Raw genomic sequence first — 67,210 nt, 5'->3', positions numbered from 1 at the left:
TTTTAGACCAGAGGTGAAGCCTGACGAGAGAAACTATGATGTTTTTGTTTTATTGTTCACTCTTTTAAAATTATAAAATACAGGTTTTTATGGGAAAAAAATTGAGAGAGAGAGACCAGTGATGGATTTTTCTCACCTTACTATATATCTTTATTTATTTGTTATTGATACGTGTGAATTAGTTAAAAATGATTTATAGGGATGTTTGGGTGGAAAACAAACCACTGTTTTTAAAAGTGATTTTATAATATGCAAAATAAATATGTGAAAGAATTTTATCTAGATTTATATAAAAGAACATTTTAAAAGTTATTTTTTATTGGGGTTGTTTGGATATCCCCAGAAGTGTTTTTTAAAAGCATTTTTTCACAAATTAAAATAAAATTATTTACTTTGTATACTGTTAAATTATTTTCAAAACTATGGTTTGGTTTTTATTCAAACACACTCATATACCAAACACCCCATGCAATAAGAGTAAGCAAGTCTCATCTCAGTTTATCTATCTTTCTCTCTCCTCACAGGATTAACCCTAATGTAGGTGAAGATTCTTGGAGTTCATTAAAATTAAATGCACACATTGTTGTGTGGCATAATTATAAAAAGGGATACAATATTTTCAAATTAGGATTAGGCATTGAGAATGAGAAATTAAAAAAAGTCAATTGAAATAAAAGGGCTTACGGCTAAGATCAATCCCTACTCATTTTCTGGGCTTTTAGGCTTGAACTTATATGCCAATTTGTTGCTTTTCTCACTATTTTTGAAGCCCAACGTCATCATAAATTGGGGGAAAAGGAGATAGGCTGAGTAGGAAGTTTATATGAAATAAAATAAAATATTTAAATAAATTAGGGAGGATTATAAATTAATATTAAAATATTAAAGTGACCCTTTGATGAATTAAACATGCAAAAGGTGTCATTGAAGATTGATACTTGAAGCCTTGAAGGAAGCTCCAGTAGCCACCTACTGACTCATGACTTCTCATCAGCAGTAGTATTTTAAGATCCGCATGGACTCCCTGTATGAAACTCAACAATTTATCATTTATAAATAGCATAACTTTTCGCAATTTCTAATAGATATTTCAATTCAATAGATATATATACATATATATTGATGATGATGTTGCAATAAACAATACAATGATGTGCTTATCTCGTGTTGAGGAATATAGAACATGAAATGACAATATTAATGTTGCATTTGGTACGTGGAAAATAGACTCGAAGGAAGGAAGAAGTTAAAAAAAAAAAAAGTATTCTTTGTTTTTTTGATCCCCTTTGTAATTCAGCATCTTCTTGCTGGTAAAAAAAAAAAAAAATCTCAGCATCTTCTTTAAATCAAGGTTAAAAATCCTCTCGACGAGAACTTTTTTGAAATTTAAATTTATATATTTTTTTCCTTAACGGTGCCATCTCAACCCATATTTTGATAATAATATAAATATTTCTATATTACTATGCAGATGCTCCTTCCAATCCTCATTATAGGAAGCCTTTTAAAAGAAATTCTCAGTCCATTTTATAACATGAATAATATTGAAAATCATTTAAATTTCATAACAAGTGTGATGTTTTTATACGTTTGTATTAATATATATGAATTAACTAAAGGCGAATAAAATGACCTACTTCAGAAAGAAAACTTTCCAATTTGCCTTTCTCATTCTCATTTTGTACTGAACAGCTCACACGTGGAGAGTTCCAGTTCCAATTCCAAGTTCCTAAGAACCTGATACTTAAATTGCAAGCACAAGAATAACGTCCCTGAAGGTCTTAAATTGCAATCTAATTTTAACGTGTTCAAGAAATGGTCGGTTTCAATACCAAACATAGCACTGAGCTTACTAAAGATATACCATCATCACCAATGCCTCTAAGCTTGGCCATATACCCTGACTTAAAAGCACAAAAAAGAAGAAACTGTTTGCAAGTCTCAAATCATAAAGCTTCAAAAGTTCATTCTGATATTCAAGATTAACCAACCAGTAACAGCACAGGATTTTGAAAAGGTCATGCTTCAACCTGAAGAAGTACGAGGACTAGATCAAATATACAAAACATCTGCCAAGTGGGAACTAGGAATACAACGACCCTGAACTGCACAATTTACAAAGTTATTTCTAAAGAGAACCCACTCTTTGTCAGCAGCTTGCAATTTAACAAGCAACTACCAAGCTCTTGAGAGCTTCCTTAATTCAACGAGGCTGGTGAATTCTTCGAGGAGCACATTTCAAGTTGACATGCTGTGGTGGCTTCTCAAGATGCTTTGCAAGCCCACCTGCGGACTTGGGACTCTTCGGTGATGTTGGTGCAGCCAGATTCTTCAGAAGAGATTTTGTATCCACATTCATGCCTGAGTAAGAAACAAAAACAGAAAACGAGAGAAATATAATTACCGTCTCAAGTAAAAACCATCAACTGAAGGAAGCAGGATCATGGGAAGTGCCAAGATCCATCCAATTGAGGTGATTAGTCTAAAACTTGAATGCTACCACCTTATTCGCCCAGTATGGGAACGAGCATTGTGCTCAGAAATCAGAATTTAGTCAATGTTTATTCAAATTTATCAAGTAGCAGCTCATGTACAAAAAACGGAAATATATATTTCATCTCATTGAATCCTTAAAACTTCTTCACAGTTTTCTCAATCACATAATTCTATGTTGCAGTAGTTCCGTCCTAGTTAAAACTGAATCAAATCACCTTTCAATCGTCATTTTAAAACATACAACCTCAAGGCCAAAAATTATCATCAATGCTTACCGTTAAGAGGCCTTGTTCCAGCATTAGGATCAGTCCAAGCTGGGGAATCTTTAGCTTCAGAGCACATCACAAACTGCTCAAACTCATTTTCCAAATCTTGGATGTCTTCTTCAATGCCCAGATCCAACATCTCTGGCAGCATATTCTCAATCTCGTCAACTGTTGTGTCATTGGCAGTTTCTCCAACATACTCATCTTTGTGCTGGCTCAGCCAGTAGTCCCGAAACCATGTAGAATTTTTCACAAGATCCCACCATTTAGGTGAAAAATCCTCCACCTGATGAAGAGCAGCGGGAATGAAGAGAGGAGCATTTGGGTTCAAACCAGAACTTCTTCCAGAGACTAAAGCCATCTCAGCTTGTCAGCGATTACCTGATTATTGAAGATCACAATCTAAAATGTCAGATTAACACAGAAGATGAAATTTCAGCAAATAAACTTTAGTCACTTATTCATCAAATGATCGGAACAAAATTATAGCTCACGAAGGACAACTCGGACAGCGTATATGAAATCCCGTGTTCCGTTAGTAGTAACAGTCTATTGTCTTAAACCCGCAAGCCACATAGTTACAGCCATCAGAGAAAAGCAAAAGAAATGAGATCAACCCATAATCATCATCTAATACATCCAATAGGGCAGCGAAATCAAAAACAGATGCAGTTCAGAGCATGACCGGAACATCCCTAAAGTCAATACAAACAGTAGCAGAAGTCTCTCCCTCTCTCTGTTTTTTTTTTTTTTTAGGTTCTCTTCTTTAATTTTCGATCTTGAAAATCCAATTTCGCACCGAGGAAAATGGCCAACCGACAGATCAATGGTAGATCATCAAAGAATTTCATTCCTACTCTGAATCAGTATTGAAGTATAGAAAACCCAAACCCCTCCCCCCCAAGAAAAACAAAAATCCTGCTATAAACACAAAGCGATGATCCAAAAATTGAAAACTTCAAGAGATCATGGCCGTCACGATTAACACAAATTCACATTCGACAAACGACAACTAGAAATTTCACTGAACTTCAAGGGAAAAAACTTACAAAAAACACAGAGTGAAGATGAAGCTGCGCTTACCGATTCAGAAGAGGCTAGTAGAGCTTCCACTTCGCAGTAATGTGTAAGTGAGTTTCCTTACAAGATCCCTGAGACAGAATGATATAGATGCAGAAGTTAAATGGATAAAGTGAAAAGGGACAACCTATCAGCTTCGGAATAACGAACCTGAGGCTCGGAAAGGAAATAGTTATCTACTTTAAAGACGTGGCATAAATTGACAATCGCGAGACGAGCAAGGTGGACGGTCAAGGAAAAAAGAGCAAGATCGGACGGTACGGATGAAGTCTCTCCATGAGATATTTTTTTATATAACGTGTCAAGATAAAGATAAGGGCGGCTCTCGCAGACAGAACCACGTGCAGCAGGGTGCATAGAATTACGACATTGAATTTATTATTTCATTTACTTTTCCCTGAAATGAAAATAAATATTCTGGATACTCAATACATTATTTTAAGGGAACTATAATAAAGTCTCAAAAAAAAAACTAAAAGTTCTCAATAACAATCTTAACAATTTATAATGATAAATTTTACAGTGAGAATGATAATTTTAAGATTTACTTTTTAATTATTTTTTGTTTGGGATTTCATTGTAATTCTCCTGTCATTTTTAATTATTGTACATTTATCATTATAATTTTATTTCCATGATATATCTCGCCTATTATTTTTTAATTACATTTAATATTTTTACGGTACTGAAAACATTATAAATAAAATTAATATAGTTGGAAAATAAAGTTAGGGGCTAATATATCCACCATTACCTTGTTTTATTCCTCATCCTTCCCTCCTATATATAAAGTACAATTAATAAAATTCTACAGCTGAAAAGGTTGGTTTTAGCTAAAGATAATAGATAGATAAAAACATATTTTGAAAATCTAAAACGAGTGAATAAAATAAAAAAAAATGTGTAGAAAAAGAGGAAAGAAAGCGTATCATGTTATGAATATAATAATATCTTTATGGATGTTCATATATCTCCCTTTGTCTCCTATAATCTCTAATATCTCTCATTATCTCTATATCCCACAATTATCTCATATTATCATGTAATCTGTAGATTCTATCAAAGATGTAAAGCTGTGCCTAAATAGAGGCCATGTATAATGTATTGTGTACTCTTGAATGGAATGAGAAATACTCTCTCTTATCAATCCTCTCTTCCTTTGTATGATTTTTCTCTATTTCTTCTTTATTCATAACACGTTATCAGCACGAAGCTCTAACCAAGGTGCGTATGATATACTTTTCTATTCCAGCATAATTTTAGAGCATCATCTATATTATTTTTCTGGAGTATCTCTTGCTTTGTTCAAATAAAAATATCTTGAGCATCACATATATGGGTGTTCAGAGTATTCGTATTCCTATTCAATTTATCTAGGATAATCTAAGCCATTATATAGAATTATAAAAAAAATTATCTACTGTTGTTTTAAACATCGGGTTCCATGGTTATGATTGGAGATTTTTTTTCCCCTCTATTTCTTATTGACCTGATGTCACTATTTCGATGGAACCCGAAGTTCCAATGGATACTAGCAGTATCTTAAAAGAGTTATCATCTAAAGTTAAATGGCCAAAAGCCATATAGTTCTAAGTTCTTATCTTATTGAGATTAAAATGGCTAGAAGCCATATAGCTCTGATTTTACATTCTTTTCAAATTAAATGGCTAAAAGCCATATAGTTTTGATTTTCTATATTATAGCCAGAAGCTATACAACTTTGAGTTTTTATCTTATGGCTAGAAGCCATATATATATGGTTAATTCTCTATTTTTTTAAATGACTTGAAGTCATATATATTTGATTACTGTTATCTTATTAAATGGCTAGAAGCCATGTAATTTGAATTTTCTATTTTATGGCCAGAAGCCATATATATATAATTTTGTTTTATCTTATTAAATGGCTAGTTGCCATATAAATTTGACTTTCTATCTTACGGCCAGAAGCCATAGATATTTGAATTTTTTTTTATTTCATTAAAATGCTAGAAGCAATATAATTTGTATTTTCTATTTTATGGCCAGAAGCCATATATATATTTAGTTTTTCTTTATTTATATATATATATATATCATGTTGAATTTTCTATTTTATAGCCAGAAGCCATTTATATATATTTAAATTTTCTTTTATCTTATTAAATGGTTCGCATTCATATAATTTTGATTTTCTATCTTATGACTAGAAGTCATAAATATTTAATTTTTATTTTATTAATTGGCTTGAAGCCATATAACATCAAAGTTTTATCTTATGGTCAGAAACCATATATCTTTAATTTTTTTTTTGTTTATTTTGAAACTAAATAGCTAGATGCCATGTATTTTATTTTCTTTATTAAATGGCATGAAGCCATATAGTTTTGATTATGAGAAGGATCATTATATGGTTTGTTTATAAAAAAAAATTATGATAATTAGAATTATAAATAATGTAGCCCAGAAAACTAATGACTATATAGTGAAGGATGTATTGGTAAAAGAGTTTATTTGTTCTTTTTATTTCATGTTACATTTAATTAATTTGAAATTCAAGTTTTATTTTTATCTTATTCTCATATATTTTTGACATTTAATTTGACATTTATTAATATTATAATTTTCTTATTAGTAAATGGCCAGCAGTCATTACGCTCATGTTATTGAATGACATGAAAATAATAACTTATGATGTTTTTAAAGCCCTGAAAGCTCATGGTTTAAATATGAAGTGACACAAATGATTTTTAAAAATATATATAATTTCCAATATAGAGTCTTGAAAACTAATGACTTGTAAATAGCCCTGAAGGCTTATAATTCAAATCTTCCTAACTATATGGTTTGGTTTTAGTCCTTATAGATTTTTTTTGTTTGAATTTATAAATTTATGGATAAGTTTTGAAACATTACATAATATATATAAAGAAATAAAGTTTTTGAATAATGAAAATATTGAGAAAATATAATATTTGTTAAAAAAAATACTTCATATTTTGGGAAAAAAAAAGGGTATAACAAAAAGTGAAGTATATCATATAGTGAAATAATAATATATTTTAGTTCCTGAAGAATTATAATAGCATTTTTTTTAAGAACTATATGTAATAAAAAAATTGATATAGTTCCAAAAGGACTAATAACAAAAGATTGATATAGTTCCAGAAGAACTAATAGCAAAATGTTGATATAGTTCCTGAAGAACTAATAACAAAATCAATATAGTTCTTGAATAACTAATGTAGTGCCCCCTTTTTTTTGTGGGCAGAAAAGGAATTGATAATGAAAAATTATAACCCACAAACATTTATATGAGAATATTTACTTATTATAGGGTCTTAAGGTGATAGCTCAATTGGATTTAAATCTATTATTATATATAAATCAAGAAGCATTTGGATTTCCAAGTTAAAAATATGTTATTAGCTTACTATATATTATTCACTGTATTTGAAATACAGAAATAAGAAAAATATATTTATATGACTCACACTTAAGGGGGAGATTGTTGAAATACAAGTGTGAATCATGTTAGGTGGAATTTGTTATTATTAATATTAATTTCATTCCTTATATCTCATGTTCCTTTTGAAAAAAGCCCCAGAAGAGCCAGTAGCGCTCAACCTTCCATGAGTGTACATGTTTCTACCATTTGGGTAAAAGATAAAAACTAATGCTCTAGAAGAGCTATATCATTATTTATTATCCTGAAGATAAAATCTATAATTGATAACATATTCCTTATGAAATATTAAGGAAAATAAATAATGATATAACATGGTAACAAGAAGTTTATCAATAATTGAGAATAATTTTACAATAAACCAGAAGTTTATGCATTCATAGTTTGGCATGACCGGTCAGATCATCCCGGATCATAATGATGCAAAATATCATAAAAAATGTGTACTGTCATTTATTAAAGAACCAGAAGATTCTTTAAAATGATATGTGATTCCAGAATTTTTATGTGTTGTTTGTTCTCAAAGAGAACATCACTAGCTATGCTCAAAATCGGATCCGTACAGATTTATAATGTATCAAATTTATATATGGGCCCATTTAGACACCATGTAGACCAAAGTAATACTCTATAAGTGAAAGATGCATCTATAAAATGGTCACAGGTGTTTATGATCAACTTGCAACCTGAAGTTTGCAAATATGTTCAAATAATTACATTAAGTACATAAGTTCTTGATTATGAAATCAATATAATTCTTGTTGAGATTGCTAGTGATTGTTCCTCACGTTGCTGATAATTATATGCTTAGTAAAAGCCTCTATAAGAAGCTAGATCAGAGTTTATGAGAACAGAATTCCTACTTGAGTGTTGGGATGATTGATTTTATATATTTTTGCACATAAATGCATCAAGCCAACAATGTATTGTGAATTCTCCCATTATATTTGCTTTTGGTCAGGAGTCAGACATTTTTCATCTTAGAATATGCAATATTTATTATTCTACCGTAATAATGGACATAGGTGGATATTAAAAGTAAGTGGATATTGGCCAACAGAAAAGAAAAGACGCAATATTATAATAGGAGATTTGTGTATCTCTAACCCAAACACCTGAAGTGTAAGGGGTATTTATACAAGAAAAGAGAAAGAGAATCTTGTGGTGAATTAAAACTTTTATGTATCTTATCAATCTGGCAGTTTGATAAAATCTCATATGCGTCTAGAAAATACAGTGACTCACTATGTAGTGAAATTATATGCGAATCCCAGAAGGATTCAAATTCTTGCATAAATATAAACGATCCAATACATGAATAGATATAGATCCTAATGTATGAAAATTCTTGAAGGATTTAAGTTTCTAGAAGCATACAATTATGTTCTCAAGAACATCATTGAAGTAAGTCTCTATATGAGACATATGTGGTTAATATCAACTGAAGGAATGTTGTAAACTTATTCCAATTTGTCTATTTATGAAAAGATTCAAAATGAGTCTGTTATCGATACTATTTATAATGATAGTATCACAACTCCTAATGAGTTTTCAAAAACTGCAAATTACTTAAAGAAAAAGTTTGAAATAAAAGCTTTGAGAAGAATACATATGGATAAATCACATCCATTATGCGGATAAGTAACCTCCATTATGTGTTTCGGTAGTTGCAAGATCTTTAGATATGGATTAAATATCGATTTAGACCTCTAGAAGGTAATGAACAAATATTTGGTCCAGAAGTACCATGCTTTAGTGTCACTAGAGCACATATGTATTTATCTAGCCACACATAACTCAATATATCATTTGCTAGTTAGCATGATATAGTTTGTCACTAATATAAAGACGATGGAGCGAAATTAAGAATATTTTTCATTTAAAGGATACCGTAGATATCTGAAAGTACCCACAACTAATTTTACTGGCTATGTAGATAAAGTATTTCTGTTTGATTCTCATGTTAAGAGATCACAACATGATCCACATGTGGGTAAGCTATAAAATGACTATTCGTCTCATAATTTTTAAAAGATTATGAAATTCATATTTGACGTTTTTATCTAATTACAATATTTAGAAGGGTTGTTCGTTATGTTAGACTTTGCAGGCTCCAAGATGTCAACTGATGTTGTCAAGAGGGGGAGTTGATACACGCTGTACTCTTTGTTCCTTGTCTATGGTTTTGTCCCATTGGGTTTTCCTAGCAAGGTTTTTAATGAGGCAGCATTGCATAGTGTATCAATGAATGATGTACTCTTTTTCTTTCGCTAGGTTTTTATCCCATAGGGTTTTTCCTAGTTGAAGTTTTTTAACGAGGCACATTCATATATATTGGACATCCAAGGGGGAGTGTTATGAATATAATAATATCTTTATGGATGTCCATATATCTCCCTTTGTCTCCTATAATCTCTAATATCTCCCATTATCTCTATATCCCACAATTATCTCATATTATCATGTAATCTGTAGATTCTATCAAAGATGTAAAGTTGTGCCTATAAATAGAGGCCATGTATAATGTATTGTGTACTCTTGAATGGAATGAGAAAGACTCTCTCTTATCAATCCTCTCTTCCTTTATATGATTCTTCTCTATTTCTTCTTTATTCATAACATATCAAAATACGGAGGACAAGCTATAATTATTGATTAGTAGTAGCATGTGATAGTTGATACATCCATATAATGAGAATGTGGTAAAAAATGAAAAAGATTAATTAAATTTGTAAACATGTAGGTGTAGACTAAAGTATAACTTATAAAAGAAAAGGACAAGATTTATTTCAAAAAAAGTAATGTATAGAATCGAGGGAATATTTTACAGTGATCGATACTATTTGGAGTCCTTTCTAGAAATGATATAGAAATTTGAAAAAATTTCAAAAAAAATATATTGAATTTCAAATTTTTAAATAAGGAATTATTAAAAAAAGTATTGTTATTTGTTTTTTTAACATAACTATTTTCTTTATAAATATAGTAACTAATACTGATTTAAAATTTTAAAATTTAATTTGGGATTTTTTCTAGAAATTTTAATTAAAGTCCTTTTTCATGCCCAAAAATACAGAAAAGCTCCTTTGATAGAAAACAATTTGGAAATCCTGTGCACGGCCCACGTGTTCAAATCAGACCGCATGCATAACAGGAACCAATTTGGATACTTATTAAGATGGTAAGCATCTTGAGTTTATTAAGTTTATTGGATTTATTTAAACCGTTCAAATTTGATCTAAATAGTTTATATTTAAAATTTTTAATTAATTATTCTTAAATAGAAGAAATTATTTTTGAAAAAAATTATAGTTAAGAGGTTATATTTATTTTAGATTCTATATTTATTAGAATAATTATTTTAGATAAATAAAAAAATTTGCACCGTCAAGATGAAATCTGAATATATGATGAGTTTGAAGAGACCAAACTAGATAACATGCAAAGCATGTAGACTGTAGAAGAGGACATGTAAATGATTGATTTTGACTTTCAAGTTGGAGATATTTCCATTTGCAAATACTACTACTTTAAAGAAACGCCGCTGGTTATGCCCAGCATATATCAAGTGCCTCGGTAAGAAAAACAAAATGGAGAGCAAATTGTACAGCAATCATTTGTACTGTTTCTCCAATTCCAAATATAAAACTCATTTTATATTACGATCAGAGGAATATCTTGTTGCCACGAACTGGAAGTAGATAATGTTATATTGGATTATCTAATGGGAAAACATTTTCATAAGAGAGGCAGATGTTATGATCACCCAACCTAATCACAAAATAACTAATAAAAATTTATACTATAAAATAAATTTTATATTTAGAAACAAAAATAACACGTGTTGAAGGCAATCACAAGAAACTAAGGTCAATAAGTAACAATAGCAGAAAATTCAGAAGGGAGTAAGCCCAATTTTCATATCTTTCGGCCCATTCATTGCAGCACAGCTGTGCAGTGCAGATGTATGTGAGAGTCCACAGGCCTGGCTGTTGAGGGTTTAAAACTTTTTTTTTAAAAAAAAAAACCAATACAAGTTTGAATATAATAGTTAATGAAAAATTTAATTTGATTTTAAAAATAAAATTTCAATTCATCTTGTTTTTTATATTTATTAATTTTTTTTCCTCAAAGTATCCTCTGATTGCACGTGTTAAAGAGTTTCCATTCTAATACATATTATTAGCAAGGGTATATTAACAAATACAACACTTATTTATTACAAATAAGTAGTTTAACTAATTTTTTTAAATATTTCATAATTAGTTATATAGCTCTTATATTAAGAAGCATAAGTGTATGAATTTTGAAAGAATAATTCAAACGAATTTCTTTAAAAAAATTTGTCTTCTCAGATCTCATTCTCAAAGGCAAATCCAAATCCTACCATAAAGCTACAATTTAAGGCACAGGTAGAAGTCACGCAGTACAGGCTTCTTCCACGTCAGCACCGTTTCAATGTCAGAAGCCCTAGCTGATGAAATTAATGTTTCGATATTGAAATTGCTGTTTCTGTGTGTGTGTGTGGATAAGAGAAGGATTGTGCGACCAAGTGACACCTGTACGACACACAAATGGAACTCATACCATGCAAAGGTTTCTTCCTCAGTAGTAACTGTCTTGGGTGATGTTAAAACAATGGCAAAATTAATGCCCACACACTATCCAAGTACTTACCTAACTGATGATGTTATGTATATTTTAAGAATCAATAACTACATATGTTTCTGCGGTCTTGGCCTTCAAGATTGAAGGAAATGTTGTTACTATAAATCAATTAATATAGAGTTCATGCATTATGTTACGAGGTCATATTAAAATACCACTGCGCTTGATGCTTCAATGAAACATATATACATACATATATATATATATATATATATATATGGCCCTTAAAAACACACACAAACATATGATGAACCACATGTTGTAGTTTTTATAATTCTATATGCTTTTGGTTCTAATTACGTAATGTGGCCTTATTAGTCTTCAAGTACTGTGTATCAGCCTTGAGGCTCTAGAACAAGGAGCTTTGCTTTTAATTATTGGTTGGTGAGAAAACTGAGAAATGGCAAGTACGGTTATGGAATTATTTTATTGATGCTTAGCTTTTATTACATAAGACACGTACGTACATTACATAACACAAAAATCTCATGCAGATTGTTTTATTCAACACACAGCAAACAAGACACACATATATAAGGGGTGACAAAAAGTTCAAGAGTGATGCCCAAATCTAGAGGCTAGTAGCCTAGCTTGCTCCGTGATGAGCAGCCTTAGCTTAAAGCTTTTTGTTTCTTGGAACCCAGGAGATAGTTCCAGAGCACAAAAAGTGGCAAACTGGTATTGTTCCTGGCAGGATCTTGAGTTAATGCAACAGCTTATGGGGATCCAAACCTGTTGTATCGTGGTGGCAAAGAGCCGCTATGCTGGTTCTAGTGCCATCACTAGCTTCCATGGGAACTATACAAGTGACTGTTTTATTCACTTGATGACAGTAAAACACACGTTTCTCAAAATTCAACTTGTGACGTATTATTCCTATACTTGAAAGCCTCTGTATTGAGTTTGATGAGGCACAAAAGAGCTTGTGAGTGCTTCAATGTCCTTCCCCAACTTTGAAATGACGAATTCAAGTAACGATTCTACAGATTTTGCACAAAACTTGTCATCTTCTCTCACAGACCTTTCCTTAGCGCATTGCATATTGCTTCCAAATTAAACTTGAATTCTCAAGCTCATTATTATTTATCATTGTGTTTATTTTCCATCCCAAAACTCCATAAGGCTGGTTATTATAGCTTGACTTCTCTGCATCTTTCTCCATAGCAATATTACTTTTCTGCCCCTTAGATGCGTAAGGGGAGTTGAATATTACGTTCATTTGTTTTCCAGCATGGAGGTCTTCCTCAAAGAAGCTGGTATAGGGATATCGAGTTTCTTTATTTTCCACATGGTTCACACCTTTATTTGACGCATGCCCAAATGAATTTTTGTTAATTACAGATATCGTAGAACCATACGAAAAAATATGCGTATTGTAAATGGTCAGAGAAGATGTGGAATCATCGACATGATACATATGTTTTGACACTAACGTATGCACATATGTAAATTCTTTCCACGGAGAAACAAAATAATCAGAGGTTTCATTTAGTAAATCTTTTCATGATATTATTAATGCCTGAATTTTATTAATTTAGTCATGATTTATTTACACGAATATAAAATATAAAGTAGGCTTATTTTGTATATGTCTTAATACGCCTTGACTATTTTAGTTAAAGATAGAAGAAAGGATTATCTTATGACATGAATATGAATCCTTTTAGAATCCTTTTCTTTTCCTCTAAGAATCCAATCTCCATCTTTTAATGAAAAAAATAGATGATGCAAATAATATTAGGTTAATATCATTGTTAGTCCTTACAGTCTAATTTAATTTTGGTTTTGGTTCTTGTAGTTTCAAATAATTGGTTTTGACGTCTATAATTTCATAAGGATTTGATTTCAGTTCTAGTACAGAGACTAAAAACAAAATTCATTAAGAGCATAAGGATCATTGGTTAAGGTCAAACAAGAAAACTATGAGATTATGGGGATCAAAACCAATTATTTGAGACTATGGAGACCAAACAGAAATTCAATCAAACTATAAGGATTAACAATAGTATTAACCTAGTAATATTTTCCAAAACTATTCTTATAATTGCACGAGACTTGCACAATAAGCAAATTAATTGGGAGATATAACTGAACAAATTGAACGGCAAATAAATAAATGGTGAGGATTAATCAAAGCATGCCATGGATTTGAAGTCTATATTTTCCATATATTGTTTAGTTTTCACGTATCCAGTTTTGTTTTAAATTTAAATTTTTATAAAAGTTTCTGGTCAAACTATTATTTTTAAGTTGATAATGTCCCAAAGTTAATAATTAAAATTAAGTACGATATAGAAGTCGATCATAAAGGTTGTTTTAGTTGGTCAAACTGGAATTTTCAAATTTTGGGATATAAGATTGGAAAGAGTATAATTGTGCGAAAATCAAAATATAATTATGAACTGAATACCATAAACTTTCAAAAACATGGAAGAAAATTAAGTAAACTTACACAGAACAATATATAATGCTCAAACAGCAAGACGTGGGAGCTCCATTATTCCAGTATGCGAAGAGAAGAAAGATTAGCAGTGAAGAAGTCGCACTGAGAATCATTAACCATAGTACCGTGGGATTAATTATGATGGGTCATTGATTCGAGTAATTAAAGGCGAAAGGGGACAACATATAAAGCTTCGATGAATGTACCCATATTACGAGAAGATGTAACATGGACACACAGGTGGAACTCATGCAAGGCTTTTTCCTCATCAGCACCGTTTCACTGTAAGAAACCCTAGCCTATGAAATTAATGTTTCAATGTTGACATTTCTGACACCCATGCATGATGCCGATTAAGAGGACGACACACAAATGGAAATCATGCAAAGGTTTAATTTCTTCCTCAGTACATATCTGAGTGATGTTAGAACTCTTGCACAATTAATGGCTACACACCATTCAAAGTACCTAACTGACGTTATACTATATTCGTTTCATAATATAAGAGCTAGTTGGGGATTGAATTTGGTCATAAATATAAGATTCTGATTCACTTTGTTTCTAACATTTATTCATTTTACCCCCAAGTAATCCCTATGGTGATTACATATGTTAAGGAGTTTTTATTAAATGGTAGTTCCAATACACATTATTAATATAAGTATTTAGGAAAGACAACATCTGTAATTTTCACAAATTAATTATCTAACTCTTATATTAAGAACCATAGATTGTATTTTTCTGTAGTCTTGGCCTTCAAGTGCTCTTTGATTGTACGTTGAGGTTCAAGGAAATGTTGTATTGCTGAATCTTTACAAGTACTTTGTAAGTAGCAAGTGTTCTTTTAGCTATAAGACATGTTTTGACCTTAAGGAAACCTTAATGAACCTATTCTCCAGGGACAAAGCCACGTTGGCAAAAACACGTAAGCTAATGAGAAACAGTTACATGTGATGAAACGAACACATGTCTCTGTTATTTATATTTTCTGCAGCACCAAGTTACGAGGTGGAATCCACGCAAAGGTTCTTCATGTTTGAGGCTTGAGTGTGAAAATTGTCTGGGTCTCTGTTTCTGAAACAGATTAGTACAGGAACTCATCTTTATATGCTTTAGCTTCATCAACTTTCGAAATCAGTACGTTAAAATTCTAGACGGTCCACATTACTTATCAAGTGATGAGCGCTGGGTTCTCATCACTAGATGAGCACCAAAACCGGGTCATACCTCTTCCCTTGATGCTCAAATGAGATATATGGCTGCTAAACAAGCACACACATATGAACCACATTTTGCGATTTTATATATATAGGACTCTTGGAAATCTCAAAATGTGACCTTTTATATATATATATAGACTTCGCTGTTGTGAGATGTTTCTAATTAAAATTTTTAAGCTCTATCCTTTTTGGGTTCTAGTTATGTAACGTGGCCTTGATCTTCAAGTACTGTTTCATAATCGGGGCCTCAAGGTAAGGAGTTTTGCTGATTATTGGTTAGTCAGAAAACTGAGAAATGACAAGCATGGTTATAGAATTAATGCTTTTATTATATATAAGACATACATTTATTACGTAACATGCCAACATCTCATATAGATAGTTTTGTCTAAGCACATAACACACTAGTTTTATCTAAGCACATAACACACTTGTACACACATATATAGGGTTACCGGTTACGAAGTGTTAAAGAGCGTGATGCTTTTATTTAAAAGTCGTAACCCACCAAAGCTAGAGACTAGCCTAGCTTGCTTAGCGAGAAGCCTTAAGCTCATTATTTCTTGGAACCCAAGAGATAGCTCCGGATCCCAAGAAATGGCAAACTGGCACTGTTCCTGGTAGGACTTTGAGTTGATGGAACAAATTATGGGGATCCATGCCTCTCGTATCACGATGGCAAAGAGCCACTATATTTGTTCTCGTGCCATCAGCAGCTTTCATGGGAACTATGTAAGTGATTGTTGCATTCACTTGATGACAGTAAAACACAGGCTTCTTGAAATTCAGCTTGTGACACATCACACCTTCACTTGAAACCCTCTGAACACCCTCCAATATTGTGTACTGAGTTTGATGAGGCACAAACGAGCTTGTGAGTGCTTCAATGTCCTTCCCCAACTTTGAAATGACGAAATCAAGTAATGATTCCACAGACTCTGCACAAAACTTGCCATCTTCTCCAACAAACCTTTCCTTAACATTGCATATTTCTTTCAATCTTAAACTCTTAGGCTCATTATTTACCATTGCATTTCTTTTCCATGTACCAACTCCATAAGGTTGATTCAAGCTTGACTTGTCAACATCCACTGGGTTTCTTTTCCATGTGTAAACTCCATAAGGTTGATTCAAGCTTGACCTATCAACATCCACTGCGCTTCTTTTCCAAGTATAAACTCCATAAGGTTGATTCAAGCTTGACTGGTCAACATCCACTGGGTTTCTTTTCCACGTATAAACTCCATAAGGTTGATTCAAGCTTGACTTGTCAACATCCACTGGGTTTCTTTTCCACGCATCCCCCGTGCTTCTTTTCCATGTACCAACTCCATAAGGTTGATTTAAGCTTGACTCATCAACATCCACCATGCTTCTTTTCCATGTACCAACTCCATAAGGTTGATTCAAGCTTGACTTGTCAGCATCCCTTACGTGTCTTTTCCATGTACCAACCCCATAAGGTTGATTCAAGCTTGACTTGTCAGCATCCCTTACGTGTCTTTTCCATGTACCAACCCCATAAGGTTGATTCAAGCTTGACTTTTCTGATAAAGCATTCCAAGATTGAGAAGATAAGGACTTCTCTGGATCTTTCTCCACAATATCAATTTTCTGCTCCTCATTAGCATAAGGACTCTTGAATATTATGTTCATTTGTTTGCCAGCATGAAGGTCTTCTTCAAAGAAGCTGGTATAGGGATATTGAGTATCATCTTTCTCTGCATCGTTCACGCCTTTGACGCATTCCCAAATGAATATTTGTTAATTAAAGATATCATAGAACCATAATAAAACATGCATGTATTATAAATGGTGAAAAAACCTTTGGAATATCAACATCGTGTTTTGAAATTAACTATGTATATTCATCAATATTGTAAGTAGTAAGGGTAGGGTAGGTTAGATGAGTGGAGATATAGGATTTAAATCCTTTTCACTTAAGGAAAAAAAATCTTTTTATTGAAGAACACAAAATAATCACATAGGTTCATTTAATTAATTTGTTCATGGTATTACTAACACATGAATATTTCACATACATATGCCTATATCCAAAATTATGTAAGATGCAAAGAAATTGTGGAGGTGATCGATGTTTCATTCCCATTTTTGTTTTGGGGGAAAAATTAAAGTTCATATAAACCCCCCCCCCCCCCAAAAAAAACATTTCTTCATTCTTTTCCTTATATAATGTTGATTTTAATCCGTTAAAAACATGGAATTGGAATAAAGATGTGAGAATTTTAAGTACTAACCAGACCACAACAGATACTCCAAATTCTTAGGCATAGAAGTGTCTGGCCAGATTGAATGCCAGTATTCTTCAGCCGAATGTGACGACGTCATATCACTCCCCGCAAGAGCCAGCTGCAGATATATCCAAAGCAAATCATCATGCAGAACAAACCGCAATTTAACTTTATGCAATGTCTGAGATTGTTATGACATGTAACTAAAAATAAGAAGCTAATAATATCAGCCCAATCATTATTAACTTCTGCCTCCTGATGAATAAAAGAAGCTTACACATAGCAGAACAGAAAAAACAGCAAAACGAAGCAGCTCCATGACAGAGTGTGATGAAGTGAAGAAAAAGCAAGTGAGATGATGAATCATTGAACTAAAGGTGCTTCCTTTATGTAGACAGACTAGGAAGACAATGCATAATAATTAATTCTACCAGCGACTGACACCCATGATGCTGACGAAGCGGACACGTAAGTTAGTGACTCTTATCCATGGTTTCTTCATTAATTATTATGAGCCACTTCACATGGGATGAAACGAACGAACACGTCTCTTGTAGTGTGTATATTTACTTTAAGATCCAATTAACTAATTTAAAAAGATTAAAAAAATCTAAGTAAATTACTTAATTATAGCATACATATCACTAGATTATACTACCTCTGGTCTTTAATAAGAGAACTAGTAGTGGATTGAATATAGTCCTAAATACTCTTATCCATTTTGTCCCCCTTATTTATTCAAACTAAGCTTATTAATTGCATATGTCAAGGGAGTTTGCATCAAAGCGTAGTTTCAGTCCAAATGATTTAAGAGGGTATATTAAGAAAACCAACACATATTTTTGATAAATAACTAATTTAACTACGTACTTTTCTTAATCTATTCAAATTAGTAAAGTAGATATTAAATTAAGAACTGAAGGTAGTATATCAAAAGAACAATAAATATTGATACTCTAAAGTAATGATTTAACTTTTTAATCTCTCCAAATTAGTCAACTGGAGTTTATATTAAATACCGGAAGTAGTATTTGACATTCATGATAATGGTTAACAGAGACGATACGAGGTGGAATCCATGCAAGGCTTCTTCATGCATGCCACTGAATTTGATGCTTGAATGTGGAAATTGGCTGGGTCTCTGTTTCTGAAACTGGTGGAAGAGTACAGCATAGGAACTCGCGAAATTTTATGTTCTCTGTGTGCGTGCGTGCGTGCGTGCGTGCGTAGATATGATGAGAAGGATTGTGCTACCAAGTGACACCTACGAGACACAGATGGAACTCATGCAAGGTTTCTTCGATCAGTACTTGTCTGAGTGATGTTATAAAAATCACAAAAGGTGCCTACGCAATGCACTATATCCAACGTAACTGCTGATGATTTTAAGTATATATTTAAGAATTATTAGTTAATTTTATGTTGGATTTTTAGAAAGGAAATAGATGCAAGTTCAGAAACTATAAAAACGATATTAGTGCATTAAATTAAACACAGTAAACACAGGCGATGACGATCGATGACCACTACGATGAGTTGGTTATGGTTATCACCTTGGTTTGTCAGCCAAGTGCGAGAGTTGGTGCTATTGTTTCACTTAAATGAGTTATTACTGTTCACAGTTCTTGATTTGTTAGAAATTTTATACTACCTCTGGGTTTTTAATACAAGATATAATTGACTAATTTGAGTATATTAAAGAACTTAGTTAAGTTAGTTATTTATAATAAGTATATGTTGTCTTTCCTAAAATATTCTTATTAATTAAGTGTATGAGCTATTCCTATTATTTAACGAAATATTTAACATATACAATTATTATAAGAAATATATTAGGAAAAAATTAGATAAATATGAGAAAAAAGTGAATTGAGGTCTTATATTTAAGACCAAATTAAAAATCAAACTAGTATTATATAGATATTGATGATAGCTCCCAAGATTTAGGACCCCACTTCATCTCATGTGTCCGCCACGTCTCCCCACTCTTCTGGCTTCGAAGACAATCATTGTCAAGTATCCGCATACCATCCCTTGTTATATGTAAAATAAAAGAGAGATATCTTTTTATTTTAATAACTAGATTTAGAGAAAAATATATAAAATAAATAGGTATAAAATATCTATAAATTCAATAGTTAATATATGTTGTGTATTGTATGAAATTTGAAATGAAGAATACATCATGTTTATACTTATAAATAGTTAATCACATATAATTAGTATATTAATAAAACTGTTGTTATAGCTATATTATTCTTGAATGGAATGTGTTTGTTTACTCCTTGGTCTTCAAGTACCCTGTGGGACTTGAGGCACCAGAACATACATTATTCACATTTTTCATTTATCATATAAATACTGAAAATAGAAATGTTGTGCCTGTATGGTCTAATCTGGGTATTTTGCTTATTAGAATATTTGGTCAATTTTTCAGCAATGTAAGAGTTATATAATACTACTCCTCCGGTTTTAAATATAAAACCTATTTTGTAGTGTAAATTATTGTTTTGAATAAAGTTATTTTAATCGATATGATAAGTCACATATATTGCACATAATTGCAAGTTTTCTTTTTCTTCTGTCATTTGGAATATTACTTGAAAATTAAAATATGCCGCTAAATTAAGTTCCATGATTTTTAAATTAATCCTCTCGATTAAAATTTCTGACATCAAAAGTTAATTATTAAAGTTTGATAGGAGATGAACACTACCAAATCAACATGGACGGCTGTACCTGACAGCAGACTCCATGAGATGAAGAGACAAGATATAGAACACATGCATATATATTACATATAACACGTAGCATTATGGTTTCATTCCTCACAACATTAGAACACATAGTGTTGAGAGAGTGCTGCATTTATTTAAAACTCATAACCCAAAGAGGGACTAGCCTTCATTAGTAGGCATCCTTATTGGATTTTCCCCACAACCAATGCCCTAATATTATATTGAGGAGAGTTTGACTTCTCTAAGTCTATATCCACTGCATTCCTTTTCCATAAACTGAAACCTTAAGGTTAAGGAGATGTTGTTGACTTCTCTATGTCTTCGTTCATTGCATTTCTTTTCCATATACCAACACCCTTGGGCTGAGGAGATACCGATGACTTCTCGGAATCTTCATTCATTGAGTTTCTTTTCCATATGCCAACACCCCAGGGTTGAGGAGATACGGATGACTTCTCTGAATCTTCATTCATTGAGTTTCTTTTCCACATACCAACACCCCAGGGTTGAGGAGATACTGATGACTTCTTGGAATCTTCATTCATTGAGTTTATTTTCCACATACCAACACCCCAGGGTTGAGGAGATACTGATGACTTCTCAGAATCTTCATTCATTGAGTTTCTTTTCCATATACCAACACCCCAGGGCTGAGGAGATACCGATGACTTCTCTAAATCTTCATCCATTGCGTTTTTTTTCCATATACCAACACCCCAGGGTTGAGGAGATACCAACGACTTCTCTGAATCTTCATTCATTGTGTTTCTTTTCCATATGCCAACACCCCAAGGTTGAGTAGATACCAATGACTTCTCTGAATCTTCATTCATTGCGTTTCTCTTCCATATGCCAACACCCCAAGGTTGAGGAGATACGAATGACTTTTCTGAATCTTCATTCATTGTGTTTCTTTTCCATATGCCAACACCCCAAGGTTGAAGAGATACTAATGATGACTTCTTGGAATCTTCATTCATTGCGTTTCTTTTCCATATGCCAACACCCCAAGGTTGAGAAGATGGCGGCTTCTTCGCATCTTTCTCCATAGCAATACTTTTCAGCTCTTCTTTAGCGTAAGGGCTGTTGAATATTATGTTCATTTCTTTGCCATCATGAAGGTCGTCTTCAAAGAAGCTGGTATAGGGATATTGAGTTTCTCTGTTCTCTGCATCGTTCACACCTTTGAGGCATTCCGAAATGAATATTTGTTAATTATAGATATCACAGAACCATAAGGAAACACATATGCATGCATTATAAATATCGTGGGATAGATATGGAATCGTCGACATCATGTTTTGAATTAACGCATGCATATTCATTAAAAAAAATTATTATTTTTTCATTGAAAAACAATGATTACGGAGGTCTCTTTAATTATTTTTTTTTCGTGGTATTATTAATACATTAGTATTTCGTATGTACATGAATCTGAAACAACTAGCAAGCAAGAACTTGTGGATATGTATCATTCCCAATTATGTTTCCAGTAGGAAAAACTAGTTTTGATATGTTTAAAAACTAAAGAATTAGAATACTGGTCTGATAATATTAAATACTGACCAGATCCCAAAAGATACTCTAAATTCTTTGGCATAGGAGTGTGCGGCCAAATCGAATGCCAGTATTCTTCAGCCGAACGAGACGACGTCGCATCACTCGCAATAAGAGTAACCTGGAAATACAAATACCCTAGTCGTCATTTAACATTACATCTTAAGAGTTTTGTGATATAATTAAACATTAATAATGTGATAAAATGGAGCATTATGTTGCCTCATGAAGCACATAATAACTGTTGAAAATATTTGGATGAAAATATTATTGAAAGATGGAAGGAGCAAAGCTTACAAATAACACAGCTAATACAGAAAAACGAAGAAACTCCATTGCGGACTGCGATACTGAAGTGAGACACTAAATCATGGAGCGAAAGTGCTTCCTTATATAGATTGGTCTTCAGAATCAGGTTTCTAATTAAGGTATCGATTCATTTAAATTTGGAAAAAGTTTTCAGAAGTCTTTCCTATAGATTGCTGGTGTAATTGTTAGAGGAATCATAGAGAATAATGGAAATAATAAAGAATCACAATTAATAAGTTCGTATAATTATTTTTCATCGGTGCAAATTAAAATTTTGATCTAGCATTGTGTACATACTTTATTTTTTAAAATCAATTAATAATTTTTTTTAAAATTAGAATGGCGGGCACCAACGAGCTAAAGTTATAAGCAGAATGGAATCTGCCATCTCCCACTTATAGAAGAGTTTTCAAATTTGAGGCTTGTTTTATACTTTAAGAATATCATTTAACAATATTATATTTTAATCATGTATTGGTCATCTTAAATAAAAAAACCATAATTTTAAAAAATTAATTTCAAATAATAAAAAATTAAAGTGTAAACAAATAATACTAAATTTTAATTTCAAAACTCAAAATACTCGCACTCTCTCTCTCTCTACTCTTTTGTTAATAAATCAAATTCCTAGCGGTGTTCCCACAAATAAATTTTGCAATTTTGCCTATAATCCTTAATAATAAATTTTGCCTATAGCCTATAGTTTACACTTATATAAGCTACAAGTTGTGTTCAGCCATAATTTAGGCTTGCTACTTCTGGTCCCATTTTCTATATTATTATACTATCTCTTGTACTAAATATAAGAGCTATTTCGTAGTCTTAAATATAAGATCTCAATCCATTTTGTCTCCCAAATTTGTAATGTATTCTTGAAAACATCCCTATTGATTGTAAGGTATTTCTACCAACTGTAGTTCCAATGTACATAATTAAATAAGGGTAATTTAAGGAAATCAACACACATTCGTTACAAATAACTAACTTAACTAATTTTTTTAATTTCCTCAAATTAGTTATCTAACTCTTATATTAAGGACTTGAGGTAGTATGTTACATATTTCTTTTGTCTCGTGTGTCTCGCGTTTCTCATGGGATCGATAAGAACCAAATGATAAATGAATTGCTATTAGAGACTTCAAATTGGCATGACTTTAAACAAGGAAAAGCAATTCATCACAAGAAGAGATCTTACTTATATTATAAAGGGATTTTATTAATGTCATGTAAGAGGTCTGACACAAAGTTTAAAATATGTAGATTTCCAAAACCATGTTCAAGAGATTTTACATAGTTTTAAAGAGGACCTGCCTAGATTGTACAGGTGGTAAAATTCCCTTTGCTATTATTGAGTTAGGTGAAAGAAACTTGACACCACTTTTTATACAAATTTAAAATCTTTACTTACAACAAATATTGTTGCGTTAGACAAATTCCTGGTGGTGGCATAACTATAGAAGCATATTTTTGTGAACGTGCAAAGTATCACGGCCCCACATTCTGGTTCAGACTAATTAAGTAGTTAAATACTATGTACGATATAAGACCTAACTGACTAATTTGAAGAGGTTAATGAAGTCACTAAATTACTTAATTATAGCATATGTTATATGACCTCTCTAAAATACTTCCATATATTATTATATTATTTACCAAGTTATAAGTTAAACAGATTAGTTGAGAGAAAAACAATAAACATAAATACTTTAAAGTAATTTATTAGTTTCCTTAATTTTTTTAAATTAATTAATTGGGTCTTATATTAAATACCGGAGGTAGTATTAGCCCAGTGGAGCAAATTTAAGTGAACATAGATGTGACCAACGTATAATGATAAGAAACAAGATAACTAATTGACAGATAAAAGTATCACCATTATAATTTTTTTTCTTTTAAAAGTAAAAGTTTAGGTGTATTATAGAACGAAGTACCAATATGAAATTTCATACGCTTGGAGTTTTGCTTTTTATTATTGGTTCATAATAAATCTAAGAAACGGCAAACAAGGTCATAGAACTGATGCTTTTATTACATATAACACACATACATTATATAACACACAAATATTATAAGAGTACACAACAGCACAACACTAGAACACATAGGGTCACAAGGTTTTACATAGTGATGCTTTTATTTATAAGTCGTAAACCAAATTAAAGAGACTAGCCTAGCTTGCTTAGTAAGCAGCGTTGAGCTTGTTGTTTCTTGGAACCCATGAAATGGTTCCTGAGCCCAAGAAATGGCAAACTGGCACTGTTCCTGGCTTGACCTTGAGTTGACGAAACAACTTATGGGGTTCCACAGCTCTTGTATCACAGTGGCAAATAGCCACAATGCTTGTTCTTGTGCCATCAGTGGTTTTCATGGGAACTATGCAAGTAATTGTTGCATTCACTTGATGACAGTAAAACGTAGGCTTGTCGAAATTCAACTTGTGACACATCACTTCTTAACTAGAAACCTTCTGTACGCCCGCCAATATTGAGTAATGAGTTTGATGAGGCACAAAGGAGCTTGTGAGTGCTTCAATGTCCTTTCCCAACTTTGAAATGACGAAATCAAGTAATGATTCTACAGACTCTGCACAAAACTTGTCATCTTCTCCAAGAAACCTTTCCTCATTGCAAGCTGCTTCCAAGCTTAAATTCTGAGGCTCATTTGCCATTGTGTTTCTTGACTTCTCAATGTCCTTTTTGTTTCTTATCCATATATAAATTCCCTAAGGTTGAGTAGGGCTTGACTTCTGTGTGTCATCATCCATTGTGTTTTTCCTTTTCCACGAACCGACACCCCAAGGTTGAGAAGATGAAGACTTCTGTGAATCCTCCTTATCATTTCTTGTATTAGCGTAAGGGGGTTTGAATTTTATGTTCATTTGTTTGCCAGCATATGAAGGTCGTCTTCAAAGAAGCTGGTTTAGGGATATTGGGTATCTTTATTTTCTCCGTCGTCCATTCCTTTCATTTCAAGCATCCCCAAATGAGTCTTCGGTTTATTAAAGATATCATAAAAACATAAGAAAAAATGAGTGCATTACAAATAGTGGGAAAAGATACTGAATCATCAAGGTACGATCATTTTTTGACATTAACGTGTATATATATTCATAAATATTATAGGGAATAAGAGTTGGGTAGGAAAGGTGGGTAGATATACGGTATTTAAATCTTTTTAATCCTTAAAAAAAAAAAAAGCAAAATTAATTCGTCAATCCTTATAATTCACGGTATTTTTAATCAAGCGTTGTAGTTTCTCTATTAGGTACTTACAGTTCCCTCAATTATAGGCGTTAGCCCCTATGCTCATAATTTGTTGATTGGGGCTTATGTTGATATTGATCAACGGCTTATTTGGTATGAGAGGGGAGGAGAGAATGGAGGGTAAAAGGCATTTTGCTCTCCTCTTCTTATTTGGATTGCAAAAAATTTTGGGAGATGAGGAAATTTTTTTTTAAGATTTCCCTCATCTCCCCTTATAACCCTCCCCTCCCAAATTGGGAGATTTGGAAGGAAAGGATAATATTTTAGCTTACTCAAACTAATATGCCTATAATTAGTTTTTAATATCTTTATATTACCTTTCTTATCTTACATCACATGGAAAAGAGATGATGATTGTTGCCCTCTTATAAAATCACATATCAGATCATAAAAAATTTCTCCCTTTCTCTCTCCCTTTAACAATCCAAACAAGGTAATATTAAAATTCTTCTCCTCCCTTTTCTTCCCTTTCTTTTCATGAAAATCCCCCCGGGGCTGAACATGCCCTATGTGACATGTAAATACATTATTATTGTCATAACTAGGGGTGGAAATAGGCCAGGCGGCCTATCAGGGGCCTGTGGCCTGGCCTGTAAATGGCCTGGCCTGGCCTGGCCTATTTAACCACCAGAACAGGCTCAGGCCTGTGAAAAGGCCTGTTTATCTTATCAGACCAGGCTCAGGCCTGATAATAAGCCTGTTAGGCCTGTCAGGCGGCCTGAGCCTGTTTTCTTTTTTTATTTTTTATTTTTTTATTTTAAGGTTAAAATTGTAATTTTACAAGGGTTAGAAATTTAACCTAAGTCACTACTCTCCCAAGTCCCAATCTTCTTCGGCTCGTTCGTTTCTGTTTCGGCTCGTCAGTCCCAAACTCCCAATCTCCCGTTTCTTCTTTGGTTCTGGACGGTCAGTCCCAATGTCTCGTTTCCGTCTCCCATTTCCTTTTCGGCACTCAAGAGTCAAGACCTCACTTCGTCCTTCCAGTTCCAAGGTTCTCTACTCTCCAGTTGGCGCTCGGCAACGGAAAACAGCAGACGGCAGAAATCAAAAGGTAGTCGACGGCGGTGCACGGGCTGACAGCGGCACATTCAAGTACCCAATAGCTAATCGCACACGCTTCCCTTCTTCCCTCCTTCTTCCATTTTGTTCTTCGATTGATCGCTGCGTTTTTAATTCCGTCGTCGTCTCATCGATGTAAATCTGCTGCCTCTGCATTTTTGATTCCGTGACTGTGTTTTTTATTCCATTTTGTCAAGCTCTGCCTATTGATTCTTTCATGTAGGCTCTGACTTCTGATCTGCCGACGCCATTTTGATTCCATTTTGTCAAGATCTGCCAACAAGTAAGTCGAGTGTTGTAGCCTTCTTATCTGTTATGCTTTGAATTTAATCCAAAAAAAACTTGCCTGAATTTTAGCCATTAATTAAATTTGTATAATTAAAAAATTTGCCCTGATGTTGTTGTATTTGGTTCTGATAAGTTGGTTTGTGATTGATATATAGGTTGGAGTCATTATTAGTTTGCTGTTATGATCTAATATATATATTTGATGTCTTCTTCTCAGGAGTTTGAATAAGAAGAAGAAATTGTGTTGAAGATTTAATGCTTTACAGTTGGATGATTTGTTGTAATTGTAACAAGAACAATTGTGTTAATTTGGTTATTTCATATTTCTTGTTTGTATTTTGGATAATTTGGATTAAGTTATTGTAATTTTGAAAGGATTTATTTATGTTTACAATTTGTTAAAAATACAGGCCTCTTAACAGGCCACAGGCCAGGCCAGGCCTATAAACAGGCCAGGCTTAGGCCAAATAAAAGGCCTTTCACAGGCCACAGGCCAGGCTCAGGCCAACAGGCCTCATCACAGGCCTGGCCTGGCCTGGTCTGTTTCCACCCCTAGTCATAACCATCTCCTTACAATATCTAGATCAGCACCTATAATTGAGAAAACTACAAGGATCCAATAAAAAAAAAAAAGGAACCCAACAAAAGAGAAAAACTAAAAAATTAAAAATAAGGTGTAATCATAAGTACTTCGATATCAATTTTATAAAAAAAATTCTTTCTATTGAAGAATTAACACAAAATAATCAAAGAGGTTTGCCCCAATTAATTTTTTCGTCCGAAACGTCTTGGATGCAAAGAACTTGTGGAGGCCGTTGCCAAAATTTTAAGAGGAAACAAAATTAAAGTTTCTATCATAATTTATCTCTTGGAAAACTAATTTAGATGTCTTATAGTTTGCCCCAATTTTGAATCAGGTCCCTACATTTTTTTTCCTTCTTTATTGGATCCTTTAACTTTATATTAGTTAGATTTGTTAGACCCTGCACTTAGGTAAACACTAACGGTGTTAAAAACTATCGTTACCTATCTCCTTCCCCTGTAAACCCAAAAAGTTTCAGAGCAAAACTCTCCTTCCTGATTTGTTGTTCGTTCTTTGTTCATTGCTTAATATCTTCATTCATTCCTCCTTTGTTCTACTATTGAAGCAATTACGGTGATTATGGCTGCATCTAACCGCCGGTGGCTACTTCTTGTTTTTCTCATTGAAATTCTGCACCATTTTCAGCAAGCAAAGTGAACTTAGCTCGAACTCCGATCATCCTCCATTTCTGTTGCACAAGTATTCATTGTTGGCGATGAGTTTCTCCAATGAGAAATTCCTCAACACACTCAGAGATTGCTTCTCAAAGATGAACAACCTTCTTAGCCACAACTTCAACACTAGCTTTCCTGAATCATTTCAAACCACCGCTTTCCTGAGCTTTCAAGGAATGTAGGTCAATGGGTTGATCTTAATCGAAGGCATGGCTGAGAGAAGTACTAAATTTGTGCAGTTTTACTCCATTTTCAGAACTCCAATGAATATGAATTTACGGGAAAAAAAACGTTGTCACAATTACAAGTGGAAGCCAAAACCAAATGATAAAATTCTTTTCTTTTTCAGAAAACTCATGGAGGCTACTAAAACAAGAAAACTACAGTCACCATCTACCATTCCTGTTAGCTACAAAAAATACATAAACAAAATCAAAGAATCAAGCAAAATTTTCACCATTCGAAATTGCAATTCATCACCAAAGCGAGATGGAAAACTCCACCGGAATTTGGGTAGGAGCGAGAAATCTTTGCTTTCCCGCAAGCATAGAATAAGCATGGAAAAACTTGCAGAGCAGGTGAGAGAAGAAGAAAATGGCTTTGAGCTCAAGGTTTTCAGAGGACATTGGACGAAGGTTAATTGGAGAGAGGAAAATAATTTGCCAGAAAGTCCAATTCTTCAATGAGGAGATCATGATCAAAAGGTAAGGTAGCTATATGGAGTAAGTGACTAGGGGTTAGATTTTAGATTTATCAAAAGGAGGCAGCGCAAATGCGATATTGTAGATGACCGGGAGATATGAAGTGGCAGAGACTACTTGGGGAGCGGGGCATATACTATAGCACCTTACTTGAGGTCAGAATGAGTCTGAAAAATTTACCATGAAAAAATAAAAAAACATATAATAAAATTATTTAATGGTAACAGTAACACCATCAATGTTTACTTAATAGTTTTTAATTTTAAGGACTAACAGATCTAACGGTGTAAAGTTAAAAGACTCCATAAAAAGGAAAAAAAAAGTTTAGAGACCTAATTCAAAATTGAAATAAAAAACTATAAGGATCTCCAAATTAGTTTTTTCTTTATCTTTTCCTCCACTCTTTCTTCTTCATTATTCTTGCCTCTGATACTATAAGATCAGCTGATTTTAATCCGTTAAAAACAGGGAACTCGAATAAAGATATGAGAATTTTAAGTACTAAGTACTCACCAAATCCCAAAAGATACTCTAAATTCTTAGGCATCGGAGTGTCTGGCCAGATTGGATGCCAGTATTCTTCAGCCGAACATGACCACGCCCCGTCACGTCCACCAAGAGCAAACTAAAAATTTATCCAAAGCAAATCATGCATAACGAAGGCACCATTTGGCTTTATGAAATATTAGGCCCTGTTTGGTATGTAGTACTCCTCCTATCCTTAATATAAAACCTATTAGGAAAATTAATCTTTTGGTCCTTGAAGTTTTAACTCATTTATAATTTAGTCTTTTAACTATGACTCGGTGTAATTCGGTCCCTTAACTTTTGACTCACCTATAACTCAATGCCTAATCTTTTTACATTTAATAATTTAATCTTTATTACATACAATTTACTTTTATTCCCCAAATAATTATCCTACATGGCAAAAAATATTAATTAACATCATTAAAAAATAAAAATGTGTCTTCCAACTTAGCTCCTGTATGATACTATCCAATCGGAGTCCTCCGCCATTTTCTCCGGCGGCATCTCCTTCCTTTGCTTCTTCACCCTCATCGCTGGCAAAGTCCTCAGCACATGGTGCCCAGCTCAAGCCCCGTCTTCTACTTTTCCTCCTAATACAATGTGTAGAAACACAGTAATAGACTCTTAACGTTTGCGTTTTATCTTGGAAAGTTGCCATAATGAGCAAGAGAAGGTATGACCCAATGTGTGAATTGCAGTGTCTGTATAAAAGGGACGACATCTTCACTGGAGGAGAGAAAGCAAAGCGTAGAAAAAAAATATGGTAAGGAATATTAGTGAGATTGAGAGGTGGGCCATAGGCTTTCATGAAGTCGCTGGAAGTATCTAAGCAGCTTCAATTCAAATGAACATTTTCAATAGGACGTGCCTTTAACTCGGCCTTTATTTGGGCCTTCCTTCCATTTGAGGCGGCACCATGAAGAATCAATCAGTGGTTGGGTGGAGAAGCCAACGATGAGGCTGAAGAAGCAGAGAAAGGAAACGCTGCCGGAGAAAATGGCGGAGCAGTCCGATTGCATGGTATCATACAGGAGCTGAGTTGGAAGACACATTTTCATTTTTTAATAATGTTAATTAATATTTTTTGCCATGTAGGATAATTATTTGGGGATTAAAAGTAAATTCTATGTAATAAGGATTAAATTATTAGATGTAAAAAGATTACAGACTGAGTTATAAGCGAGTCAAAAGTTGAGGGACTAAGTTACACCGAATCATAGTTAAAGAACTGAGTTATAAGTGAGTTAAAACTTCAAGGACCAAAAGATTAATTTTCCCAAACGTATTTAACTAATTTGATTAGATTAAAAAAGTTAGATAAGTTAGTTAAGTATAACAAATATGACATGTTTTTTCTAAAATATCTTAATCATTTTCATTATATCCTTCCTCCCTCTCATACTTGATTGTGATTGAGGGAGTATCATTAGGGATGATTTGGGAAAAATTGATAGATATAAGAAATAGGTATTATATTTAGGATCAAAATCAACTCTACAATTAAGTCCTATAATAACGACCGGAGGAGTGTTAAAATTCAAAGGAATGGAATTGGGATTGGGACTCATGTTGGGATTAAATTGTAAAGTTATGTTCGGCATGCGATAGGATTGGTCATGGGATCTTATCTTCATCATTTGGTCCAATAAGCCAGCTTTGATGGGTCTCGTCCAATAATGGCTGAGACAGCACAACCCAATCAAAATCCTGCAGGTTCCAGCTCCAACCAGCTCCGCCAATAGAGGATCTAAGAAAAGTGAAGAATGAAGACGATGAAGATGTTGGAAGCAACGAGAGAGAGAGAGAGAGACGATTATAGTAGTATTAGTTAACTGGGGCGAAGTGATAGACCCAGCAAGCAAGGCAATACGTATACACAATCACGCTACAAATATACGATTCTCTCTCTCTCTCTGGACTAAGAAAAAAGTGAAGACGATGCAGGCTGAGGCTAAGAAAAAGCTCATGTCAGACGACCAAAGACCAGATCGGGGATAGAGGAGAAAGTGACCGGAGACGGAGGAGAAGGCACGGAAAGATGGAAGAGGTGGACTTGACGGGGGACAGATCTAGGTTGACGATTGGAGAATGGGAAAGAGAGGGCATTTTTGTATGAAAAAATCCAGGATTAAATTTCCAATACCACCTCACAAATGTCGTTCTCCCGTCTCACCGTCCCACCTACATAGATCTATCTAATCTCAAGTATTAAGGACCAGAGTTACTTGGTGTTTTTGGCCTGCACGATTTCTGGTTATACTATGAAATTACTATCAACTATCATCAATCATCCATCAATCAATCATCAACTATATTTTTGAAAACTTGTAATACCTTATTCCTTTGAAAATGGGTTGGGTATAAAATTACAGGATCCGAATATATTCAATTAATAAGATTTAAATAACACCTTGATTGAGTTTTGAATAGATTGAATTAAATGAAAAACATTATAAATAAATGCAATTTCAAATGGAGGCTCAAATAAAGAAATTAATAATTAATTTTATATTTGAATAATATCTTAATTGGGATTTGAATATATGAAATTAAATGGAGGTATCATAATTAACTAGTATGTCAAGTGGAGGTTTAAATAGAGAAATAAATAATTAATTTCAAAATTTTATCTATTTCCCATAAATTTTGCATTTCTAATTCAAATTCTATTAAAATGAATTAAAAGATATACTTCTGTTAGAAGTAAATTTTTAGCTACCTTAGATAATGTAATTTATTAAAATTTTAAATCTAATCAAATATGTTAATATGCGCATCATACGGGGAGAAATTTCTAGTTATTATTGAAAAGAAGAAACTTGTCCATACAAATAAGCTAATATACGTTATAATCTATCATCAATAAGGTTTTTGACCTTTGTCACCACTTGCACGGTTGGACTTTTTTTTTTTCCCCCTTTTATCAAAATCGATTTTTTTATTTTGTATTTCAGTTGGTTCGATTTATTTGGATTTGGATTTATATTTGTTACTAGTCATTGTTAACAATAATGAATTAATTAAGTACTATCTCAACGAGGAAAAGTTTTTGCGATTCTAGATTTTTGTTTCCTGTGTGAGAAACCAATTTACATTTGTTTCTTTCTTATTTTGACCTTTTAATTAATTGATTAAATGCTTACAATATTATGTCACTGGCACGTCCCTCTTAAAAATGACGTTAAAAATCTTCGTCCAAGTAAAAAACCAATTTACATTTATTACTTTCTTGTTTGGATGTTTTAATTGATTTAGTTCGATAATATATTTGGTCTCCCTTTAAATGACACTCCTCCATTGCTCTCTCTCTCTCTCTCTTTTTTTCTTTGGATAAGGTAAAAGCATCAAACTAGACTAGCTACCAGACGACGTTCCATACATGTGCAATTCAGAAAAACCCTACTGGTCCATCTCGGAGGAAAGCAGTTTGCTGCACTTGAATTGTGGATCCAAGATGCTTGCTCATTAATTATGGGGTGGGATTATCTCTTCCAAAAATTCCAAATTAGAATTAGATGGTCTTAAAATCTTTTATTAATTACATCAAAGAACGTTGTGTTGGACGAAATCCGATCCTGGTAGTTTAGGTTTTAATGTTTAGGTGGGTTCTAGAATAAAGTGCCAATTTCAAATGTCAAACACCTCATTTGTTCCAAGATCGTCACTGTTCTTTTTCTTCCCTAATTTCCAATATGGTGTTTCAATCTTGAAATTTGCTGAACTAAACTCAGATCACAATCATCCAATTAATGCATATATGACCTGATGATCGTCATCTATTTAATTTCTAATATACGAAATTCAATTAATTAACCAAATGTTGTAATTTGTATAATTATTAATTATTCTTTCACTTGATAACATCATTCCGGTTGTACAAGTATGTCACCTGGGGTTGTATAGTGCTCATGGAATCTCAAAATGTGACCAAACATATATAGTCTTCACTGTTGCGAGATGTTGTTCTAACTAAAAACAAGTCTTCAAATACTGTATCAGACTTTGACGCTATAGAACAAGGAGTTTGGCTTTTTTAATTATTGGTTTGCTAGAAAACTAAGAAATGGCAAACTGGATTATAGAATTAGATGTTTTTATTACATATAAAACACACACCATATAACACAGTAACATTACACAGTTTTATTTAGCACACACAAACACCAGAATACTTAGGGTTACAAAGTGTTCTATAGTGATGCTTTATTTATAAGTCGTAACCCCAAGAGACTAGTCATATCTTGCATGCCTAGTAAGCAGCCTTAAGCTCATTGTTTCTTGGAACCCAAGCAATAGCTCCTGAGCCCAAGAAATGGCAGACTGGCACTGTCCCTGGCTTGACCTTGAGTTGATGAAATAACTTATGGGGATCCAAACCTCTTGTATCACGGTGGCAAAGAGCCACAATGCTTGTTGTCGTGCCATCAGCAGCTTCCATGGGAACTATGTAAGTGATTGTTGCATTCACTTGATGACAGTAAAATACAGGCTTCTCAAAATTCAACTTATGACACATCACTCCTTCACTTGAAACCCTTTGTGCACCCTCTAATATTTTGTATTGAGTTTGATGAGGCACAGAGGAGCTTGTGAGTGCCTCAATGTCCTTTCCCAACTTTGAAATGACGAAATCAAGTAATGATTCGACAGACTTTGCACAAAACTTGTCATCTTCTCCCACAAATTTTTCCTTAGCATTGCATATTGCTTCCAAGCTTAAATTCTCATGTTCACTGACCATTGTTTTTCTTTTCCATGAACCTACTCCCCAAGGTTGAGGAGATATTGATGACTTCTTTGAATCTTCATTCATTATGTTTCTTTTCCATGAACCAACACCCCAGGGTTGAGGAAATACTGATGACTTTTGTGAATCTTCGTTCATCGTGTTTCTTTTCCACGAACCGACACCCCAAGGTTGAGGAGACACTGATGACTTTTGTGAATCTTCGTTCATCGTGTTTCTTTTCCACGAACCGACACCCCAAGGTTGAGGAGACACTGATGACTTTTGTGAATCTTCGTTCATCGTGTTTCTTTTCCACGAACCGACACCCCAAGGTTGAGAAGATACTGATTTGTCCGAATCTTCATTCATTGTCATTCTTTTCCATAAACCAACACCCCAAGGTTGAGGAGATACTGATGACTTCTCTGAATCTTCGTTTGTGTTTCTTTGCCACGAACCAACACCCTAAGGCTGAGGAAAGACTGACAACTTCTTTGAATCGTCATTTGTGTTTCTTTGCCATGAACCAACACCCCAAGGTTGAGGAGATACTGATGACTTCTCTGAATTTTCGTTCGTGTTTCTTTGCCACGAACCAACACCCCAAGGCTGAGGAGATATTGATGACTTCTTTGAATCTTCATTCATTATGTTTCTTTTCCATGAATCAACACCCCAGGGTTGAGGAGATACTGATTTGTTCAAATCTTCATTCACGGTCATTCTTTTCCATGAACCAACACCCCAAGGTTGAGGAGATACTGATGACTTCTCTGAATTTTCGTTCGTGTTTCTTTGCCACGAACCAACACCCCAAGGCTGAGAAAATAGTGATGACTTCTCTGACTCTTCATTTGTGTTTCTTTGCCATGAACCAACACCCCAAGGTTGAGATACTGATGATTTCTCAGAATCTTCATTCATTATGTTTCTCTTCCATGAACCAAAACCCCAAGGTTGAGATACTGATGATTTCTCTAAATCTTCATTCATCATGTTTCTTTTCCATGAACCAACGCCCCAAGGTTGAGAAGATGAAGCCTTATTTGCATCTTTATGCATAGCATCATTAGCGTAAGGGCTGTTGAATATCATGTTCATTTGTTTGCCAGGATGTAGGTCGTCTTCAAAGAAGCTGGTATAGGGATATTGGGTATCTTTATTCTTTGCATCTGTCACACCTGTGACGCATTCCCAAATGAATGTTTGTTAATTAAAGATATATCATAGAAACATAAGAAAGCATGCATACATTATAAGTGGCGGGAAAAGATCTTGACATTAAAAAAAATCTTTTTTATTGGAGAACACAATAATAATAGGAGAAATTCTTAGGTGCATCCAAAGCAGAGCACCACATCATTCATGCACTGCCTAATAAAATCACAACATATCAGAGGTCTCTATCCTACATGTCAACTTAGCTGGCAGCTTTTTGAATCCCGATTTTCTCTCTTCCACTTTCCAAATTTGCTTAAAAAACTTATTTCCGTTAGATTCGTTCCAACAAATAACTTTTTCTTTTGGGCTCAGGGTAGAAATAGGCCAAGCGGCCTGTCAGGGGCCTGGCCTGTCAGGGGCCTGGCCTGTAAATGGCCTGGCCTATTTAGATATCAGAACAGGCTCAAGCCTGTAAAAAAAACTTGTTTACTTTATCAGGCCAGGCTCAGGCTTGATAGTAAGCCTGTTAGGCCTGTTAGGCGGCTTGAGCCTATTATCTTTTTTTTTTTTTAAGTTAAAATTGTAAATTGACAGGAGGGAATCTGCTATTCTGATTGGTTAATTGAGAAAACTCCACCCACATAAACGTGTTATCTAGAGCCTATTTCATACTTCATTTCATTTTCATTCTCTATAATAAAAATAATTGATGTATGTATAATGACACATATTTGAACAAAGAAAGAAAACATAAGTGCATTAAAAAAAAATGAAACCATCATTTATTTATTTGATCCATACTTTTCATATTAATCTTATATAGAATATATATAAATATATATATATATATATATAGAATTGACCTATTATGTTTTAGACTGTATATTTGTGTGCTCAATCTAATTCTTATTATAATAGTTGCTTAATTAATTTAAATAAATAAATAAATTACAATAAATGTAACATTTTTTTAAAAAAACAACCATATGTAATAACAAGATCAAATATCATTTTGTTAGTAAATTAGTTTAAATAAATGATAAATTTAAAATATAAAAGGGATTAAGGATGTTTCATATTTTAAACTAGATCTAGTCACCAACTAATTTTTATACTAAAGATGGGATGGAGTGGTATTTTATATCAGAGTGAAATTATGTTTTCTAATAATTTTTCATATTAGATTTTTTTTGGGCCTAAGGGGACATGTTTTACAATTGTGTTAATTTGATAATTTCATATTTTTGTTTGTATTGAATTATTGTAATTTTGAATTGATTTATGTGTGTTTAAAATTTGTTAAAAAAAACAGGCCTCTTAACAAGCCACAGGCCAAGCCTGATTATAGGCCAGGCTCAGGCCGATTAAAAAGCTTTCACAAGCCGCAGGTCAACAAGTCTCACCACAGGCTAGGCCTGTTAAGGGTGAGACTTGGTCTGACCTAGCCTGTTTTCATCTCATCCACCCTGATTCAACCTGCCGGCTAAAGCACCCCCCCTTCTCTCACGCCCAAGACACAAAACAGAGAACACACACACACAACAACAAAAAGCCTCACTGTATCTCTTTAATTATGTATGGCTTCATCTTCCGCGTGTCTCGTGTTTCCCTTTTTTAAAGATCGGCAGCGTGTCTCGTGTTTCTCATGTGTCTCGTGGAACTAAAAATTGGCCCCATTTTAATTTATATATTTTGTGGTTTTTAAACATTTTACTTTCTCCTGTTCTTATTTTAAACTTAAAATGAATAACAAATAATTAACTGAATATACTTAAATATAATAACTGAACATTAAGACGTGGGAACTCCATTATTACAGATTATGTGAAGAGAAGAAAAATTAGCAGTGAAGAAGCCGCACTGAGAATCATTAATTATAGTACTGTGGGATTAATTATGATGGGTCATTGATTCGAGTAATTAAAGGCGAGAGGGGCAACATATAAAGCTTTAATGAATGTACCCATATTACGAGAAGATGTAACAGGGACACACAGGTGGAACTCATGCAAGGCTTCTTCCTCATCGGCACCGTTTCACTGTAAGAAACCTAGCCGATGAAATTAATGTTTCAACGTCGACATTTATGACACCCATGCATGATACCGATTACGAGGACGACAGACAAATGGAAATCATGCAAAGGTTTAATTTCTTCCTCACTGCCTATATCTGAGTGATGTTAAAACTCTTGCACAATTAATGGCTACACACTATCCAAAGTACCTAACTGACGTTATACTTTATTCGGTTCAAAATATAAGAACTAGTTGAAGATTGAATTTGATCATAAATATAAGACTCTGATTCACCTTGTTTCTAACATTTATCTATTTTATTCCCAAGTAATCCCTAAAGTGATTACATATATTAATGATTTTTATTAAATGGAAGTTCCAATGCATATTATTAATAGGAGTATTTAAAAAAAGACAATATCTGTAATTTCTGCAAATTAATTATCTACCTCTTACATTAAGAACTATAGATAGTATTTTTCTGTAGTCTTGGCCTTCAAATGCTCTTTGGTTGTACGTTGAGGTTCAAGGCAATGTTGTATTGCTGAATCTTTACAGGTACTTTGTAAGTAATGAGTGTTCTTTTAGCTATAAGACTTGTTTTGACCTTAATGAACCTATTCACCAGGGACAAAGCCACGTTGGCAAAAACACGTAAGCTAATGAGAAACAGTTACATGTGATGAAACGAACACATGTCTCTGTTATTGATATTTTCTGCAGCACCAAGTTACGAGGCGGAATCCACGCAAAGGTTCTTCATGTTTGAGGCTTGAATGTGAAAATTGTCTGGGTCTCTGTTTCTGAAACCGATTAGTACAGGAACTCATCTTTATATGTTTTAGCTTCATCAACTTTCAAAATCAGTACGTTAAAATTCTGGACGGTCCACGTTACTTATCGAGTGATGAGCGCTAGGTTCTCATCACTAGATGAGCACCAAAACCGGGTCATACCACTTCCCTTGATGCTCGAATGAAATATATGGCTGCTAAACAAACACACACATATGAACCACATTTTGTGATTTTATATATATAGGACTCTTGGAAATCTCAAAATGTGACCTTACATATATATATATATATATATATATAGACTTCGCTGTTGTGAGATGTTTCTAATTAAAAATTAAGCTCTATCCTTTTTGGGTTCTAGTTATGTAACGTGGCCTTGATCTTCAAGTACTGTTTCATAATCGGGGCCTCAAGGTAAGGAGTTTTGCTCATTATTGGTTAGTCAGAAAACTGAGAAATGACAAGCAAGGTTATAGAATTAATGCTTTTATTATATATAACACATACATTTATTACTTAACATGCCAACATCTCATATAGATAGTTTTATCTAAGCACATAACACACTAGTTTTATCTAAGCACATAACACACTTGTACACACATATATGGGGTTACCGGCTACAAAGCGTTAAAGAGCGTGATGCTTTTATTTAAAAGTCGTAACCCACCAAAGCTAGAGACTAGCCTAGCTTGCTTAGCGAGAAGCCTTAAGCTCGTTATTTCTTGGAACCCAAGAGATAGCTCCGGATCCCAAGAAATGGCAAACTGGCACTGTTCCTGGTAGGACATTGAGTTGATGGAACAACTTATGGGGATCCATACCTCTTGTATCACGATGGCAAAGAGCCACTATATTTGTTCTCGTGCCATCAGCAGCTTTCATGGGAACTATGTAAGTGATTGTTGCATTCACTTGATGACAGTAAAACACAGGCTTCTTGAAATTCAACTTGTGACACATCACACCTTCACTTGAAACCCTCTGAACACCCTCCAATATTGTGTACTGAGTTTGATGAGGCACAAAGGAGCTTGTGAGTGCTTCAATGTCCTTCCCCAACTTTGAAATGACGAAATCAAGTAATGATTTCACAGACTCTGCACAAAACTTGCCATCTTCCCCAACAAACCTTTCCTTAACATTGCATATTTCTTTCAATCTTAAACTCTTAGGCTCATTATTTACCATTGTCTTTCTTTTCCACGTACCGACTCCATAAGGTTGATTTAAACTTGACTTGTCAACATCCACTGTGTTTTTTTTCCACGTACCGACTCCATATGGTTGATTTAGGATTGACTCTTTATCATCCACCACGCTTCTTTTCCATGTACCAACTCCATAAGGTTGATTCAAGCTTGACTCTTTATCATCCACTGTGCTTCTTTTCCACGTACCGACTCCATAAGGTTGATTCAAACTTGACTCTTTATCATCCACTGTGCTTCTTTTCCACGTACCGACTCCATAAGGTTGATTCAAGCTTGATTGGTCAACATCTACGGTGCTTCTTTTCCATGTGCCAACTCCATAGGGTTGATTCAAGCTTGACTCATCATCATCCCCCGTGCTTCTTTTCCATGTACCAACTCCATAGGGTTGATTCAAACTAGACTTTCTATCATCCACTATGCTTCTTTTCCATGTACCGACTCCATAGGGTTGATTTAAGCTCAACTCGTCAACATCCACTGTGCTTCTTTTCCATGCACCAACTCCATAAGGTTGATTCAAGCTTGACTTGTCAACATCCATTATGTTTCTTTTCCATGTACCAACTCCATAAGGTTGATTCAAGCTTGACTTTTTTGATAAAACATTCCAAGATTGAGAAGATAAGGACTTCTCTGGATCTTTCTCCACAATATCAATTTTCTGCTCCTCATTAGCATAAGGGCTCTTGAATATTATGTTCATTTGTTTGCCAGCGTGAAGGTCTTCTTCAAAGAAGCTGGTATAGGGATATTGCGTATCTTCTTTCTCTGCATCGTTCACACATTTGACGCATTCCCAAATGAATATTTGTTAATTAAAGATATAATACTCCTCTGGTCCTTATTATAAGACCCAATTTGACTTTTTATTTGGTCCTAATTATAAGACCCAATCCATTTTCTCTCTTATATTTATGCATTTTTTTTCAAGATAATCCTTCTAATAATGATAGTTTTAGCCAATATACTTAATTAGCAAGGATATTTTAGGAATAACAACACTTATTTATTATAAATAACCAACTTAACTTACTTCCTTAATCTCCTCAAATAAGTCATTGGGTCTTATAATTAGGACCGGAGAGTAGAACCATAAAAAACATGCATGCACTATAAATGGTGAGAAACCTTTGGAATCATCAACATCGTGTTTTGAAATTAACGATGGTATATTCATCAATATTATAAGTAGTAAGGATAGAGTAGGTAAGATGAATGGAGGTATAGGATTTAAATCCTTTTCATTTAAGGGGGAAAAAAATCTTTTTATTGAAGAACACCAAATAATCACATAGGTTCATTTAATTAATTTTTTCATGGTATTATTAACACATGAATATTTCGCATACATATGCCTATATCCAAAAAAAATTTTCATGGTATTATTAACACATGAATATTTCGCATACATATGCAAAGAAATTGTGGAGGTGATGTTTCATTCCCCAATTTTTTTGCAGGGGAAAAATTGAAGTTTATATAAATTTTTCTCTCCCCCCAAAAAAAAATTTCTTCATTCTTTCCTATAGATAATATTGTTGATATGGATCCGTTAAAAACATGGAATTGGAATAAAATGTGAGAATCTTAAGTACTAACCAGACCCCAAAAGATACTCCAAATTCTTAGGCATAGAAGTGTCTGGCCAGATTGAATGCCAGTATTCACGATTGGATGGGTAGAGATACAGGATTTGAGTCCTTTTAATGTTTTTTTTTGTTGAAAAAAATCTTTTTTATTGAAGAACACAATAATAATAGGAGAAATTCTTAGGTGCATCCAGAGCAGAGCACCACATCATTCATGCACTGCCCAATAAAATCACAACATATCAGAGGTCTCTATCCTACATGTCAACTTAGCTGGCAGCTTTTTGAATCCCGATTTTCTCTCTTCCACTTTCCAAATTTGCCGTCTCTCCTACTTTTTTTTTTTTCCCTGATTAACAGTCACATCGTCCTTCTCTCTCCCTTTCTCACAACACACAGGTCCCACACACTTCCGTATATCTCCGTCTCTAGCATCTGCTTATGGATCCCAAATCCCAGCTGATCATGCCCTCCCCCCTCCCGATTTCACCCCACTCATACACAAGCATCAACAGATTTTTGTGTTTTTCTTTTTCATTTGGATATTTTCAGCCTTTACAGGTAAATTTTTATAGCGAATGAAATTTCAAATTTATATTATTTTCATTTATAAAGTCTCATATTTTTGTTTATTTTTAAATTTAATTTGAATCAAAAGTAATATTAAATTTAAATAATAATGATAAATAACTTGAAATTTGGCATTATTTTGGTTTTAATTTCTAAAATTTAATTTAATTTGATTATTTTAATGATTTTTTATCTTTGAAATGGTTTTTTTACTTTTAGTCCAGCTAAAACAAAACCATTTCTTTCTTTTTTTTGCCTGAAAAAACAAAATCATTTCAAACACTAAAATTAAAATAAAGTGAAATTTCAAAAACTAAAATATTATTAACCCTTTTCCAATTAAATGATATTTATAAATTTTAAATAAATTGTATGAGAGAAAAGGTCATAAAAACATTTAATTTAGATATCTTTAACAGGAAGCAAAAGATGTGCATGTCTGTGTGGGACTTGTGAGATGTGGAAGGGAAGAGAGATTGGAAGAGAGAGAAGGACGATGTGACTACTGATCAGCAAAAAAGTAGGAGAGAGTCAGGAAATTTGTGAAGTGCAAGAGAGAAAATTGGGATTCAGAAAACTGCCAGCTAAGTTGACATGTAGGATAGAGATATCTGATATGTTGTGATTTTATTGGGCAGTACATGAATGATGTGGTGCTCGGGCTGACCCAAGAATTTCTCTAATCATAGGGGTTGATTTGCCCTGATAATAATGCCATTATCTAATTTTTAACCCATTTCTTAAGTAATGTCAAGAAAAATAAATTAAATTAAAATTATTTTTATATTTTATTTTAAAATCAAAATATTAATAAAAATATATTAACTTACAAACTAAAATAATTAAAAATTTTAAATGAAAATGAGGAACATAATAAATTAAGACTAGAATACAAAGAAATTTTAGAAAACATCAGGCTCCAAAATCTCTCCAACTTTTGGGGAGAAAATTTGGGGGTAAAACTACGTGGGCCCGATACTATTTTTCTCTCCTCACTTTTTTCTTCTCATATTTTCTCCTCTAATCTAAATAAGGGAATATCTATTCTCCCCCATTTTCTCACTTGCTTTTTTTCTTGTCCTGATTTTCTCTCCATCCAAATACACAATAAGAGTTACGTTTCTATAAATTTTCATTTTTTCCCCCCTCAACTCTTTCTCCTTCGTTACTTCCTTCAACACTGAAGAACATATTTGAACCCGTTAAAAGCATGAAATTTAAATAGAGATATGAGAATTTGAAGTACTAACCAGACTCCAAAAGATACTCTAAATTCTTAGGCAAGGGAGTGTCTGGCCAGATTGAATGCCAGTATTCTTCGGCCGAGCGTGACGATGTCGCACCACTCCCAGTAAGAGCAAACTGCAAATCATATTATTGCATAACGAAGCTGCCATTTAACTTTATGAAATATCTAAGAGTATTGTGATACATATACATATATATATATATATATATATAATATAACTAAAACATGCAAGAAGCTAATAGTATGAGTAGAAGCATTATTAACGTTTGCCTTCTGATGAAGAAAAGAAGCTTACACATAGCAGGAGAGCAAGAACACCAAAACGAAGCAGCCCCATAGAGAGAATTTGAAGTCTAGAACGAGCAAGTGAAGTGAGAGGCACTGAACCATTGAACCAAGTTGCTTCCTTTATAGAGACGGATTGGCCATTGTAGAATAATTAAGGGAAACACATGAATAACAATAATGAAACACGTGACAATAAGTTAGTTCAATAATTTAGCCTGAAAAAATATTGAAGTTTACATTTGGTAAATTAACTTTATATAACGTTCCAATTTGATCCGTTAATTTTAAAAAGTATATTTTTAATCTTTTAACTCTAAAATCATTAAGTTTAAATAATCAGTTTCTGTAATAATCATGGATAATTGTTTTGAAAATTAAACTTAATATATTAGCATTTAAAAATATTTTATCAATATTTAAGATCTCAATATCATTTTTTTTTAAAATAACTTTATGGTTAAAAGATTAAGAACTTTCTAAAGTTGATGGACCAAATTAAAACTTTGTATAAAGTTAAATGATCAAATATATATTTTAGCCATAAAAATATAAGAGATAATGTGAACTAAGATCATTTAGGAAAGACCAAATTCAACTTCCTAACTAGTTTTTCCATTTGTTCCTTTTTATAAGAAATAAATCTCTCTCATAGTAGTGTCCTTAAATATAAGAAACAAATTCTTTCTCTAAAATTTTAAATTGGTCTATCCACTTTGACCTCATAATATATGCCATTTATTATCCATGTAATAAATTTTTACTCATCATCTCTCATATATTTTTTCTTTACAAAATAAGATATAATTGAACAAATATGTACATAGCATTATTATACATGTTTATTGCTTTTACCTAAATATAACTAATATTTTAAATTGTGTGATTTTAATAGTTACTCCTCCGGTCCTTAATATAAGACCTATTTAACTAATTTGATAATATTAAGGAAGTTAGAGAAATTAGTTAATTATAAAAATATGACATATTTTTTTCTAAAACACTATAATTATCTTTCTTAATATCTTTTCTCCTTCACTTACTTGATTATGGTTGAGAAAATATTTATAGGGGTAATTTGAAAATTTTGATAAATATGATAAATAAGTCTTATATTTAGAACCAAAATTAATTTAGCTATTGGATCCTATATTAAAGCCAAGAAAAGTATTTTTTATAATAAGAGATGGATAGATTGTGATGCTAGAGATAAGAGGAAATAATGGTTTTTTAACTTCTTTCATTAATAAAAGCAAATTATTAGATTCGTTCCAACAAATAACTTTTAAAGCCAAGAGAAGTATTTTGGTCTTAGGGGTGGAAATAGGCCAAGCGGCCTGTCAGGGGCCTATAGCCTGGCTTGACCTATTTAAATATCAGAATAAGCTTAGGCCTGTAAAAAAACCTATTTAGTTTATCAGGCCAGGCTCAAGCCTGATAGTAAGCCTGTTAAGCCTGTCAAGCGGCTTGGACCTGTTATCTTTTTTTTTTTTTAGGTTAAAATTGTAAATTGACAGGAGCGAATATGCTATTCTGATTAGTTAATTGAGAAAACTCCACCCACATAAATGTGTTATCTAGAACCTATTGCATGCTTCATTTCATTTTCATTCTCTATAATAAAAATAATTGGTGTATGTATAATGACACATATTTGAACAGAGAAAGAAAAACATAAGTGCATTAAAAAAAAATAAAAGCATCATTCATTTATTTGATCCATGCTTTTCATATTAATCTTATATAGAATATATATATATAAATATATATATATATCAGTGTAAAAAAAACCGGACCGGACCGGACCGCCGGTTCAACCGGTAAACCGGTGAACCGGTCAGTGGTCCGGTCCGGTTCATAAGCTAAACCGGGGACCGGTTCAAACCGGATTGAACCGGTCAAACCGGTGTGAACCGGTGAAAACCGGTATGAACCGGTATTGAACCGGTTTAAATAAATATATTGATATTTATCCTATTTTTTCTCATTTAACTCCTAATATCTCAATTATTATAGATTTAAATGAATTTTGATGATGAGTTTGGCATCAATAACTATTAATTTTAGTTATTGAAAAAATTATAAAGATCAAAATTCTCAATATTGTTGTACTTTATTATTATTACAATCAAATTCTTATTGTATTTCTTTATATTTTGTTATTAGTAATTATTATTATTGTTATATTTTGTCATTTTTAATTAAATTAAATTATTTTAATATGACCGGTTTGATCCCGAGTTGACCCCGGTCTGACCCATTAACCCTTGAACCACTACCTCAACCGGTTTAGTGTCCGGTCCGATTTTTTGTTCCTTGATATATATAGAATTGACCTATTATGTTTTAAACCGTATATATGTGTGCTCAATCTAATTCTTATTATAATAGTTGCTTAATTAATTTAAATAAATAAATAAATTACAATAAATGCAACATTTTTTTTAAAACAACTATATGTAACAACAGGATCTAATATCATTTTGTTAGTAAATTAGTTTGAATAAATGATAAATTTAAAATGTGAAAGGGATTAAGGATGTTTCATATTTTAAACTAGATCTAGTCACCAACTAATTTTTATACTAGAGATGGGATGAAATGATATTTTTATATCAGAGTGAAATTATATTTTCTAATAATTTTTTATATAAGATTTTTTAGGGCCTAAGAGGACATGTTTTACAAATTGTGTTAATTTGATAATTTCATATTTTTTGTTTATATTTTCGATTAATTGGGTTGAATTATTGTAATTTTAAATTGATTTATGTGTGTTTAAAATTTGTTAAAAAAACAAGCCTCTTAACAGGTTATAGGATAGGCCTGATTCTAGACCAGACTCAAACTGATTAAAAAGTCTTTCACCGACCGCAGGTCAGGTTTAAGCCAACATGCCTCATTACAGGTTAGGTCTGTCAAAGACGAGGCCAGGTTTGTTTCCATGGCTAGGTCTCGCCCACCCTGATTCGAACTGCCAGCTAAAACACACCCCCGCTCTCGGGGCCGCCGCCCCCGCTCACGCTCAAGACACAAAACAGAGAACACACACACAAAACAACAGAAAGCCTCAATGTATCTCTTTAATTATGCGTGGCTGAATCTTCCGCGTGTCTCGTGTTTCCTTTTTCTAAAGGGAAAATTACACTCAGGTCCCACAGAACACAATTAATATCAAAAAGGTCCCTCGAAATCGCGAAATGATTCTGAAGTCCCCAGGGACCTGTGTGTAATTAATTCTAATTGTGAAATTACATAGTTACCCCTGTTAATTTGAACCTATTTACAACCTCAACAGTGGCTATTAACAACCCGAGAAGAGGTGGTTAACAACCTCAACAACGCCCCTGGTATTCCACAGAGTGAGTTGTCATAAGCACTGTCGAGGTTGTCAATCACGTCTTCTCGGGTTGTTAACAGCACTGTTGAGATTGTAAATAAAATTAGAACCTATTTACAACATCAACAGTGGCTGTTAACAACCCGAGAAGAGGTGGTTAACAACCTCAACAACGCCCCTGGCATTCCACAGAGTGAGTTGTCATGAGCACTGCCGAGGTTGTCAATCACATCTTCTCGGGTTGTTAACAGCCACCGTTGAGATTGTAAACGAATTGTTGCAATAAAATTAACAGGAGTAAGTAGGTAATTTCACAATTAGAATTAATTACACACAGGTCCCTGGGGACTTCAGAATCATTTCGCGATTTTGTGAGACCTTTTTGATATTAATTATACTCTGTGGGACCTGAGTGTAATTTTCCCTTTTTTAAAGATCGGCAGCGCGTTTCCTGTTTCTCATGTGTCTCGTGGAACTAAAAAATTGGCCCCATTTTAATTTATATATTTTGTGGTTTTTAAACATTTTACTTTCTCCTGTTCTTATTTTAAACTTAAAATAAATAACAAATAATTAACTGAATATACTTAAATATAATAAATAGGTTAAGAATATACTTTTATTTTTAAGTGTGCCCTTGTAATAAAAAAATGATAAAAGAAAATATGTGTGAAAATATGGTAGGAAAGAATATGATAAACGAGAGGGAATAAATAATTTAGGATAAAATTATAAAAATATATTAAATGTTAAAACAGACTTAAATTAAAACTTAATTATAAAATGGACCATATGATTTCCTAAATTTAAAGCTTATAAGTACATAAGAGAGTATTGTAATTATAGTGTGTCTCTTAATTCACAGAAAAATCTGCTGGCTAGATTTCATTGTACGTTGGTAATTGTTTTCATGTGCCTAAATTATGTTTTGTTTTTGTTGCCCAGAGTATCCTCTCACCTGAACAGTAAAAGACTAATCTCTTGAAGTACTGTCAAACCCAGAACATGATATTTAAGGCGTCCAAGTCCTTTCCACTTAGACTAACACTTGTTGGTAAATTGAGTTTAGAAACAGTCATTTTATTCATGGGCAAATTTTTCCTTTTGGTGATAATTCACTGGCAAATATATAAAAACAGTAAACAGACTCTCACAATCACGTTATTTGATCGTTTCATAAAAAGACATGATCGATCTTCACGTTATTATATTAAGTATTAACCCCAAGTTATTATTATTTTTATTTGATCAAGAATTTTTTTCTTTCAAGATTTAAAGCGTAAAGGATTTTTGCAAATGCATTTTCATGGATTCGAACTTGTGTTCTCTTGTTTACAGGAGAGTGACTACTTACCACTTCAATTAACAGCTTGTTGATAACACTAAATTATTGTTAATCATTATGCTGTGAATTTTTTTTAAAAAAATTCCATACAAACAAGCTAATTTACGTTTTGTAACTAAATAAGATTTTTGTCATCAACATCACCTCCGTGTTTGGATTTCAATTGGCCGAGCTAATTATTTTGAAAATATCATTTTCTTTATATTGATTTTCCGAATTTAGTAAATAATTTTAATTTTTGAAATATATCCCAATAAATATCATCTCCCCAGGTCCTTCGATTTAAATTTTCCTTTTAAAAATTCCAGGTTTTGTTATTTTGTATCTCGGTTGATTCGATTTATTTGGATTTGATTTTATTTAGTTATTAATAATTGTGACTTTTCTAATATATTTATAAAATTTGTAGAGAATCATGTTGTTTACGGATTATGAATATGATTAATTTCTTTTGCTAATGAGGATAGCATTGGATGCTTTTGTTTCAAACTCAATCTTAGCCGTTCCATTAATTAAAATTAATCTCGTGTATCAAAATTAAAATTAAAATTAATCTCAACAGTTTCTCCATTTATACGCATATAATCACATATCAAAGAAATAAATTGATCTGATAATTGATTTACATAAAAGATTTTGAGATATAATATCAATGTCAACCTTGCAATATGCATCCATATATCAAATAAAGCATCTTTAAAAAGAAATATTTTATTTGAATGTAAAGGGAAAGCTTCGAGTGTTTTCGAAAAGCATTAAATAATCACAATCTATTCACAGCATTAAGTATAATCAAATGGATTTTAAATTAGAAAAACTGAAAAAAAAATTCCTAACTGGAAAGTTAATTGTGTAAAAGTAAGTAACAATCTAAATCTTTTGAGTGAGTGCAACCAATCTTTACTAGGTAAAAATTTTATTCAGTGTATGCAACATATCTCAAGGCCTTAGCTATGCGCGTTACAAGATTAAACCAGTAACTTACCACTTAATTTTCATATCATTAGGCTATAAAGTCATGAACATATTAATTATGTGTTCAATATTGTCGCTATGGTTATCATTTCATTATATATTTTTGTCTAATTGTTATAATTGCAATATGTTTACCCTTTAAAATTGGCTAATACAAATTTTGATTTTTTAAGTCTAGTCTCATACAAATTTTTATTTTTTAAGTTTAGTCTCATTTTATTTTTGGTCCATCAAATTTCAAATCATAAGTTTTGATCTTTCAAATTTTTTTTTATTTAAAATATTAGTCTCTATAATCTAATAAAAACTTGAACCATTTTATCCTTTAAAAAAGTAAAATCTATAGTTTGAAATTTGAAGGACTAAAACCAAATGAGAACAAATTTGATGGATGACCAAGAATTATATCAACCCTTTAAAATTTTTAACAATTTTAAAAATTGAACTGTAACGTACGTTGGTTTTAAAAATACAGGGAAGTTCAGGTTAATAATTATTAGAGCTAATAATTGTGATTGAGATATTTGCAAGATGACTAATAGAGCCGCGGGCAAAACCAAAAAACAAAATTACACTGCTGATAATGTATATATTAAAAAATAATTATACTTCGCAAGTAATGATCCACCCAATCTTTGAAAATCTTGAGAAAGTGAAAGCTAAGTTGATTGATAGCATGTTTTGTAGTAAATTATTTTTAGTCATCAAGATGATCATTCATTATGCGAAAAAAAGATTAATGTGATTTTTTAATGAATTTTACATTATATATAATTTGAATATAAAATTAAATTGGTATTTAATAAAAAAATAAATAGCCAGCATAAATGACATGTGTAAAATAATTTTTTTAATACATTGGCTAAGATCATTTTGATTACGTTATTATTTGTCATTAATTAAAGACAAATATATGTATATATTTTAATTTAGTACTCCATCCGATTCAAAATATAACATCAAATTTTCTTAGAGCATTAATATTTTATATAATGAAAATGATAATGTCCTTATAATTAATAAAATTTCAAAAAAGGACATTTTTATTTACTAATTTTCTCTCAGTTTATTTAAAAAACTGACGAAAAAACTCTACTTTGTATATCATTTTTCTAATCAATGTATAATTGCTAAAAAATAAGATATTATATGCTTCGATAATTTTTTTTTATCACTAAGTAACGTAAAAAATTCTTTTTATAATAACCGCGTCAAAATAAAAGGAAAAGAAAAGTAGCTGACCAGAAATCGAACACTTTCAAATTGAAACCCAGAATACCAAAATTATTGCAGAGGATTTATTTGATAAAGTTTACATATGTCACTTTTGGGGATTTGATAACAAGAAAATGCTTCTAGCACAAATATATTCTATACTCACATTTAATTTCTATATTTGATAATATTATATATATTCATCCAAAATAAAAGTCATCTTCCAAATTAAATCCCCTTCACTTGGGCGGGGGCCCTGGTGGCACGGTGAAGTCTGCAAAACATTGAAACAATAGTTAAGGAATACTTGTTTCCAATAGTTAATGTACAAATTTGGCAGCAATATTGTCTCCTGAGTTATTTTAGATTTAATATCGTTGTAAAAGTTTTAAAACATGGCAATGTTGTTGCTCCACTCAGCTTTAAAAAAAAAATTGATATTGAATGTTAACATTTTTAATGATAGGGGTAACATTGCTCAATTTTAACATTTTGATGTTTTGAACTCAAAAATTTTTTTGGAACAACATTGTTCTTTAATGAAAACGTTCAGAATAAAGTTGCACTTTAACCCTTCTTATGAAAGGTTCTCAATTTAGAGCCTTATAATAAAAGAAATTAATCACATTATATAGGGAAAAAAACTAATTCTTATTAGGACTTTACAATGCTCGAATTTAAATTACTCAATAACATAGTACTACCTCCGGTCCTTAATATAAGAGCTAATTAACTAATTTTAGTAGATTAAGAAAATAAGTTAAGTTTATTATTTGTAATAAATATGTGTTGTCTTTTCTAAAATATATTTACTAATCAAATTTATTAGTTAAAACTACCATTATTAGAAGGAATATCTTGAAAAAAAAACTAAATAAATATAAGAGATAAAATGGATTGAGGTCTTATATTTAGAATCAAAATAAAAGTCAAACAAAGTCATATAATAAGAACTGGAGGTAGTACTAGATAGAGAGAGAGAGAGATGAACTTAAGAGTGGGCTTACTTCCGCATTTGAAGCCAGGAGCAAGAGGTTTGCCACAGAAGTTGAAGCAATGCAACACTTTGGGCCAGTCAAGCAGATCTTCTATGGTCTCGTTTGGTGGGATTACTGTTCATAGTGCCCCACACTCATTAATTAAACTATATACTATAGGAATTTTATTATGAAAGAAATTTTACCCAATTCTTTCATGTTATAAGATTTTTGGCATATGACTATTTAGGAAAAATTCCTTTTTGAAGTAGCTATGTTTTTTTCTTAATTTTTAATTTGATACTTATGTATTTTTTCTTTTAATTAAATTTTTGAATTTATTCTATTAGGACCGTTAGTCCTGGTACAAAGAGTAACAAAGCTAATATAGAGCAAAGTTATAGAAGCTAATGGTGATAATAGAGCAAAATTAAAAAATTTAATTTAAGAGAGAAGAACACATGAATATTAAATTAAAAATTGAAGAAAATTATAGGTACTTACAAGATACTCTCAATTGATATTTGAGCATTATATATTAAATTAAAAAAATGAAGATAATAACTTTCCTAACATTTTGGCCAACAAAAACAAACTACCGAAAATAATATTTTTGAATCACAGCAATGTAATGAGTTGTGAAAATATAATATACTTACCAAGGTGGCGAGAGAGTTTGGAGCAAACGCAAGGAACATTGGCTAACTTAATTTCATTGCAACATCGATCATTAGGATCCTGTATTGGGGCATTCCCCTTGTGCATGAAAACCAGACACTCTATTTGTAAGCCTCGAAGATCTCTTTCACAATCTTCTCCTTCTGCTACGCCTGCCATTATTATTCCCATCACTCCCACCACAACACATAACACCACTAATTTCATCTTCAAGTTCTTCATCATTTTCATGTTTGATCCATCCATTTTGACTAGATCTCTTCAATCTCGGATGGAATCTATATACATGTGTGTGTGTGTTGGGGGGGGGGGATTAAATGTTTGTATTAATATGGAAGAAGGAGGTGCGTGCATGGTTCATAATGGTGATTTAATGTTGTGAGATTTTTTGTCTATAAAATAGTAAAGTTTTGGGATTTGGTTTTAATGCAATATCCAAGCAATTAATGAGAAAAATTATGGATTTGGATCCTACATAGCAATTTGCTTTTTAGGGTGTGTTTGGATGAAACCAAACCGTGGTTTGAAAAAGTGATTCTGGAGAATAGATTCTGGAAAAAATAGATTCTGTGAAGAATAGATTTTGTAAAAAAGTGATTTTGAGAAGTGAGAGTGTTTGGATAGTTGTTATCAGAAGCACTTTTTATATATACAAATTACTAAAAAAAAGACATAAGTTAATATGATAATTACAGAAAAAATAGATTTTATGATATATTTTAATTTGAAGAAATAAAATTGTTAATAATATGTTTTTTACCAACATAATTAATAATACATAAGATAATATAATTAATAAATAATTAATGTCTATATATATTTATAAAATATAAGATTAAATATATTTATAAAAAATATGTTTATAAAAAAAATAACAAGATACATATCATATAGGCCCTCACACTCTCCCTTTTTTCTCCAAAAGCAAAAAAATTTTGCTTTTTCCAAAACCATGGTTTTGGAGTCAAAACCATGGTTTTGACCCAAAACCATGGTTTTGGTTTTTGGAGAGGCTGTTTGGGTAGCATTTTCCCCAAACCATGGTTTGGGTCCCCAAACCATGGTTTGGGGTGCTATCCAAACAGAGCCTAATATAACTCACTTATAACGCATTCGCGTTTCGTGCTCAGCGCTTTAATTTTTTTTTGGCTTTATTTTTGCTTTTTTTAATTTTTGTTTGCTACAAAAAAAAATTATACGAACTCAAAATTTTAATATAAAAACTGTTTTGAAATTTAATGTAGTCTTAAATATAAGACCATAATCCATTTTTCTTTATATATATATATATCTATTTTTTAAAGATAGTTCTTGTAATAGCTGTACATATTAAAGATTTAATCAATTGGTGATTCTAGTTAATATGCATTATTAGCAAAAATACTTTAGGAAAAAACAACATTTATTTATTAGAAATAACTAATTTAGCTAATTTTCTTAATATATTCGAATTAGTCAAACTAACTCTCATATTAAGGATAAGAAAAAGTATGTATTGAAATTATTTTTGATTAAGGTTTATCTAGTACTTTAAAATATTTTTTTAGGTGTTTTCAATACCTTAAAATATTTTATGATTCATTTAATATCTTAAAATATTTTTCACATGCATTTAATGTCTTAAAATATTTTTTATTTCGTGATATTATATCACAAAATATTTTAGAATACTAAATAAATCATAAAAGACTCTAGAATACTAGACCCTAGAATTTTTTTTTTAGGTAGGCCCAATCACAAAGTATTTTAGAATAATGACCGCATATGAAAAAATATTTTAGAATACTAGATGAACTATAAAATACTTTAGAATACTGGATTTTTAAATATTTTTTCAAATATGTTGTCATAAAATACTTTAGAACACTAAATACGCATGAGAAAATATTTTAGGATATTATAAAATACTTTAAAATATTGAACATATCTAAAAAATATTTTAGAATATTAGATAAACCTTAACTAAAAATAATTCTAATAAATATATTTTTTTTGTAGTGAAAAAGAAACAAATAGAAAAAATAAAGGTCCCTCACTATACTGCTCAGCACTCCGTGCTCATCAAGATTATGAGCATGGAATGCAGATCCCACTAATAATTCATTCTTGTCTGTCAAGGAATGTATTAAATTAACAATATTTTAAAAATTTATTCTTATTAAAGTTTTCTCTCTCTATATTTATAAATTATTCTTATATCTCTCCCTTCTCTCTCGTACCAATGACAATTAAATAAGGATTAAAAAATAAGTATTAAATATATTATAAGTGAGTTACATTTAGAACTAAAACTTTCCTTTATAAGGACTTATATTTAGAACCAATGTGTTATATGTTCATTCAAATTATTGATTTTGTCCCGTTCTATGATTTTTTTTTTTGCCAACTTGTCCCATTCCATGATACTCTCTAATCTTGTTTATAAGTTACTTTTAACATGTTTTACTTGAATCAATAAAAACATCAAATTTCATTAATTATGTCTTAAAATTCAATAATTTTTTAGTTTTATCCCATATATACACTATCCAAACAATACTCCTTTTGATCTTATTTATAAGTTTTAAATTTGAAGAGAGGTATGATCTATTTCAGAAACTTCAATTTAGGTTTGTATCAACATTTAATGCATTTTTAAATTTTTTCTTAATTATTTATTGTCTCTTCTCTTCCACACACTCTTTCGTTTTATTTCCCCATACATTTTCTTTTATTATATTTTTATTTATTATAAATGCATATTAAGAAACAAAATCATATTTCTTACATATTTATTATGTTTAACTAATTTTAATTAATATTTTGTCACTCCAATACAAATAGTTTATTTGGAGTGGTCAGAGGAATTAATAATCTACACAATAATAAATTAATGTAAAATAATACAGTTATGCTAAAAATTTTAATGAAGTACAGTGACTTATAAATAGAATTGTATCAGTGTAAATTAAATTAAATAATACATACAACAGTTTATATCCAGCAAAATGTAAAGTAGATAATGACATAAAATGAAAAGACACAATGCCCAAAACCAAGACAGGCATTTAAAACCATGAAAATTCACAAGCCAGGCCACTTTTCGCTAATTGGCTTTCTATGAAATTATCTCATAGTATTTCGGCAAAAAAGAAACTATCCGACCGTATAAAAGTAGGTTTGAGCATCATATATATATATATATATATATATATATATATATTCAATTAATGATGTAAATTGTACTGCAAATTAGATCTTCTATTTAGAAGTGAAAGTAGTCGCTGTGAAAATGTTAGTGTAATAGCCCTACTGACATAAATTTAATTAGGACAAATTATGATATATTTTAATATATATTATACTATCTACAAATCAACATAAAAAGTCTTGACGGATACACTTTTACCTTTAGTATATTAATAAAAATAAACTTAATCTGCTATTTAACATTAGCCCAATTGGCATCATACTTAGTTGACTTAAATTTCATAAAACGAAACTCTTATATTCTATTTATAATATGAATTAAGTGAGACAAGTCGCCTTCTAAGTTCTGATAACTAGGGCCTTGTAGCCTAATAACAAAACGGTCTTTTTTTAATGTAAATTCAAAGTATTTTCAGGTCATTTTGGATTTGAAACTAATATCTGTGGAGCCAGAAGTGTTATAGTCTTTTCAACAAATGTGTTTTTCAGAATTTGAACTTGCGTTCTCCTCCTAAAACTGTCTTTTTAAGTGTAAGGTTATAAGTTTGGATATCCTTATGTCCCCTTCTAATAATCCTTATTTAATGTCTTGATGTCGTATAAATCATATGTGAGTGCAAATAGAAAAAGTACAACGTAGCTCACAAAAACAGAATTAGGTTTCAAATTAAAAAAAAAAAAACGAAACAGCCAATATTATTGCAGACGATTTTATTTCATGAAGTTTAGAAGCTGCTTTCACTATATAAGTATTATATATCTCATCGTCCAACATGCCCTATCTACCAAATCTTCACATGGGTGGTGGCCCTGGGGGAACTGTGAAATCTGAAAAACATTAAAAATAATAGTTAAAGACCAATAATGATGATTAATAATTTGGGAATGGGTGGGTATTTCTTTTAGAAATTAAAAGGTTTCTTATAATGAAAAATAAATAAATATATTGAAAGAATTAATTTTCATTTAGACCTCACAAATATTGAATTTGAAATAATGAGCAAAGTACTTACGTGCACATTTGAAGCCAGGCTGAAGAGGTTTGCCGCAAAACTTAAAGCAGTGCAACACTTTGTTCAGTCAAGCAGATCTTCTATGGTAGAATTGGGTGGCATCTCTGTTCACAATAATATACCACCACATATCCAAATTAATTACTATCTCCAGTCTTTAATATAAGACCGAACTAATTAATTTAGATAGATTAAGAAAGCTAAATAAATTACTTTAAATATTTATATTTATCGTTTTTTTCTAAACTAATTTGCCTAACTTATAAATTGATATATAATCAAATGATATACATAAGTATTTCAAAGACATCATGTAACATATGCTATAATAAATTCATTATTTAACCTCTTTAATTTTTTTAAATTAGTTAATTAAGTATTATATTAAAGACCGGGGATAATACTTAATAAATCTATATGTTGAGGTCAGATTCTTTTGGAAAATGAATTACATAGAATTCTTAATGTAAACTAACGTTCTTTGCAAAAACTGTAACATCCCAATTTTTATTATTATTATTATTATTATTATTCCTAGTGTTTAGTTAAGTTTAGAAGGAGTTTAATGCTTGATAAATGAGTTTTATTCTCCATTTATTTAAGAAAAGAGAATTATTGAAAATAAGATTTATAAAATATGTATATGGAAATTACTGAATAATAATAATAATAAAACGGATTAAAAAAAAAAGGGAAAAAACGGGGTACAAACTATAATTTTGTCCCATTTTAATATGGGGTCTTTAACTGGAATTTATGCCAAAATATTATTTTAACCGTTGGAGGGGCCAGAGAGAGAAACATTTCGACGTCTTTCTTTTTCACCTTCTCCGGCGCTTTCTCTTATTTTTTCCAGTAGGGTTTCAACTTTGCAGATCATTTTGGTAAGCTAAATGACTTCTTTTCATTAAACTCTCTTCATGAAAGTTTTTCCACTCATCTAAATCTATCTAATGATGATAGTTTTATACTGTTTAGAGATAATTTTTGGGTTTAGGGTTTGAAGCAAGTGTTGAGTTTTGATGATAGATAAGCATAGTATTGTAGAGCTATTTTAGTAGATCATTTCTATCAGTTTAGTTTTATTTATTGACTGACCTAATATTTTTAAATGAATTATTTTAGTTAAACAGATATTTATTTATGAAAAATATGATATTTATACCATGAAACTGTTGATTAAATTATTTACTTAGATGCATTTGATGTATATTGAATTTCTAATGGTTGGTTTTTGAGATTTAAAGTTAAAACAGGATTTTGAATTTTAAATATTATATTTTCAGATTTTAAAATTTGAGAAAAATCTGTATTAAAGTAAATAATTTGAAAGGTTTAAATGAAAATTTTGGATTGTGAGGATATATAAATTTTGTGCTAAAAGACTTAATTATGGGTTATGAGAGGTTTGGGTTTAGCATAGAATTAGAAATTTTAACTTATATATATATGTTTTAGTTTAAGTAATTAATTAAATAGCTTGTGTATTGATATGTAAATGTATTGGTTGTGTAGATTAAATTATTGGGCTATTGGTATGAGCACGGGGTTAACCTTGTGGTAATACTTGTTCTAGACAAGAGGTAACCACTTTCCACTTATTATTCATGCTTGTAGGTTGTTTGTGATTAATTTTGAATTATAAGGAATTTATGAAATATTATTGAATTATGATGTGAGCTATGAAAGTATGTTGTTATTGAAATTGTCTTGTGAGACTTTTGTTGCAAAAGATATATGTTTACTATTATGATGATCTCAGGTATTATGAGTTAATTGAAAAATGGAAAATCCCAATTGACTTTTACATGATGATTTTTTTTATGAATGCAATATTTTGAGTGTTGATATATGAGAGGTGACGGATGTTGATGATGGGTACCATAACAAAGAGGATATAAGGGGGTGAATGATGTACATTTGAGGATATAAGGTGGTAGGGCCATCATGTGTACATTGATTGGTCCTTTGGCCCAATTATTCATTATAGGGCATTGACACCCTACTAGTAGACTAGAGGGGGAACCCATGGTCCGGTCTTGTGCTCTGCGGATTTTGGCCAGTCCATATCACTTGATCGGTGAGCTTGTCTAATTACCAGTCACATGGATGAGGATTTAGCCCATGGGTTTAGTCAGAGGATATAAGGTGGGTGGATATAAGGGAGGTGAAAAGATTATTGATTGTACTTTTTATATGCTTTGACAATATGAAATTTGTTGGAATACTATGAATTTGCAATTGTCTCACTTGATACGTCACGAGCACTTACTTGTATGCTTGATAAGTAAGATTGTTGGTTACTGAGACTTTTGTCTCACCCCGTTGATTTAACACTTTTCCAGGTGATAGTTCCCGTTCGGGTCAGTCAGGGAAGGTTCCGGAAGCTTAAGCTGCTATTGCAAAATTGTAGCGCTTCCACTCTTTTGTTTGTGTTGGATAGATGTATATTGCCATGATAGGGCCCATTCCACATACTCTGATATGCTGGTAGAAGGCCGGAGGCCTTTAGGCATTTGCATGTGATTTCTTTTGTTTGATATAAGTGGTGAATCCACAGTGATCTTTGATATCAAATGACTTTTGATTTTGTTGAAAGTTATGAAAGGTACTATTTAGTAAAATCATGTTATGGGCTTATGGTTGAAAATGATATTCTAGATTTATAATACCCAAAGCCCTATCCATTATGAATATCTTTTTACACGCAGTTAATTTAGAAAAGTTCTTTTAACCATGATAGACATATTTATGGATTGGTTTAATTCTTTTTCTAACATGGTTAATCTCATATGATTTAGGATGTTTATATAACCATGATAGTATTTCTCAATATTTTTACAAAGTTTCTTTTCTATCATGGTTAACTTTTCAATATTGATTAATTTATAAGTGTAGTAGTTTCGTTGTTACAAAAACCAAATCCACACACAACAAATTAACCATATATTGACAGCAAAAAATCAGCAGAGATGTTTCTGTTATAGGTTAAACGCTTCAATATACGGAAGAGATAAAGCAACCATCTTCAAGAAACACGACACCAAACCAATTAAAGTCACGAAGGAAAAAAAAAAAAAAGGAAATAATTTATAAGAAACATCGCAAAAATAGACCTTAAAATAGGAAAATTACAAATAAAGACTTATTATAACATTAGTATTGATTTTTACAACAATAAGCCTGCTAGCCTGTCATTCGGGTTGGCATTGGTGCGGGCCACTCTAGCCTGCACCGCCTTGAGCCCACTCCATCCTGGGCGAGCCTACTTTTCTTTTTTAAATTTTTTTTTATTTTCATGCAATCCTAATATATTATGCAATATAGTTGGAGGATTTTGATCCTCAAATTTCATATCGACATCGCCTCATTTATGTAATTGCATATGTAATACATACATAAAAGATCTACTTAATTAATTTGGATAAGAAAAATAGTCAAATTAATTATTTAGAAAAAATATTTATTAATTTTTCTAAAATATCTTTTCAAATTATAAATTAATCCTCACATTATTTTATTATAACCCACTACTTAAGTTCAAAACTTCAAGTCCAATTTTAATATTTCATACTAAGTTCAACCTATGCAAATAACAATAATTTTTTTTAAAAAAATTTAGGCTAGTCGGGGCGTTATTTCAGCCCACACCTTTACGGGCTGACCCGTATTCGCACCGCCAACCCGCATTACTGGCTCTACAATTAATAAGCATATGACAACAATTTTTATGAACGGGTCCTTGTATATAATTTTTTAATTTTCAAGATTTTTTTAATGACTTTTCCAAATTTATATTACTTCCTCGTGCCGAATATTCAGCATGTTTTATGATATAACGTATTTTGACTAAAAACAAACTTTTTTCACTCAGTATCCTCAATTAATTATAAAATCTAATTAATTAAATAAACTTATCTAACTAATAGTTTTTATTGTTTGATAATTTTAAGACTTTATAAGAAATAAAGTAACTGATTGTAACTAAACATTTTATTGCCATAAAGTAGTTAATTGAAACTTATAAAAGGGATAACAAAGAAAGAGTACAATACTCCTTTGGTTCTGCTTATTATAGAGCAGAGAGAGAAGAAATTTTTTAGTTCTATTTATAAGGTATAGAGAGAAATTTTTCAAATGAATGTATAATTTTATTCTTCATTTATTGTTGTATTGGCTTTGTTTTTAGTTGGTATAGTAGATATTAAACATGGATAGATTGAAAAACTGTTAAATTTCAAGATAGAGTTAATAAAATTTAAAATTTTTTTAAGTTTGTATGAAACATATTGAAGAAAGTGATCTATAAATAGGATCAGATAAATACTTACCAATACGGCGTAAGAGTTTGGAGCAAACGCAGGGCACATCAGCCTTCTTAATTTCATTGCAACAACGATCATTAGGGTCCTGCAATGGAGGCACACCTTTGTGCATATAATAGAGACACTCTATTTTTCTAAACCCCAAAGATCTTCTTCACAATCTGCACCTTCTGCTGCATAGTGATCTCCTATCATTATTCCTATCACTCCGGCCCACAACAAAACATAACGCTAATTTCATCTTCAACTTCTTCTTCATCATTTTCCTGCTATTGCGTCGATCTTCAATCTCCTCTTCGCTTCTTCTCTTTCGTGTCAATCTTGGTGTTTTATATATGGATGGGGCTTAAATGTTTGTATTAATGGAGGAGGTAGATCATGCGTGCTTGGTTAATAATGGTGGTTTAATGTTATGAGTTTTTTTTTTGTCTGTATAATAGTAAAGTTTGGGATGTGGTTTTAATGGAATATATCCAAGCCGTTAATGAGAATAATTATTATGTATTTTGATCCAATATATGTTCATCTAAATTATAGATTTTTTTTTTGTCCCGTTCATCATTAATGCACGACATAAAATGGTTACAATATCTAAGCTTCTTTTTGGTATTTTAATTTTTGTGTAAATCACGAGACGCATGAAAAGTGAAAACATTTTAATATTCAAAACATTTAATTAATTTCATCAATCTCTTTAATATTCCCCACTTTAATTTGCCACGTTCTTTCAGTACTAACCTTTAAATCTTTCTGTATGTCTTCAATATTTCCCTCCATAATTCCCCTCTATAATTCTGGTATTACAGGTGCTTATCAAATCTGAGGATCCCACCAGAGCCTAAAAGATAGTTCTCGTTGGCCCAAAATGAAAAAAAGAAAAAGAAAAGAAAAGGTTCTCATGATGAAGATAAAATGTAAAAGAAAAATTAATGTACGTGTGCATATGTATCATTCATTTATTTATTATTACTACAGATTTACCTATTCAGGTTATTAATTATCTGTTTTCTTTTATTGAATCCATATATTCTTGTCCTATTAATTAAGCGTTTCATCATGCGCATTGCAGGTTATTATAGATTGAATAAAAGCAAAATATTCGGTTTATTACAACAAAATGCTGATTTTATAAACAAACAAAACAGAGTGTCTAAAAGCAAGCCATGTACGTAAACTAAAGTAATGATATTAATCACAATCACAAGCGGCTTATTGGTTTTCTGTAGAAATTATCCCATAGTAAATTAAGTAGCTGGATTTGTACTGTGCATGATATGCTAGTACCATTAATATATGCCAGGTATCAACTTTATGATATATAGATTAAGGGGCTGTTTGGGTGAAACAAAAAACACTTTCAAAGAGTATTTTTATGTTAATTGAGATAAAACTTTTCTCACATACTTACTTCGTATATCATAAAATTATTTTTAAATCCACGGTTTTGGTTTCTACCCAAACATCTTTTAAAAAGTACTTTTATGCAAGTTAAGACAAAACTAATTTCTTATACTTATTTCATATACCATAAAATTACTTTTAAAATTATGATTTGATTTCTATGCAAACAATCACTAATTACAAATAATGCCAAAAGTGCTTTCATTTTCTTCTCATATAATGTACGTATCAATTAATTCCATTTAATGCACCAATAAAAAGAGCACAATTTACTTATAATTTTTACAATCTAATTTTTTTGCAGGTTTTCTTTTTAATTTCATATATAACTCAAGATACGCATGAAAACATTATAAATTTATAATATATTATATTCAATATTTTGCAATGAAACAACCAAACAAGATTAACAATTTAAATTAGTGATGAAAAAATTAACTCTATAATTTTCATTACTAATAATTTTGTAACAGATTATTAGCAATAGAAAATTTGCGTCATTAATCCATTGTTTTTAAGTGGGGCTATAACCCAAGTAAGGGTTATTATAGTCAATCAAAGAACATTATCATTCAATTCTAATATAGGTTACTAACTTACTGTTAGTTATAATTCATGGATAATAGGTTACCAAGATTTCACATCACATCACATCACACTATTAGGAGCCCATTTTCTGATTTCGTGAACTGTATATCTCAATTCTATGATTGTCTAACCAACAAGCAGCTTCTACCATATACAATCCATATAATAATAATAATAATAATAATAATAATAATATAAACCAGAACAAATTAGTGTATCTTTCTTCCAAAAACATAGCCGTCTTCCGATCTTCACTTTGCTGGGGGTCCAGTTGGTGGGACGGTGAAATCTATGAAAAGAAAAGAAAAGAAATCCTTTGTAAATAAATATGGAATTACAATTCATTATTAATATAATATATTTGAATTTCAGCCATTATTTTTTTGCCAACAATTTCAGCCATCAATTGATTTATACACATTTATAACTTTGCTGGTAAAAAAATTGATTTACACACGTAAAATATTTCACGTAAAACAGAATGGATATAAATTTTTTTTGCCAGCGAATATAAAATTATTTTTTCATAACACCGCTTAAATTTTTAATAACTGTTAAAATTTTTATTGTTGGTTGAAGTACACAGCATGTTCTTATTACTCCTGCCTACAATACAAGTCTGATTTAAGCACCACATATAGACAAAAAATAGTAACAATAAAAAGAAGTTACATCATTAAAGATATCTATCAAAAAAAGTTTGTAATACTTCCCATCTCAAATCTACCACATTAAAAGTCAAAACTACATTAATTACATCGAATTAATTACTTATAATATTTAATTGTATATAGAAAGGCAAAATAGAAAAAAAGACATTAAGTGTTCTAATTATTATTAAACTATACTTATATTTTGGCTCAAATTAGTCAAGTACATTATTAACAGAAAGAATATAAATTGATATAATGATGAAAAGTTTGAAATGGCAAAAAAAAAAAAAAAGAAGAAGCCAATACTGCCTCTGGATTTTAATAGAAAGCTTAGTTGACTAATTTTAGGTGATTAAGGAAATTACTAACTTTAAAGTATTTATATTTATTATTTTTCTCTAAACTAATTTACCTCACTTATAAATTGATATACAATCCAATGATACAAATAAATATTTAGAGAGACAATGTAACATATGTTATAATTAAGTAATTTAGTAACTTTCTTAATCTCTCCAAATGAGTCAAATAGATCTTATATTAAGAATCCAATGTAAGTAGTACTATCTTTGGTCCTTAATTAATCTTACCTCTGTTTCTAATTATAAAACCTTGTTTGTATCTACAAACAAGGTCTTATAATTACGACCGGAGGTAGTATAAGAGTTAGTTTGACTTTAATTTGGTTTTAAATATAAGACTTTAATCAATTTTGTTTCTCATATTTATCTATTTTTTTTCCAAAACAGTCTTTATAATAGTTGCACATGTTAAATATTTTATCAAATAACGCTTGATTAGCAAAAGTATTTGAGGAAAAATAACACCTATTTATTACAAATAACTAACTTAACTAATTTTTTTAGTCTACTCAAATTAGTCAACTAGCTCTTATATTAAAGATATGAGGTAGTATAATTTATTAAATGAGTGTATGAAAAAAATAGGGACTTACGTCCACACTTGAAGCCAGGAGGTAGGGGTCTGCCACAGAAGTTCAAGCAATTCAACACTTTGTACCAGTCAAGCATATCTTCTATGGTATAACCTGGTGGTATTACTGTTCACAGGCCAACAATCCAAACGTATTATTAGAGTCCATATTCCTTTTCTTTCCCCTTTAAAAAAGTGATTATGAAATTTTTGAGAGAGAATTCCCAAAAAAAAAATTTTAAAATTACTAAATCCTAAATAATAAATCCTAACACAGTTGTGTTGTTATTTGTAAATTCAGTATCGTCAAAATCTATTAAACTACTGTTTCCAAATTTGATTTATAATTTAGTAATTTCATGATTTTTTTTTTGGTGAGATTCTCCCTAATTAATAATTAATAATGGGCGCAAACGTATGTAGTTGCAAGGATATTTATACAGTGGCCTTCAATTTGGAGAGAAAACGATAAAATTCCTGTGATTTTTTTAATACCTATTTATATGATATTCCCTAAAACAATGTAATGACAAAGCATTATTCCACTCAAAACAGCCACAAAATATTACTATTTTGATGTTTTGTAATGACATTTTTATTTAACGGCAGCCAAACGTTCATCCACTGCTCATTTTTTAATTTCATATTGACAATATTATTTGAAACTTGGGCTCTATTTAAAGCAAATAACGTACGTTTTTAAAGTACTTAAATAATAAGACTTTAATTTTAGGGATCAAACTAAATGTATTTAATAATTTTCACAGCCAAAATTTCAGATCGAAACAAAAATTATATTAATTATCTTAAATTTTACAAAATCTTACACTTGAGAAAAATCCAAAATTATTCTTTTTTTGGTTTATATTCATCTATTTCCTAAGATTTTTTTCTGGCCATTAAATTATCTTCCAAATTACATATACTGAAATGCATGAATTCAGGATATCACTATCACACAATCAAACAACAACAGAGAAATATGACCATCATGAAACCACACACTGACCAAAAATTTTTCTCATTTGAGGTTAAAGAGCCTAAATACGAAAAGATACGGCAACCATCTTCAAGAAACATAACACCAAACGAAAGAGCGAAAGATAAAGAAAAACAGAACCATGAAAACGCAAGCTTTAACTTATCATACGTACTGATTTTCTGGGTGAGTTTGGAGCAGACGCAGAGTATATTGGCCTCATGAATCGCTCTGCAACATCGACCATTAGGGTTTTGCATTGCAGGAACCCCCTTGTGCATGTAATAAAGACACTCTATTTCTAGCCCTATCAGATCAGATTGGCATTCTTCACCTTCTGAAACTTCTGCAGTACCTGTGATGATCATTATTCCCAGAACCCACAACAAAACTTTCACGAACAACTTGATTCTCATGTTTGATCGTTCTGGAACTTTGGTTGGATATGTGTGTGTGTGTGTGGGCTAGTAGCTGGTGTTTTGATGAATGTGAGTTTTAATGGAGGAAGAAGGAGGGTAAGAGGTTTAAGAGAGTGTTTTTATGGGCTGAGGTTTTGAGTATTGAAGTTTTGGAATGTTTTTAATGGAACTTGGACAAAATGAGGAAGATTGTTAAGCGTGTTTCTTAGCCTTTACGACACGGTGATTGCTATATCAGATGTTCAATTAGATAAGAAAACAAAAATTAAGAACGTTGTTTTCTAGTTTTCTGAGTATGGTTTTCGTGCTACATGTACATGTTAGTTAATTGTTTGGAAGTAATTAAATTAAAATATATTAATACTTTACATGATTTGGATAATTAATTATCTTATATAATTGTTTGGTTCTTTTTATAAGTTTCACTAGCAAAAGAAAAACCTTAAATATAATATTCCTAAATTTAATAACATTCTACTCTTCCACTTCTTAACATAAGACCTAATTAACTAATTTAAGTAGATTAAAAATGTTAGTTAAATAAGTTAATATGATATTTTTTTAAAAAAATATTTTAAACATCTTTCTTAATTTTCTTTCCATTTCTTATTTGATTATTATTAGGAAAATATCAATAGGATTAATTTAGAAGAAAATTGATAAACATGTGAAATATGTTTTATATATAGAACCAATATTAACTCCATAATTAGCTCTTATATTAAGGACCAGAGAAGTGATTTACAGTTAGAGCTGTCAATAAGGGCCAGCTCGGCCCTAAAGGGCTAGCCCTTGAAGGGCCAGGGCCTAAAAGGGCCGGCCCTTTAAAGCACATACCTTAAAATTATCTAATTATTAAAGCCCGGCCCTTAGGCATGTGGGCTCATGACTTAAAAGGACTGGCCCTTTTATGTTATTTTTTAAAATTTAAATTCTTTTTAATTATTTTAAAATAAAAAATAAAACAACAAAACTTCTAAGATTTTTTATTCAAATTATAAATATAAGTAAATAAATTAGTGGTGTATAGAAAAAAAAAATTAAATGCCAATAAACTATTGTCCAAAATAAAAAAAAATCAAAATCTAACAAAACACGAAAAACAGAAAGATAAAACCTGGCAGTTAAAGATTAACAATATCAACATAATTATTATCTTTATCTTCATTTTCATCAGTATCATCAAGATCAGCAATATTTGATTGTTCTTTACTACAAGTGAGCTCTTCTTTAGTGATAAAAATATTAAGATTTTTGTCTTCATTTACCTTATCTGAAATAAAACTATGCAGTAGTTATAAGTACAAATAAGAACTTGAACATTTGTTCGAATAAGAAAAGTTTTACACTTTGTTAAGATATGTAAACCGATGGTAAATGAAGATCTACTAGCTATTATGGTGATTAAAATGTTAAGAATATCAGTTACCATTTTTGAAAGAATTGAAAATTGATTTTAATTGTTCTTCCACAAATCCAAGACGTTTAATTCTTTTCAATTATCTAGCTTGAGTATTGACTCTTCTAGGTATTTTTCTAATTTAAACTTATTCATAAAAGACTAATCTATAACTTTATAAATATATTGATAATAATTAAAAAAATAGACGGGCTTAAAAGGGCTAGCTCTTGGCTCTAAAAGGTTGACCCTTTTATTTTTAAGCCCTATAAGGCTAGCCCTTTTAAGTCTAATTTTTTTTTTAAACCACCTAAAATAATTAAAATTCGAATATTGTTAGCCTCAATGGAGGATAACTCGTTTTTTGCAATTACATGGACTTGAGTTTAAGATCTCATGCTTTACGTAGCCGAAGTCCCATCAATGCCCGTCGGTTTCGGTTTACGACAGTTGTTATAAATCAATCGCCTTGTTGTTCGATTTTTGAGACTTTTTTTTTTTGGTTTTAAACGGTGCTAATAAAATCTGGGTTGGGCTTTGTGATTAACAGAATTTGGGCTGGGTTTTGTGATTAAGAGCAACAATGGGCCCTC

General features: G+C 31.6%; 8 protein-coding genes and 2 long non-coding RNA genes across 11 annotated transcripts; 2 read left to right on the top strand and 8 right to left on the bottom strand.

Annotated features, from left to right (window-relative positions):
• Window positions 1–1,949: 1,949 nt before the first annotated feature.
• Window positions 1,950–3,961, bottom strand: LOC114753232 (protein EARLY RESPONSIVE TO DEHYDRATION 15-like). Of its 2 annotated transcripts, none has more exons than XM_028941896.1 (3): window positions 3,846–3,961; window positions 2,772–3,160; window positions 1,950–2,361 (listed from the first exon to the last, which is right to left on the bottom strand). In XM_028941896.1, exons 2-3 carry the CDS (start codon window positions 3,121–3,123, stop codon window positions 2,204–2,206), a joined length of 510 nt encoding a protein of 169 aa, XP_028797729.1. In that variant the 5' UTR covers window positions 3,124–3,160; window positions 3,846–3,961; the 3' UTR covers window positions 1,950–2,203. The 2 variants fall into 2 exon arrangements, with proteins under 2 accessions (XP_028797729.1, XP_028797728.1); XM_028941895.1 differs by having other exon boundaries at window positions 2,772–3,143; window positions 3,846–3,955.
• Window positions 3,962–16,102: 12,141 nt separating this feature from the next.
• On the bottom strand, window positions 16,103–18,189 carry LOC114753229 (unknown seed protein USP-like). The gene is made up of 3 exons (XM_028941893.1): window positions 18,148–18,189; window positions 17,877–17,988; window positions 16,103–17,354 (listed from the first exon to the last, which is right to left on the bottom strand). Exons 1-3 carry the CDS (start codon window positions 18,187–18,189, stop codon window positions 16,153–16,155), a joined length of 1,356 nt encoding a protein of 451 aa, XP_028797726.1. The 3' UTR covers window positions 16,103–16,152.
• A 2,709-nt stretch (window positions 18,190–20,898) lies between these two features.
• LOC114753228 (feeding circuit activating peptides-like) lies at window positions 20,899–22,501 on the bottom strand. Its single transcript, XM_028941892.1, has 3 exons — window positions 22,463–22,501; window positions 22,175–22,286; window positions 20,899–21,791 (listed from the first exon to the last, which is right to left on the bottom strand). The coding sequence occupies exons 1-3, from the start codon at window positions 22,499–22,501 to the stop codon at window positions 20,899–20,901; spliced, it is 1,044 nt and encodes a 347-aa protein (XP_028797725.1).
• Window positions 22,502–24,653: 2,152 nt separating this feature from the next.
• On the bottom strand, window positions 24,654–25,142 carry LOC114753227 (embryonic abundant protein VF30.1-like). The gene is made up of 2 exons (XM_028941890.1): window positions 24,932–25,142; window positions 24,654–24,847 (listed from the first exon to the last, which is right to left on the bottom strand). The coding sequence occupies exons 1-2, from the start codon at window positions 25,140–25,142 to the stop codon at window positions 24,654–24,656; spliced, it is 405 nt and encodes a 134-aa protein (XP_028797723.1).
• Window positions 25,143–33,822: 8,680 nt separating this feature from the next.
• On the bottom strand, window positions 33,823–34,530 carry LOC114753226 (embryonic abundant protein VF30.1-like). The gene has a single exon (XM_028941889.1). The coding sequence runs from the start codon at window positions 34,528–34,530 to the stop codon at window positions 33,823–33,825; it is 708 nt and encodes a 235-aa protein (XP_028797722.1).
• A 26-nt stretch (window positions 34,531–34,556) lies between these two features.
• LOC114753233 (uncharacterized) lies at window positions 34,557–34,916 on the top strand. The gene is made up of 2 exons (XR_003740981.1): window positions 34,557–34,634; window positions 34,773–34,916. It is a non-coding gene; the product is annotated as an uncharacterized LOC114753233 (long non-coding RNA).
• A 33-nt stretch (window positions 34,917–34,949) lies between these two features.
• On the bottom strand, window positions 34,950–43,275 carry LOC114753225 (uncharacterized). Its single transcript, XM_028941888.1, has 4 exons — window positions 43,199–43,275; window positions 42,905–43,016; window positions 35,065–35,483; window positions 34,950–34,994 (listed from the first exon to the last, which is right to left on the bottom strand). Exons 1-4 carry the CDS (start codon window positions 43,238–43,240, stop codon window positions 34,950–34,952), a joined length of 618 nt encoding a protein of 205 aa, XP_028797721.1. The 5' UTR covers window positions 43,241–43,275.
• A 7,027-nt stretch (window positions 43,276–50,302) lies between these two features.
• Window positions 50,303–51,964, bottom strand: LOC114753231 (uncharacterized). The gene is made up of 3 exons (XM_028941894.1): window positions 51,700–51,964; window positions 51,071–51,175; window positions 50,303–50,337 (listed from the first exon to the last, which is right to left on the bottom strand). Exons 1-3 carry the CDS (start codon window positions 51,962–51,964, stop codon window positions 50,303–50,305), a joined length of 405 nt encoding a protein of 134 aa, XP_028797727.1.
• Window positions 51,965–56,769: 4,805 nt separating this feature from the next.
• Window positions 56,770–58,330, top strand: LOC114753230 (uncharacterized). The gene is made up of 3 exons (XR_003740980.1): window positions 56,770–56,804; window positions 57,436–57,503; window positions 58,266–58,330. It is a non-coding gene; the product is annotated as an uncharacterized LOC114753230 (long non-coding RNA).
• A 3,947-nt stretch (window positions 58,331–62,277) lies between these two features.
• LOC114753224 (uncharacterized) lies at window positions 62,278–65,324 on the bottom strand. Its single transcript, XM_028941887.1, has 3 exons — window positions 64,975–65,324; window positions 63,843–63,947; window positions 62,278–62,523 (listed from the first exon to the last, which is right to left on the bottom strand). Exons 1-3 carry the CDS (start codon window positions 65,213–65,215, stop codon window positions 62,486–62,488), a joined length of 384 nt encoding a protein of 127 aa, XP_028797720.1. The 5' UTR covers window positions 65,216–65,324; the 3' UTR covers window positions 62,278–62,485.
• Between the last annotated feature and the right edge of the window lie 1,886 nt (window positions 65,325–67,210).

Source organism: Neltuma alba, unplaced genomic scaffold (genome assembly GCF_004799145.2).
Source record: "Neltuma alba isolate B1F8T4 unplaced genomic scaffold, ASM479914v2 tig00007802_pilon, whole genome shotgun sequence".
NCBI classification, from domain to species: domain Eukaryota; kingdom Viridiplantae; phylum Streptophyta; class Magnoliopsida; order Fabales; family Fabaceae; genus Neltuma; species Neltuma alba.
This window is presented reverse-complemented; position numbering and strand designations above follow the sequence as displayed.

What these genes read in the sequence shown, in the direction of transcription:
- LOC114753228 (XM_028941892.1), bottom strand. Translation starts at nt 22,501, where the DNA reads ATGGAGTTTCTTCGTTTTTCTGTATTAGCTGTGTTATTT. An exon ending in CTGTATTAGCTGTGTTATTT is followed by an intron (nt 22,287 to 22,462) that starts GTAAGCTTTGCT and finishes TTGTATTTCCAG; the next exon opens with GTTACTCTTATTGCGAGTGA. An exon ending in AGAGTATCTTTTGGGATCTG is followed by an intron (nt 21,792 to 22,174) that starts GTCAGTATTTAA and finishes AATGCCTCAAAG; the next exon opens with GTGTGAACGATGCAGAGAAC.
- LOC114753227 (XM_028941890.1), bottom strand. Translation starts at nt 25,142, where the DNA reads ATGGCAAATGAGCCTCAGAATTTAAGCTTGGAAGCAGCTTGCAATGAG. An exon ending in GGGCGTACAGAAGGTTTCTA is followed by an intron (nt 24,848 to 24,931) that starts GTTAAGAAGTGA and finishes TTACTTGCATAG; the next exon opens with TTCCCATGAAAACCACTGAT.
- LOC114753229 (XM_028941893.1), bottom strand. Translation starts at nt 18,189, where the DNA reads ATGGAGCTGCTTCGTTTTGCTGTTTTTTCTGTTCTGCTATGT. An exon ending in TTTTTTCTGTTCTGCTATGT is followed by an intron (nt 17,989 to 18,147) that starts GTAAGCTTCTTT and finishes ATATATCTGCAG; the next exon opens with CTGGCTCTTGCGGGGAGTGA. An exon ending in GGAGTATCTGTTGTGGTCTG is followed by an intron (nt 17,355 to 17,876) that starts GTTAGTACTTAA and finishes AATGCGTCAAAG; the next exon opens with GCGTGAACGATGCAGAGAAA.
- LOC114753224 (XM_028941887.1), bottom strand. Translation starts at nt 65,215, where the DNA reads ATGAGAATCAAGTTGTTCGTGAAAGTTTTGTTGTGGGTTCTGGGAATA. An exon ending in CAAACTCACCCAGAAAATCA is followed by an intron (nt 63,948 to 64,974) that starts GTACGTATGATA and finishes GCCTGTGAACAG; the next exon opens with TAATACCACCAGGTTATACC. An exon ending in TCCTGGCTTCAAGTGTGGAC is followed by an intron (nt 62,524 to 63,842) that starts GTAAGTCCCTAT and finishes TTCTTTTCATAG; the next exon opens with ATTTCACCGTCCCACCAACT.
- LOC114753231 (XM_028941894.1), bottom strand. Translation starts at nt 51,964, where the DNA reads ATGGATGGATCAAACATGAAAATGATGAAGAACTTGAAGATGAAATTA. An exon ending in CAAACTCTCTCGCCACCTTG is followed by an intron (nt 51,176 to 51,699) that starts GTAAGTATATTA and finishes CACTATGAACAG; the next exon opens with TAATCCCACCAAACGAGACC. An exon ending in TCCTGGCTTCAAATGCGGAA is followed by an intron (nt 50,338 to 51,070) that starts GTAAGCCCACTC and finishes AATGTTTTGCAG; the next exon opens with ACTTCACCGTGCCACCAGGG.
- LOC114753226 (XM_028941889.1), bottom strand. Translation starts at nt 34,530, where the DNA reads ATGAACGAAGATTCACAAAAGTCATCAGTGTCTCCTCAACCTTGGGGT.
- LOC114753232 (XM_028941896.1), bottom strand. Translation starts at nt 3,123, where the DNA reads ATGGCTTTAGTCTCTGGAAGAAGTTCTGGTTTGAACCCAAATGCTCCT. An exon ending in TGGAACAAGGCCTCTTAACG is followed by an intron (nt 2,362 to 2,771) that starts GTAAGCATTGAT and finishes TTTCTTACTCAG; the next exon opens with GCATGAATGTGGATACAAAA.
- LOC114753225 (XM_028941888.1), bottom strand. Translation starts at nt 43,240, where the DNA reads ATGGGGCTGCTTCGTTTTGGTGTTCTTGCTCTCCTGCTATGT. An exon ending in AGAGTATCTTTTGGAGTCTG is followed by an intron (nt 35,484 to 42,904) that starts GTTAGTACTTCA and finishes AATGCGTCACAG; the next exon opens with GTGTGACAGATGCAAAGAAT. An exon ending in AAAATTCAGAGAAGTCATCA is followed by an intron (nt 34,995 to 35,064) that starts GTATCTCCTCAA and finishes TGAACAAATCAG; the next exon opens with TATCTCCTCAACCCTGGGGT.